Source organism: Girardinichthys multiradiatus, chromosome 1 (genome assembly GCF_021462225.1).
Source record: "Girardinichthys multiradiatus isolate DD_20200921_A chromosome 1, DD_fGirMul_XY1, whole genome shotgun sequence".
Classification (NCBI taxonomy): Eukaryota; Metazoa; Chordata; class Actinopteri; order Cyprinodontiformes; family Goodeidae; genus Girardinichthys; species Girardinichthys multiradiatus.
Genome location: NC_061794.1, coordinates 17451159 through 17510191, shown reverse-complemented (window position 1 = coordinate 17510191; position 59033 = coordinate 17451159). Strand labels below are relative to the sequence as shown.

The 59033-nt window shown below is 36.8% G+C and overlaps 1 protein-coding gene across 2 annotated transcripts; it reads left to right on the top strand.

The window, feature by feature from the left end:
• Positions 1-4685: 4685 nt before the first annotated feature.
• LOC124870292 lies at positions 4686-37705 on the top strand. 2 transcript variants are annotated; one of them, XM_047368890.1, is made up of 18 exons: positions 4687-5064; positions 6834-6938; positions 7132-7221; positions 13370-13474; positions 13668-13757; positions 18294-18398; positions 18592-18681; positions 21315-21419; positions 21613-21702; positions 23767-23813; positions 24426-25025; positions 25683-26309; positions 26410-27132; positions 29520-31308; positions 33948-34124; positions 35283-35459; positions 35771-35817; positions 36105-37705. In XM_047368890.1, exons 1-18 carry the CDS (start codon positions 5042-5044, stop codon positions 36626-36628), a joined length of 5514 nt encoding a protein of 1837 aa, XP_047224846.1. In that variant the 5' UTR covers positions 4687-5041; the 3' UTR covers positions 36629-37705. The 2 variants fall into 2 exon arrangements, with proteins under 2 accessions (XP_047224855.1, XP_047224846.1); XM_047368899.1 differs by lacking the exons at positions 13370-13474; positions 13668-13757; positions 18294-18398; ... (1 more) ...; positions 21315-21419; positions 21613-21702 and having other exon boundaries at positions 4686-5064.
• The last annotated feature ends 21328 nt before the right edge of the window (positions 37706-59033 follow it).

The following is a 59033-nucleotide window of genomic DNA, read 5'->3' as shown; positions in this document are numbered from 1 at the left end:
TCTCAGCTTTCAGGTTAGACCTTTTATCCTTCCGCCACTTCGTTGTTTCAAATGTCAAAGGTATGGACACATAGCAGCAGTTTGTAAAGGGAAGCAGAGATGTCCAAAGTGTGGTGAAGATCACAAGTTAGAAGAATGTAAAGAAGTACAAGAAAAATGTTGTAACTGTGGAGGACTACATAGTTACGTATGGAGGATGTGAAGTAAGGAAAAAGGCAAAAGAAATCATACAGATTAAAATGACTAAAAACATGAGCTATGCAGAAGCAGTTAAAAATGTGAAGGAACAGAAAACAAGAAAGATTGAACAAATAGCAAATCAAATTCCACAGCAAAGCAAAGTACAGTCAGAAGAAAATGTTACAATATCAGTAGAAAAACTAATATTATTCGTAGCATATGTTATCAACTGTACTGACCAAGCCAAGCATAAAACTGAGAAGATTAAAATAATAGTGAGAGGAGCTGAAAAGTTTTTGGGGTTTAAGGAGGGATCATGGGAGAACATAAAGTTGGAGGTAGATGGGAGACAAGGAACATCTGGTGAAAGTACATGTTAATATTACAATGGAATGCAAGAAGTTTAATTGCTAACAGACAAGAACTTAAAGGTTATATTGATAGTCTTGAAGAACAACCAGAAATTATTTGTGTTCAGGAAACATGGTTAAAAACAACATTGGATTTTGTGATAAAAGGATATGATGGTGTAAGAAGATATCGACAGGAGAGAAGTGGAGGAGGATGTGGAATATTTATTAAGCAAGGGATACAATATCAGGTATTAGGGAAAGAACTTGAATATATAGTAATTGAGATATGGGAACAAGAAGGTAAATTTAAAATAATACATTTTCATAATCCATGTAAAACATTGTCAATTGAAATAATGGAGGAGTTAAATGAATATTTGGAAGGGGAAGTAATTTGGTGTGGAGATTTTAATGCAAATAGTACATTGTGGGGTAACTGTAATGATAAAAATGGACAAGTTATAGAAGAATTAATGGAAATAAAAAATCTAGTATGTATAAATGATGGGAGGGGAACAAGAATCAATGTAAGAACAGGGATGGAATCAGTTATTGATTTAACAATGGTTTCAAATGGTTTAGCTGGTAGTTGTGAGTGGTGAAAAAATCAACTATAGGTAGTGATCATTATCCCATTACAATAAGAGTAGGATTAACTTTAAATAATAAGAATATAAATGTCAATAAAAAACTAAATTTTAATAAGGCAGACTGGACTAAATTGAGATACTTGAGTCAGCTAAACTTAGGGAAAGTATATATGAGAATGGATATAAATAATGTAAATTTAAAAATTTGTAAGATAATCATGGAAGCAGCAGATAATTCTATAAAGAAAGCCGGGCGTAAAAGTAATAAGAAAATGGTACCATGGTGGACAAATGAATGTAAAGAAGCAATAAAGTTAAGAAATAAAGCATTTAAGGTACTAAAAGGAAATCCAATTTATAAGAATTTAATTGATTATAAAAGAAAGCAAGCAATAGTAAGGAGAACTATTAAGAAGGCAAAAAGAGAATATTGGAGAGATTTTTGTAGCACAATAGGGAAATAAACAAAAATAGAAAAAATTTGGAAAATAGTTAAAATAATGAATGGCATAAAGAGAGAGTTTGAATATCCTATATTAAAAATAAATAATATAAATATAATAAAAGATGAAGATAAAGTTGAAATATTGGCAAGAATATTTAGTAAAATTAACAGTTCAAATAATATTAGTGAAGAGGGAAGAAAAGGAAGAGAAAATACAAAACTTATATATAAAGATGTATTACAGAGTGTTGAAGAAACAAATAATTTGTTAAATGTTGAATTTACAAAAGCTGAATTAAATGATGCACTTAGGAAGACAAAAAATACAGCACCAGGTAAAGATCAAATTTGATACAGAATGATAAGGCAACTTAGTGAAAAATCGAAAGATATAATATTACAATTACATAATAAAATTTGGGAGGAAGGAAAATTACCACTGAACTGGAAGGAATCAATTATAGTACTAATAGCTAAACCAGGAAAAGATAACTCAAATCCAGGAAATTATAGACCAATAGCCTTAACATCAAATCTATGTAAAATAATGGAAAAAATGATTAATAGTAGACTAGTATATTATTTAAATAATAAAGGATATATGTCAAAGTATGAAAGTGGTTTTAGAAAAGGGAGGAGTACTAATGATCCAATGCTATGCTTAGAGCATGAAATTAGAAGAGCACAGGTAAATAAAGAAAGTGTAGTGGCAGTATTTTTTGATATAGAAAAAGCATATGATATGATGTGGGTGGAGGGATTATTAATTAAATTACAGATGCTGGGCATTATAGGGAAATATTTAAATGGATTAAAGACTTTTTAACAAATAGGAAAATACAAGTTAGAATTGGGGAAGTGATCTCAGGAAAAGATATAGTAGAAAATGGAACTCCACAGGGGAGTATTATAAGTCCGTTATTGTTTTCAATTATGATAAATTATGTTTTTAAAGATATTGGAAAAGTAATGGGATGTTCACTTTTTGCAGATGATGGAGCTGTTTGGAAAAGAGGAAAAAATGTATATTTCATTGTAAAGAAATTACAAGAGGTTATTATTGAAATAGAGAAATGGGCGTTACAATGGGGATTTAAGTTTTCAGTTGAAAAAACCAAAGTAATGATATTTAATCAGAAAAAAATAAACAAGGAAATAAAATTTAAATTATATAACCAAGAATTAGAGCAAGTAAAGTGTATAAAAGTTTTAGGATTGTGGTTTGATGAAAAACTAAAATGGAATATACATATTCAAAAAGTTGGTGATAAATGTAAGAACATTTTAAATATTATGAGATGCTTGGCTGGCAGTGATTGGGGAGCAGATAGGAAATCACTAAAACAGATTTACACAGGAATGATAAGATCTAACATAGACTTTGGTTGTATAGTTTACGGTTCAGCAGCTAAAACACATCTGGTTAAATTAGATATTATCCAACATCAGGCATTAAGATTATGTACTGGAGCATTTAAAACTAGACCAACAGCAGCAATAGAAATAGAAATGGTAGAAATGCCGTTAGAGTTAAGAAGAATAAAACTAGAAATAAATTATTGGTTAAATTTACAAGGTAATAACTTGGATCATCCAATTTGGGAAATTTTAAATCCATGTTGGGAAAAAGAAAAGAAAGAAATGAAGAGTTTTGGATGGACAATTGAAAATAAAGTAAAATAATTTAAAATGATTGATTTAGAAATTAGTCAAACATCACCAATATCAATTATACCACCATGGATTCTACCAGAAGCAATAGTAGATATGTCAATAATGGAAAAGAAGCAAGATAAATCTTCCATAGTAGATAGTTATTCAGTACAGATACATTTAAATAATTATTATAGATATATTCAAATATATACAGATGCATCAAAAATAAATGAAAAAGTAGGAATAGCTTTTGTAGTACCAGAATTCAATATAAAAATAGGAAAACGAATTACAGACGGCTTATCAGTATACACAGGAGAAATGTTGGCTATATTATTAGCTTTACAATGGGTAGAAGACATAAGACCATTAAAAACAGTAATTTGCTCAGATTCAAGCTCTGCATTATTAAGTTTAAAATATAATCAATCAGATAGTAGGATGGACATTTTATTCGAAATATTTCATACATTATACAGAATACAAAAAATGGGCTTGATAGTTATATTTGTGTGGGTTCCAGCACATATTGGAGTAGAAGGAAACGAGAGGGCAGATAAAATAGCAAAGAGGATAATTCAAAATCCTATTAGTTTTATAGTTAAAACAGGTAAAGGAAAGCTGATGGAAAAATGGCAAAAAAGGTGGGATGAAGGAAAAACAGGAAGATGGTTTTATAAAATTCAGAAGATAGTAGGAGAAAGAAGAAATGGAAGACGAAATAGAAAGGAGGAAAGAGTGATAACAAGGTTGAGATTTGGGCATACAGGACCTAATTATACACTTTTTAAAATTCAAAAGCATAACACTGGTAAATCTGATTACTGTGGAAAATATGAAACAATAGAACATGTTATATTAGAATGTCATAAATATGAAAGAGAAAGAATATATATGAGGAGAGAGGTTGAAGGTATTAAGGAAAAGGTTAATTTATTAGATATTTTGAGGAGTAGGGAGTAAACATATACAAATAGTGATTCGATTTTTTAAAGAAAACTAAATTATTTCATAGAATTGTATTATAGTAGATAAATTTGTGAAAGTATGGAGGATATAGATGGGTAGAATACAAAGTAATGTGTAAGTATGTATACTTGTAAATATATATAGGTAGGATTTATTTATTTATTTAATTTGTAGAATTTAAATAGATATATAAATAGATAGACCGACACGAACCACACTCCATACCAGTAAGTGGCGGTAATGATACTAAAAGTTTGTTGCCAACCGCCAATAAAACCAAGAAGAAGAAGAAGAAGAAGAAATTAAAGAAAAGTTTATTTTGAGAGATACTTTGCAAAGAAGTTTAGGTAGCAAACATATTCAAATTATAATTAGATTTTTCAAAAGCACTAAATTAATAAATAGAATTTGATTGTTGTAATAGTAAATAAGATTTAAAACCATGAAGAACCACACTCCATACCAGTCGGTGGCGGTAATGCACATAACGTTATTTGCCAACTGCCAAAAAAATAACACAGAAGAAGAAGAGAGCACAGTTGCAAACGTTGTGTGAGCTTTCACTGTGTCTGCAGATTTCCTGCTGGTTACGAGCGCTGAACAAGCATGCGCCTTTTTTACCCCGTGAGCGGCGAGGAGACGCTAGGGAAACCGTATCTGATGGTGAAACGCGAATCGACCTAACACCTGTTTACAGGCAGGACTATCTTGTTGATGCTAGAAGGAGAATCAAAGCTCAGCAGAAGAGCGAGAGAATCTTGCCGATGAGGATCTTCAAACCGAAGTCTTGGAGATGATTGGCTGAAGAGAGGGTGCGGACATGACGCAGATTAGATTGGCCGAGACGCATGGAGGAGCCAGACCGGTTGAGGTCAATTCCCACACTACACCCTACACACCTTACAAGTGCATATAAGGGTTGAAGTGCGCAGGTTACAATGGGACAGTAGAGGTTACGTCATCGACTTGCACCTCTGCATCGTTACTGCAACATCAAAAAGGGAACCAGCGCTGTTTTCACAGTCTTGCTGCTAAAAAAACTATTTAACACTGCAACAAGCAATTGTTTTGAGGAGAATAAAGTGTAGGAAGTGAAGGAGGTTTATACACCAGACTCTTGCTGCGCCAGTGTTTGTTTGAAAGGTAACTTCAGTGTTATGACCTACTGACTGCCCAGACTCACTCTGAACCCAGTGGTTTCTTACAATGTTGAGCCTGGAAAACCAGTAAAAAAATATTTCTCGGCTTGCTGTCTAACGTTTACGCAGTTATTATTATTCTGATATGATGGCTGATTACGTTGATGGTTGTGACTGGTTTTTGCTCAGAACGTCATCTGCAGCAGTGAATTGTGGGTAATACACTTCGGCGAAGTCCGCTTCGATGCGGGCTTCGCCGAAGGGCGGATGTGGGGCACAAATGGGGCGGGGCTAAAGAATTGGGTCACACTACGCACTCGAACCCATCAACGGGAACCCGCAATTCAGGGACACAAGGGTGGAAATGCGAGTATTGGGACAGGGCCAGAGTCTTCCGGATTGAATTTTCGTCAAAACTTAATTTCCTATTATCTGTGTGCGTATATGGAAGCAAATAAGAATGCGGCTGCATTGTTTGACTCATAAATGAAATTAGTTATCAGTAATCCTATTTGCATTTTAATTTTCTTCTTCAAGACTGCTCATTCTTTCACTTAATTAAAATGAAAAAGAAAAAGACATTTGAGATTTATTTTTCAAAATGTACCCCAGCAAATAGATACCAAAATTCAATTTGAAATGTAAAAATTGAAAATGAGAAAAGCATTTCCAGAAATGCTTTTTCATTTGAAGGCTGCTGTGGCAGTTCCGGTGGAACTACCAGTTCTGCCTGCCACTGCCACAAATTGAGCTCGGGCCTGCTGCATCATTTTCTCAGCACGTTTGCAATGTAATGCAATGCAGACGTGCACAGCGCCCCCTACCAAACAAGATGGGTAGCTCGGTCAGCAGGGAGCTGAGGAAGAGCGGCTGCCGACGTCACTCTGCTGCACCCGCCGCTCGGAATGCTTTTTCGTTAGAGTTCTGGGCAGGACTTTGCGGACAGACCACGAAAACGAAAAAGCAATGTCTGCTTTGTCTTCTTTTTGATTATGGCATAAAATGTGCAGTCATGAAGAAGAAAATGCAAATAGGATGATTGATTACTAATTTTATTTATGGGTCAAATAATGCAGCCACATTCTTAAAATGAAAAAGCATTTCTGGAAATGCTTTTTCATTTTGAAATTTTACATTTCAAATTGAATTTTGGTATCTATTTGCTGGGGTACATTTGAAAAATAAATCTCAAATGTCTTTTTCTTCATTTTAATTAAGTGAAAGAATGAGCAGTCTAGAAGAAGAAAATTAAAATGCAAATAGGATTATTGATTACTAATTTCATTTATGAGTCAAACAATGCAGCCACATTCTTAAAATGAAAAAGCATTTCTGAAAATGCTTTTTTATTGGAAATATGGTAACGATTTGCTTCCATATTGCGTAGGCCACTAACATTTGGTCTCTATTGTAAAAAGCAAATTTTGCTGTAATACTTCAACATAAATTGTCATAGATATTTTTGTTATAATTTAAAAGCTTTTTAAAACTTGTATTCAAGGTGGCCCGGGAAAGAAAGACCAGTTTCCCCCACGCCAAGCAGCGTTTCCATGAAAAGCAACATATCTAAGAATGAACCTTTGAACTTCAGAGACGAAGAACACCGGTAGGGAATTTCACAATGTTTGTTGTTTCATTCTATGAAACATTTAGAAGCTGAACCACTCTTTGGGAGCTTTATGATGCATTTAGAAAAATATATTACAAATATTGCGGAGGCTCGGCAGATGCTTTAGAGGATTATAAATATGTTACAACTCTAGATAAAAGTTTAACGTACGCTACAATTTGTTTTAAAGCTCACCTGAACACCAAAGACCAGTGTCTCCTTCTCCAAGCATGAACAGCGACATGTCGAAGGGGGAACCTCTTAACGTCAGCAATGACAGGTATAATACTTTAGCAACAGTGAATGTTTTACTGGAACCCAGATAATTAGAGTACCTGTTCCTATACAGGTCCTTCTCAAAATATTAGCATATTGTGATAAAGTTCATTATTTTCCATAATGTCATGATGAAAATTTAACATTCATATATTTTAGATTCATTGCACACTAACTGAAATATTTCAGCTCTTTTATTGTCTTAATACGGATGATTTTGGCATACAGCTCATGAAAACCCAAAATTCCTATCTCACAAAATTAGCATATTTCATCCGACCAATAAAAGAAAAGTGTTTTTAATACAAAAAATGTCAACCTTCAAATAATCATGTACAGTTATGCACTCAATACTTGGTCGGGAATCCTTTGGCAGAAATGACTGCTTCAATGCGGCGTGGCATGGAGGCAATCAGCCTGTGGCACTGCTGAGGTCTTATGGAGGCCCAGGATGCTTTGATAGCGGCCTTTAGCTCATCCAGAGTGTTGGGTCTTGAGTCTCTCAACGTTCTCTTCACAACATCCCACAGATTCTCTATGGGGTTCAGGTCAGGAGAGTTGGCAGGCCAATTGAGCACAGTGATACCATGGTCAGTAAACCATTTACCAGTGGTTTTGGCACTGTGAGCAGGTGCCAGGTCGTGCTGAAAAATGAAATCTTCATCTCCATAAAGCTTTTCAGCAGATGGAAGCATTAAGTGCTCCAAACTCTCCTGATAGCTAGCTGCATTGACCCTACCCTTGATAAAACACAGTGGACCAACACCAGCAGCTGACACGGCACCCCAGACCATCACTGACTGTGGGTACTTGACACTGGACTTCTGGCATTTTGGCATTTCCTTCTCCCCAGTCTTCCTCCAGACTCTGGCACCTTGATTTCTGAATGACATGCAGAATTTGCTTTCATCCGAAAAAAGTACTTTGGACCACTGAGCAACAGTCCAGTGCTGCTTCTCTGTAGCCCAGGTCAGGCGCTTCTGCCGCTGTTTCTGGTTCAAAAGTGGCTTGACCTGGGGAATGCGGCACCTGTAGCCCATTTCCTGCACACGCCTGTGCACGGTGGCTCTGGATGTTTCTACTCCAGACACAGTCCACTGCTTCTGCAGGTCCCCCAAGGTCTGGAATCGGCCCTTCTCCACAATCTTCCTCAGGGTCCGGTTACCTCTTCTCGTTGTGCAGCGTTTTCTGCCACACTTTTTCCTTCCCACAGACTTCCCACTGAGGTGCCTTGATACAGCACTCTGGGAACAGCCTATTCGTTCAGAAATTTCTTTCTGTGTCTTACCCTCTTGCTTGAGGGTGTCAATAGTGGCCTTCTGGACAGCAGTCAGGTCGGCAGTCTTACCCATGATTGGGGTTTTGAGTGATGAACCAGGCTGGGAGTTTTAAAGGCCTCAGGAATCTTTTGCAGGTGTTTAGAGTTAACTCGTTGATTCAGATAATTAGGTTCATAGCTCGTTTAGAGACCCTTTTAATGATATGCTAATTTTGTGAGATAGGAATTTTGAGTTTTCATGAGCTGTATGCCAAAATCATCCATATTAAGACAATAAAAGACCTGAAATATTTCAGTTACTGTGCAATGACTCTAAAATATATGAATGTTAAATTTTCATCATTACATTATGGAAAATAATTAACTTTATCACAATATGCTAATATTTTGAGAAGGACCTGTAGTTGCTAACTCATCAACTCACTGAAAATCAACAGGTAAGATGTGTAGTATTGGTTCAGCACATGTTTGACTCCATGCCTACAAAGTATTCAGTTACTATCAATTTAGATACAAAATGTAATCTACTTAATAGGTAAAAGATGAAAGTATTTTTAATCTAGGTTGGTTTAGCAAACTTAGAGATTGCTGTGAAGCACCTGATTCTGTTTAATGGAGGAGATGCATTTGATGATCCCCTCACCTATGCCTGATGAACGCTTGGATTGACTGATTTTCAACAAATAATTAGTTGATCACTTGGGGTGCTGGTTGTGTATACGGCATTTAACTTTCAGTCCAGGATTCTGACAATAAAAGCACAGAAAAAAAGAAATTCAAGCATGATGTATGTAACCTAGTTAAAATGGCAGTTTTTGACAAATAATGTTTTCCACTAATGGATCCTTACTGAAATACTGAAGACACTAAAACCAACATGTCTGAGGGAGATGTTACGGCCTCATCTGCTGGCAATTGAGCAAAGTTGTAATTCATGCTATCATGACAATAAAAAAGGACCACATATTTCTAATTTGTTATTTTCACAATGATGTTATGGCTTTGTTATGCAAAATAATGTGCCACACCTTAAAAATACATAAAATACAGTACAGACCAAAAGTTTGGACACACCTCATTCAAAGAGTTGTCTTTACTTTCATGACTATGAATATTGTAGCTTCACACTGAAGGCATCAAAACTATGAATTAACACATGTGGAATTATATACTGAACAAAAAAGTATGAAACAACTGAAAATATGTCTTATATTCTAGGTTCTTCAAAGTAGCCACCTTTTGCTTTGATTACTGATCCACACACTCTTGGCATTCTGTTGATGAGCTTCAAGAGGTAGTCACCTGAAATGGTTTTCACTACACAGGTTTAATAAGTGGGATTTCAAGCCTTATAAATGGGGTGGGACCATCAGTTGTGTTGTGCAGGAGGTGGATACAGTACACAGCTGATAGTCCTACTGAATAGACTGTTAGAATTTGTATTATGCCAAGAAAAAAGCAGCTAAGTAAAGAAAACCAAGTGGCCATCATTACTTTAAGAAATGAAGGCCAGTCAGTCCGAACAATTGGGAAAACTTTGAAAGTGTCCCCAAGTGCAGTCGCAAAAACCATCAAGCGCTACAAAGAAACTGGCTCACATGAGGACCGCCCCAGGAAAGGAAGACCAAGAGTCACCTCTGCTGCGGATGATAAGTTCATCTGAGTCACCAGCCTCAGAAATCACAGGTTAACAGCAGCTCAGATTAGAGAACAGGTCAATGCCACACAGAGGTCTAGCAGCAGACACATCTCTAGAACAACTGTTAAGAGGAGACTGTGTGAATCAGGCCTTCATGGTAAAATAGCTGCTAGGAAACCACTGCTGAAGACAGGCAACAAGCAGAAGAGACTTGTTTGGGCTAAAGAACACAAGGAATGGACATTAGACCAGTGGAAATCTGTGCTTTGGTCTGATGAGTCCAAGTTTGAGATCTTTGGTTCCAATCACCGTGTCTTTGTGCGGCGCAGAAGAGGTGAACGGATGCTTGGTTCCCACTGTGAAGCATGGATGAGGAGGTGTGATGGTGTGGGGGTGCTTTGCTGGTGACTCTGTTGGGTATTTATTCAAAATTGAAGGCATACTGAACCAGCATGGCTACCACAGCATCTTGCAGCGTCATGCTATTCCATCCGGTTTGCGTTTAGTTGGACCATCATTTATTTTTCAACAGGACAATGACCCCAAACACACCTCCAGGCTGTGTAAGGGCTATTTGACCAAGAAGGAGAGTGATGGGGTGCTGCGCCAGATGACCTGGCCTCCACAGTTACAGGACCTGAACCCAATCGAGATGGTTTGGGGTGAGCTGGACCTCAGAGTGAAGGCAAAAGGGCCAACAAGTGCTAAGCATCTCTGGGAACTCCTTCAAGACTGTTGGAAAACCATTTCAGGTAACTACCTCTTGAAGCTCATCAACAGAATGCCAAGAGTGTGCGGAGCAGTAATCAAAGCAAAAGGTGGCTACTTTGAAGAACCTAGAATATAAGACATATTTTCAGTTGTTTCACACTTTTTTGTTCAGTATATAATTACACATGTGTTAATTCATAGTTTTGATGCCTTCAGTGTGAAGATACAATATTCGTAGTCATGAAAATAAAGAAAACTCTTTGAATGAGAAGGTGTGTCCAAACTTTTAGTCTGTACTGTACAGGTCCTTTTCAAAATATTAGCATATTGTGATAAAGTTAATTATTTTCCATAATGTCATGATGAAAATTTAACATTCATATATTTTAGATTTATTGCACACTAACTGAAATATTTCAGGTCTTTTATTGTCTTAATACGGATGATTTTGGCATACAGCTCATGAAAACCCAAAATTCCTATCTCACAAAATTAGCATATTTCATCCGACCAATAAAAGAAAAGTGTTTTTAATACAAAAAACGTCAACCTTCAAATAATCATGTACAGTTATGCATTCAATACTTGGTCGGGAATCATTTGACAGAAATGACTGCTTCAATGCGGCGTGGCATGGAGGCAATCAGCCTGTGGCACTGCTGAGGTCTTATGGAGGCCCAGGATGCTTCGATAGCGGCCTTTAGCTCATCCAGAGTGTTGGGTCTTGAGTCTCTCAACGTTCTCTTCACAATATCCCACAGATTCTCTATGGGGTTCAGGTCAGGAGAGTTGGCAGGCCAATGGAGCACAGTGATACCATGGTCAGTAAACCATTTACCAGTGGTTTTGGCACTGTGAGCAGGTGCCAGGTCGTGCGGAAAAATGAAATCTTCATCTCCATAAAGCTTTTCAGCAGATGGAAGCATGAAGTGCTCCAAAATTTCCTGATAGCTAGCTGCATTGACCCTGCCCTTGATAAAACACAGTGGACCAACACCAGCAGCTGACACGGCACCCCAGACCATCACTGACTGTGGGTACTTGACACTGGACTTCTGGCATTTTGGCATTTCCTTCTCCCCAGTCTTCCTCCAGACTCTGGCACCTTGATTTCCGAATGACATGCAGAATTTGCTTTCATCCGAAAAAAGTACTTTGGACCACTGAGCAACAGTCCAGTGCTGCTTCTCTGTAGCCCAGGTCAGGCGCTTCTGCTGCTGTTTCTGGTTCAAAAGTGGCTTGACCTGAGGAATGCGGCACCTGTAGCCCATTTCCTGCACACGCCTGTGCACGGTGGCTCTGGATGTTTCTACTCCAGACTCAGTCCACTGCTTCCGCAGGTCCCCCAAGGTCTGGAATCGGCCCTTCTCCACAATCTTCCTTAGGGTCCGGTCACCTCTTCTCGTTGTGCAGCGTTTTCTGCCACACTTTTTCCTTCCCACAGACTTCCCACTGAGATGCCTTGATGCAGCACTCTGGGAACAGCCTATTCATTCAGAAATTTCTTTCTGTGTCTTACCCTCTTGCTTGAGGGTGTCAATAGTGGCCTTCTGGACAGCAGTCAGGTCGGCAGTCTTACCCATGATTGGGGTTTTGAGTGATGAACCAGGCTGGGAGTTTTAAAGGCCTCAGGAATCTTTTGCAGGTGTTTAGAGTTAACTCGTTGATTCAGATGATTAGGTTCATAGCTCGTTTAGAGACCCTTTTAATGATATGCTAATTTTGTGAGATAAGAATTTTGGGTTTTCATGAGCTGTATGCCAAAATCATCCGTATTAAGACAATAAAAGACCTGAAATATTTCAGTTAGTGTGCAATGAATCTAAAATATATGAATGTTAAATTTTCATCATGACATTATGGAAAATAATGAACTTTATCACAATATGCTAATATTTTGAGAAGGACCTGTACATGCAGTTCAAAGATTGAGATTTCAAAGTATTTCTGATAAAACATGGTAAAAGCCTCTCTCATAAAATACTAATACAATGTATGAATTTTGAAAAAAATTGCATGTCACAAATTAGTGATAGCCTTGTCAGTAATCGGTGAAAATGCCTGACATTACAGCTATCAGTTGCTGTTTTACCTACCTTTTGTATGTTTCCACTGCTGATTTTGATAATTAATTTATTTGCAAAAAATTCTTAAGCTTTTGAAGTTGGAAGGCCTCATTTCCATCACCCTAATTTCTAACTCCCTTGGATTGAGGTCAGGACTCTGGCTGAACTACTCCAAAAAGTTAACATCTTCTTCCAGTCAGAAGAAACACATTTGTCAAATTAAAAGATAACTTTAAATCCAAATATAACAGGGGTATGGATAGTTATGAGCCTAATAATTAAAAAATATACTTGTTAAAATATGTCATTTAGAAATAGTAGTTCTTATTATCTGTGTGCGTAGACCACTAACATTTGGTCTCTATTGTAAAAAGCAGATTTTGCTGTAATACTTCAACATAAATTGTCATAGATATTTTTGTTATAATTTAAAAGCTTTTTAAAACTTGTATTCAAGGTGGCCCGGGAAAGAAAGACCAGTTTCCCCCACGCCAAGCAGCGTTTCCATGAAAAGCAACATATCTAAGAATGAACCTTTGAACTTCAGAGACGAAGAACACCGGTAGGGAATTTCACAATGTTTGTTGTTTCATTCTATGAAACATTTAGAAGCTGAACCACTCTTTGGGAGCTTTATGATGCATTTAGAAAAATATATTACAAATATTGCGGAGGCTCGGCAGATGCTTTAGAGGATTATAAATATGTTACAACTCTAGATAAAAGTTTAACGTACGCTACAATTTGTTTTAAAGCTCACCTGAACACCAAAGACCAGTGTCTCCTTCTCCAAGCATGAACAGCGACATGTCGAAGGGGGAACCTCTTGACGTCAGCAATGACAGGTATAATACTTTAGCAACAGTGAATGTTTTACTGGAACCCAGATAATTAGAGTACCTGTTCCTATAGTTGCTAACTCATCAACTCACTGAAAATCAACAGGTAAGATGTGTAGTATTGGTTCAGCACATGTTTGACTCCATGCCTACAAAGTATTCAGTTACTATCAATTTAGATACAAAATGTAATCTACTTAATAGGTAAAAGATGAAAGTATTTTTAATCTAGGTTGGTTTAGCAAACTTAGAGATTGCTGTGAAGCACCTGATTCTGTTTAATGGAGGAGATGCATTTGATGATCCCCTCACCTATGCCTGATGAACGCTTGGATTGACTGATTTTCAACAAATAATTAGTTGATCACTTGGGGTGCTGGTTGTGTATACGGCATTTAACTTTCAGTCCAGGATTCTGACAATAAAAGCACAGAAAAAAAGAAATTCAAGCATGATGTATGTAACCTAGTTAAAATGGCAGTTTTTGACAAATAATGTTTTCCACTAATGGATCCTTACTGAAATACTGAAGACACTAAAACCAACATGTCTGAGGGAGATGTTACGGCCTCATCTGCTGGCAATTGAGCAAAGTTGTAATTCATGCTATCATGACAATAAAAAAGGACCACATATTTCTAATTTGTTATTTTCACAATGATGTTATGGCTTTGTTATGCAAAATAATGTGCCACACCTTAAAAATACATAAAATACAGTACAGACCAAAAGTTTGGACACACCTCATTCAAAGAGTTGTCTTTACTTTCATGACTATGAATATTGTAGCTTCACACTGAAGGCATCAAAACTATGAATTAACACATGTGGAATTATATACTGAACAAAAAAGTATGAAACAACTGAAAATATGTCTTATATTCTAGGTTCTTCAAAGTAGCCTCCTTTTGCTTTGATTACTGATCCACACACTCTTGGCATTCTGTTGATGAGCTTCAAGAGGTAGTCACCTGAAATGGTTTTCACTACACAGGTTTAATAAGTGGGATTTCAAGCCTTATAAATGGGGTGGGACCATCAGTTGTGTTGTGCAGGAGGTGGATACAGTACACAGCTGATAGTCCTACTGAATAGACTGTTAGAATTTGTATTATGCCAAGAAAAAAGCAGCTAAGTAAAGAAAACCAAGTGGCCATCATTACTTTAAGAAATGAAGGCCAGTCAGTCCGAACAATTGGGAAAACTTTGAAAGTGTCCCCAAGTGCAGTCGCAAAAACCATCAAGCGCTACAAAGAAACTGGCTCACATGAGGACCGCCCCAGGAAAGGAAGACCAAGAGTCACCTCTGCTGCGGATGATAAGTTCATCTGAGTCACCAGCCTCAGAAATCACAGGTTAACAGCAGCTCAGATTAGAGAACAGGTCAATGCCACACAGAGGTCTAGCAGCAGACACATCTCTAGAACAACTGTTAAGAGGAGACTGTGTGAATCAGGCCTTCATGGTAAAATAGCTGCTAGGAAACCACTGCTGAAGACAGGCAACAAGCAGAAGAGACTTGTTTGGGCTAAAGAACACAAGGAATGGACATTAGACCAGTGGAAATCTGTGCTTTGGTCTGATGAGTCCAAGTTTGAGATCTTTGGTTCCAATCACCGTGTCTTTGTGCGGCGCAGAAGAGGTGAACGGATGCTTGGTTCCCACTGTGAAGCATGGATGAGGAGGTGTGATGGTGTGGGGGTGCTTTGCTGGTGACTCTGTTGGGTATTTATTCAAAATTGAAGGCATACTGAACCAGCATGGCTACCACAGCATCTTGCAGCGGCATGCTATTCCATCCGGTTTGCGTTTAGTTGGACCATCATTTATTTTTCAACAGGACAATGACCCCAAACACACCTCCAGGCTGTGTAAGGGCTATTTGACCAAGAAGGAGAGTGATGGGGTGCTGCGCCAGATGACCTGGCCTCCACAGTTACAGGACCTGAACCCAATCGAGATGGTTTGGGGTGAGCTGGACCTCAGAGTGAAGGCAAAAGGGCCAACAAGTGCTAAGCATCTCTGGGAACTCCTTCAAGACTGTTGGAAAACCATTTCAGGTAACTACCTCTTGAAGCTCATCAACAGAATGCCAAGAGTGTGCGGAGCAGTAATCAAAGCAAAAGGTGGCTACTTTGAAGAACCTAGAATATAAGACATATTTTCAGTTGTTTCACACTTTTTTGTTCAGTATATAATTACACATGTGTTAATTCATAGTTTTGATGCCTTCAGTGTGAAGATACAATATTCGTAGTCATGAAAATAAAGAAAACTCTTTGAATGAGAAGGTGTGTCCAAACTTTTAGTCTGTACTGTACAGGTCCTTTTCAAAATATTAGCATATTGTGATAAAGTTAATTATTTTCCATAATGTCATGATGAAAATTTAACATTCATATATTTTAGATTTATTGCACACTAACTGAAATATTTCAGGTCTTTTATTGTCTTAATACGGATGATTTTGGCATACAGCTCATGAAAACCCAAAATTCCTATCTCACAAAATTAGCATATTTCATCCGACCAATAAAAGAAAAGTGTTTTTAATACAAAAAACGTCAACCTTCAAATAATCATGTACAGTTATGCACTCAATACTTGGTCGGGAATCATTTGACAGAAATGACTGCTTCAATGCGGCGTGGCATGGAGGCAATCAGCCTGTGGCACTGCTGAGGTCTTATGGAGGCCCAGGATGCTTCGATAGCGGCCTTTAGCTCATCCAGAGTGTTGGGTCTTGAGTCTCTCAACGTTCTCTTCACAATATCCCACAGATTCTCTATGGGGTTCAGGTCAGGAGAGTTGGCAGGCCAATGGAGCACAGTGATACCATGGTCAGTAAACCATTTACCAGTGGTTTTGGCACTGTGAGCAGGTGCCAGGTCGTGCGGAAAAATGAAATCTTCATCTCCATAAAGCTTTTCAGCAGATGGAAGCATGAAGTGCTCCAAAATTTCCTGATAGCTAGCTGCATTGACCCTGCCCTTGATAAAACACAGTGGACCAACACCAGCAGCTGACACGGCACCCCAGACCATCACTGACTGTGGGTACTTGACACTGGACTTCTGGCATTTTGGCATTTCCTTCTCCCCAGTCTTCCTCCAGACTCTGGCACCTTGATTTCCGAATGACATGCAGAATTTGCTTTCATCCGAAAAAAGTACTTTGGACCACTGAGCAACAGTCCAGTGCTGCTTCTCTGTAGCCCAGGTCAGGCGCTTCTGCTGCTGTTTCTGGTTCAAAAGTGGCTTGACCTGGGGAATGTGGCACCTTTTGCCCATTTCCTGCACACGCCTGTGCACGGTGGCTCTGGATGTTTCTACTCCAGACTCAGTCCACTGCTTCCGCAGGTCCCCCAAGGTCTGGAATCGGCCCTTCTCCACAATCTTCCTCAGGGTCCGGTCACCTCTTCTCGTTGTGCAGCGTTTTCTGCCACACTTTTTCCTTCCCACAGACTTCCCACTGAGATGCCTTGATGCAGCACTCTGGGAACAGCCTATTCATTCAGAAATTTCTTTCTGTGTCTTACCCTCTTGCTTGAGGGTGTCAATAGTGGCCTTCTGGACAGCAGTCAGGTCGGCAGTCTTACCCATGATTGGGGTTTTGAGTGATGAACCAGGCTGGGAGTTTTAAAGGCCTCAGGAATCTTTTGCAGGTGTTTAGAGTTAACTCGTTGATTCAGATGATTAGGTTCATAGCTCGTTTAGAGACCCTTTTAATAATATGCTAATTTTGTGAGATAAGAATTTTGGGTTTTCATGAGCTGTATGCCAAAATCATCCGTATTAAGACAATAAAAGACCTGAAATATTTCAGTTAGTGTGCAATGAATCTAAAATATATGAATGTTAAATTTTCATCATGACATTATGGAAAATAATGAACTTTATCACAATATGCTAATATTTTGAGAAGGACCTGTACATGCAGTTCAAAGATTGAGATTTCAAAGTATTTCTGATAAAACATGGTAAAAGCCTCTCTCATAAAATACTAATACAATGTATGAATTTTGAAAAAAATTGCATGTCACAAATTAGTGATAGCCTTGTCAGTAATCGGTGAAAATGCCTGACATTACAGCTATCAGTTGCTGTTTTACCTACCTTTTGTATGTTTCCACTGCTGATTTTGATAATTAATTTATTTGCAAAAAATTCTTAAGCTTTTGAAGTTGGAAGGCCTCATTTCCATCACCCTAATTTCTAACTCCCTTGGATTGAGGTCAGGACTCTGGCTGAACTACTCCAAAAAGTTAACATCTTCTTCCAGTCAGAAGAAACACATTTGTCAAATTAAAAGATAACTTTAAATCCAAATATAACAGGGGTATGGATAGTTATGAGCCTAATAATTAAAAAATATACTTGTTAAAATATGTCATTTAGAAATAGTAGTTCTTATTATCTGTGTGCGTAGACCACTAACATTTGGTCTCTATTGTAAAAAGCAGATTTTGCTGTAATACTTCAACATAAATTGTCATAGATATTTTTGTTATAATTTAAAAGCTTTTTAAAACTTGTATTCAAGGTGGCCCGGGAAAGAAAGACCAGTTTCCCCCACGCCAAGCAGCGTTTCCATGAAAAGCAACATATCTAAGAATGAACCTTTGAACTTCAGAGACGAAGAACACCGGTAGGGAATTTCACAATGTTTGTTGTTTCATTCTATGAAACATTTAGAAGCTGAACCACTCTTTGGGAGCTTTATGATGCATTTAGAAAAATATATTACAAATATTGCGGAGGCTCGGCAGATGCTTTAGAGGATTATAAATATGTTACAACTCTAGATAAAAGTTTAACGTACGCTACAATTTGTTTTAAAGCTCACCTGAACACCAAAGACCAGTGTCTCCTTCTCCAAGCATGAACAGCGACATGTCGAAGGGGGAACCTCTTGACGTCAGCAATGACAGGTATAATACTTTAGCAACAGTGAATGTTTTACTGGAACCCAGATAATTAGAGTACCTGTTCCTATAGTTGCTAACTCATCAACTCACTGAAAATCAACAGGTAAGATGTGTAGTATTGGTTCAGCACATGTTTGACTCCATGCCTACAAAGTATTCAGTTACTATCAATTTAGATACAAAATGTAATCTACTTAATAGGTAAAAGATGAAAGTATTTTTAATCTAGGTTGGTTTAGCAAACTTAGAGATTGCTGTGAAGCACCTGATTCTGTTTACTGGAGGAGATGCATTTGATGATCCCCTCACCTAACCCTGATGAACGCTTGGATTGACTGATTTTCAACAAATAATTAGTTGATCACTTGGGGTGCTGGTTGTGTATACGGCATTTAACTTTCAGTCCAGGATTCTGACAATAAAAGCACAGAAAAAAAGAAATTCAAGCATGATGTACAGGTCCTTCTCAAAATATTAGCATATTGTGCTAAAGTTCATTATTTTCCATAATGTCATGATGAAAATTTAACATTCATATATTTTAGATTCATTGCACACTAACTGAAATATTTCAGGTCTTTTATTGTCTTAATACGGATGATTTTGGCATACAGCTCATGAAAACCCAAAATTCCTATCTCACAAAATTAGCATATTTCATCCGACCAATAAAAGAAAAGTGTTTTTAATACAAAAAACGTCAACCTTCAAATAATCATGTACATTTATGCACTCAATACTTGGTCGGGAATCCTTTGGCAGAAATGACTGCTTCAATGCGGCGTGGCATGGAGGCAATCAGCCTGTGGCACTGCTGAGGTCTTATGGAGGCCCAGGATGCTTCGATAGCGGCCTTTAGCTCATCCAGAGTGTTGGGTCTTGAGTCTCTCAACGTTCTCTTCACAATATCCCACAGATTCTTTATGGGGTTCAGGTCAGGAGAGTTGGCAGGCCAATTGAGTACAGTGATACCATGGTCAGTAAACCATTTACCAGTGGTTTTGGCACTGTGAGCAGGTGCCAGGTCGTGCTGAAAAATGAAATCTTCATCTCCATAAAGCTTTTCAGCAGATGGAAGCATGAAGTGCTCCAAAATCTCCTGATAGCTAGCTGCATTGACCCTGCCCTTGATAAAACACAGTGGACCAACACCAGCAGCTGACACGGCACCCCAGACCATCACTGACTGTGGGTACTTGACACTGGACTTCTGGCATTTTGGCATTTCCTTCTCCCCAGTCTTCCTCCAGACTCTGGCACCTTGATTTCCGAATGACATGCAGAATTTGCTTTCATCCGAAAAAAGTACTTTGGACGACTGAGCAACAGTCCAGTGCTGCTTCTCTGTAGCCCAGGTCTGGGGAATGCGGCACCTGTAGCCCATTTCCTGCACACGCCTGTGCACGGTGGCTCTGGATGTTTCTACTCCAGACTCAGTCCACTGCTTCCGCAGGTCCCCCAAGGTCTGGAATCGGCCCTTCTCCACAATCTTCCTCAGGGTCCGGTCACCTCTTCTCGTTGTGCAGCGTTTTCTGCCACACTTTTTCCTTCCCACAGACTTCCCACTGAGGTGCCTTGATGCAGCACTCTGGGAACAGCCTATTCATTCAGAAATTTCTTTCTGTGTCTTACCCTCTTGCTTGAGGGTGTCAATAGTGGCCTTCTGGACAGCAGTCAGGTCGGCAGTCTTACCCATGATTGGGGTTTTGAGTGATGAACCAGGCTGGGAGTTTTAAAGGCCTCAGGAATCTTTTGCAGGTGTTTAGAGTTAACTCGTTGATTCAGATGATTAGGTTCATAGCTCGTTTAGAGACCCTTTTAATGATATGCTAATTTTGTGAGATAAGAATTTTGGGTTTTCATGAGCTGTATGCCAAAATCATCCGTATTAAGACAATAAAAGACCTGAAATATTTCAGTTAGTGTGCAATGAATCTAAAATATATGAATGTTCAATTTTCATCATGACATTATGGAAAATAATGAACTTTATCACAATATGCTAATATTTTGAGAAGGACCTGTACATGCAGTTCAAAGATTGAGATTTCAAAGTATTTCTGATAAAACATGGTAAAAGCCTCTCTCATAAAATACTAATACAATGTATGAATTTTGAAAAAAATTGCATGTCACAAATTAGTGATAGCCTTGTCAGTAATCGGTGAAAATGCCTGACATTACAGCTATCAGTTGCTGTTTGACCTACCTTTTGTATGTTTCCACTGCTGATTTTGATAATTAATTTATTTGCAAAAAACTCTTAAGCTTTTGAAGTTGGAAGGCCTCATTTCCATCACCCTAATTTCTAACTCCCTTGGATTGAGGTCAGGACTCTGGCTGAACTACTCCAAAAAGTTAACATCTTCTTCCAGTCAGAAGAAACACATTTGTCAAATTAAAAGATAACTTTAAATCCAAATATAACAGGGGTATGGATAGTTATGAGCCTAATAATTAAAAAATATACTTGTTAAAATATGTCATTTAGAAATAGTAGTTCTTATTATCTGTGTGCGTAGACCACTAACATTTGGTCTCTATTGTAAAAAGCAGATTTTGCTGTAATACTTCAACATAAATTGTCATAGATATTTTTGTTATAATTTAAAAGCTTTTTAAAACTTGTATTCAAGGTGGCCCGGGAAAGAAAGACCAGTTTCCCCCACGCCAAGCAGCGTTTCCATGAAAAGCAACATATCTAAGAATGAACCTTTGAACTTCAGAGACGAAGAACACCGGTAGGGAATTTCACAATGTTTGTTGTTTCATTCTATGAAACATTTAGAAGCTGAACCACTCTTTGGGAGCTTTATGATGCATTTAGAAAAATATATTACAAATATTGCGGAGGCTCGGCAGATGCTTTAGAGGATTATAAATATGTTACAACTCTAGATAAAAGTTTAACGTACGCTACAATTTGTTTTAAAGCTCACCTGAACACCAAAGACCAGTGTCTCCTTCTCCAAGCATGAACAGCGACATGTCGAAGGGGGAACCTCTTGACGTCAGCAATGACAGGTATAATACTTTAGCAACAGTGAATGTTTTACTGGAACCCAGATAATTAGAGTACCTGTTCCTATAGTTGCTAACTCATCAACTCACTGAAAATCAACAGGTAAGATGTGTAGTATTGGTTCAGCACATGTTTGACTCCATGCCTACAAAGTATTCAGTTACTATCAATTTAGATACAAAATGTAATCTACTTAATAGGTAAAAGATGAAAGTATTTTTAATCTAGGTTGGTTTAGCAAACTTAGAGATTGCTGTGAAGCACCTGATTCTGTTTAATGGAGGAGATGCATTTGATGATCCCCTCACCTATGCCTGATGAACGCTTGGATTGACTGATTTTCAACAAATAATTAGTTGATCACTTGGGGTGCTGGTTGTGTATACGGCATTTAACTTTCAGTCCTGGATTTGGCCCATAAAAGATACAGGCTGACTAAAACCTGGAAAAGTAAGGGGACAACAAGCACTGGGATGTGAGCTCTATCGGCTTCTCTGATACTGATCTTTCAAAATGCAGCAAACAGAACCCCAAGCAGTACTTGGGTTTGGATCTGGTCATCTCTAATGTCTTTACATTTAGACTCGTGTGAAAAAGTATTTTTAGATACACCAACACAATGTGGCAAAATAAGAAACAGCTGCCAGGTGACTGCAGCTCCACATCTACCAAGTGATAGTGTCTGTTCTTGGCTTCATGAAAAACAACTGCTTGGGTAATAAAAATTTGCACTTACCCTTTAAAATATGGAACAAAGAATGTTCTTTGTAAACTTTATAAGAGCTGCTTTCTTAGATTTTAGCCCCATGTCCTCTCTAATTTTGTTAATTTTCATTATGTTGGCTCGATGGATATCCTTAGAAACCAAGAAATTCTGGCCATAATTCGTTCTTAACTGGTTTCATAAGGTTTTCCTTTGTTTGATCTAAAGAAGTTACCTTTATTCAGACAATAATTAAAATATCATGTAGATTTATCTAAGGGGTGTTTTACATAGCCTGAATGTTTAGTTATGAAATAAATTTGAGTCATACCTGTGACTCTTATTTGCTCATCTTCCAAGACTTGTGAAGACTAGTCAATGGTCGTATTATACTGATATAAATACATTCAACTTTTAACAGTTATTTTCAGTGTATAAATTAGCTTTTTCATTGCTTCTGAATCTAGATCGTCTCTCAGACTACTTAAAATATATTCAACAAATAAATGTTCAGGGAATTACTAAAAATAATCAAACAATTCGTTTATGGTTTAACAAGTTGGACAAATATATTTTCACGTAGGGAAACTTCTTGAAATCACTATTTAAATACAGCATTTTGTATTTATGATCAGAAATATTTATGATCAGAAACATTCTGGTGATACATGATACAGTTACGTGATATAGCTGGCAACCTTGGATATTTTATTCAAATGGAGTTTTACACATTAAAAGAAAAAAAACAAGAAAATCAAGGTATAAAAATTAGATCACTGAATAGAAAAACAAAAACACGTGTCAAAAAACATTGATGTTAGCAACATAATACAAAAATACTCATAATCAATTTTGTCAGGCCTACCTAATCAAAAAATGATATAACTAAAATTAGCTTTTTTATAGCAATCATGTAGTGCCCTGTTTCTGCTGTTCAGGAACACATTGGTTTTTAGAAACAGCTCTTGCACAAGGACCCAATATTATGATCAAAGGACATAACAGGAACAATTTTTTTCTTCTTTGTTTAAACTTGGTAAAACATTTGAATCCTGATAGTATTTTCTATGGAAATGAAATATCTGCATTCATAAGAAATCAATGAACAGTTAAAGGAGTAAAACAATATTTTAAATCCCACTGGGTCATTAGATCCTACCCCTGATAAACAGTAACAGTAAAAACAGTAAGAACAAGTTCAACACTATTTGAACTTTAATAGTACTACATCCACTGGAAAGATGAAAATATATCAAATTATTTTACTTTCTAGCCCTTTAACCTAAATATGATAACTGAACACATGTCCTTTTCTCAATTAATGTAAACCAATTCAGTTAATGTCTTGTCTGTGTGCCTGCAGGGTTACTAACACAACCCAATTGAAAACGGGTGAGAAATCTGAAAAAGGTGAGCATGACTCTATATCAATAAAGAAAAGTACTTAATAGAATGACCCTTTAAAGCCTGTACTATTAAGTATTTTTTACAAATGAACAAACTATCAGTTTTAGATGAGATTTTATAAGTGCATAGTTTTATTTAAACTTTTTTTTTGTTCCTTTTAAAGTAGGGTTGTGTAAAGTTGTAATGAATAGTTGGTGTCTTACCTGCTGTAGTGAAGGTAATCCTGTTGTTGCAATTTGTAAAATAAGGCAAAAATCGCCTCAGGAAAGTAAATCAAAAAGCTTCTTAGAAGAGCAAGTTGTTATTTTTTTTCCTTAAGTTAAACTTGTAAAGTCTTATAAAACTTGTGGTACCTCAACCAATATGTTTCACATCTTATCACTACTGCATCTGACAATTGTTGATTTTTCAAAACAAAAACGTCCATGGTGTAAATACATTCATTTTCTGGGTTGATGCCAAGTGTACCTTATTGCTGAGTGCTGGTTGCCAAAATGAAATGGGTATTATTTCAGAAAATATATTTTCATGAGTTTTTTCCAACCATGTGTTTCAAAAGTATAGTTATTTATTATTATTTATGCCGTGCATATTTCATGTATGTTGCATTGACAGGAGATGCCAAGGGTAAAAATGACCTGAAGAAAGTCATCCTTAAGGAGCTGGGTCGACATGAAAATGACCCAAAACTCTGTGAGATAGTGAAGTTTGACAAAAGTGGGAACAAAGACCCAGTCATGTACAATGATTTATTTTCCGGGAATAAAACAGTCCTCATGATAGGAGTCCCTGATATTGGTAAAACATTCCAGGCAAGAATGTTCATGATCGACTGGGCAAAAGGACGCTCCAACAAAGACATAAAGGCTTTAGTGTCCCTTGATTTCACTGAGCTGAATACAAAGAAAGATGAAACTAAAAGCATGGAGTCTCTGCTTAAGGATTACTTCAGCAAAAAAAAAGTAGTGCTTTCCATCGATGACAAGGATAAAATATGTTTTATTCTTGATGGGCTGGAAAAATGCAAACTTCCTCTTGACTTTGTAAACAACAAGGAGCTTCAAGACTTGAAGGAACCTGCATCAATGGATGTGCTGCTAACAAATCTGATCAAGGGAAATTTGCTTCCTGAAGCTCATGTTTGGATAGTTTCTCAACCAAAAGGAGTTCAGAAGATTCCTGCTGAATATATCAAGAAAACTGTTCACTGTGAAGGTAAGAATATTACTCTAAACAACTATTCTTAATTTTGCTTTTTCACAATGAAGGTATTTTTGTTGACTTTGTACAAGAGATTTATGATTGTAGATTCTGATTTTATTACTTTACTCTGTCTGATTAGAAACCTTTTAGCAACAGAATAATGTAGAATCTCTTCACTGAAGATTTTTAAGTGCATAGTTTTATTTTTACTTTTTTTTGGTTCCTTTTAAAGTAGGGTTGTGTAAAGTTGTAATGAATAGTTGGTGTCTTACCTGCTGTAGTGAAGGTAATCCTGTTGTTGGAATTTGTAAAATAAGGCACAAATTGGCTCAGGAAAGTAAATCAAAAAGCTTCTTAGGAGAGCGAGTTGTTATTTTTTTTTCCCTTAAGTTAAACTGGTAAGGCCTCATAAAACCTGTGGTTCCTCAACCAATATTTTTCACATCTTATCACTACTGCATCTGACAATTGTTAATTTTTCAAAACAAAAATGTCCATGGTGTAAATATATTCATTTTCTGGGTTGATACCAAGTTTATCTTATTGCTGAGTGCTGGTTGCCAAAATGAAATGGGGATTATTTCAGAAAATGTTTTCAACCATGTGTTTCAAAAGTGAAGTTATTTATTATTATTTATGCTGTCCATATGTCATATGTTGCATTGACAGGAGGAGATGCCAAGGGTAAAAATGACCTGAAGAAAGTCATCCTTGAGGAGCTGGGTCGACATGAAAATGACCCAAAACTCTGTGAGATAGTGAAGTTTGACAAAAGTGGAAACAAAGACCCAGTCATGTACAATGATTTATTTTCCGAAAAAAAAACGTTACTCGGTTCCAAAAAGTTGCGAACAGTGCTTATGGTGGGAGTTCCTGATATTGGTAAAACATTCCAGGCAAGAATGTTCATGATCGACTGGGCAAAAGGACGCTCCAACAAAGACATAAAGGCTTTAGTGTCCCTTGATTTCACTGAGCTGAATACAAAGAAAGATGAAACTAAAAGCATGGAGTCTCTGCTTAAGGATTACTTCAGCAAAAAAAAAGTAGTGCTTTCCATCGATGACAAGGATAAAATATGTTTTATTCTTGATGGGCTGGAAAAATGCAAACTTCTTCTCGATTTTGTAAACAACAAGGAGCTTCAAGACTTGAAGGAACCTGCATCAATGGATGTGCTGCTAACAAATCTGATCAAGGGAAATTTGCTTCCCGAAGCTCTTGTTTGGATAGTTTCTCAACCAGGAGTTCAGAAGATTCCTTCTGAATATATCAAGAAAACTGTTCACTGTCAAGGTAAGAATATTATTCTAAACAACTATTCTTAATTTTGCTTTTTCACAAAGAGATATGTGATTGTAGATCCTGATTTTATTACTTTACTCTGTCTAATCAGAAACCTTTCAGCGACAGAAGAATTTAGAATCAAGTCTGAAAAAGAGATTTCTGAAAGAAATCACTGAAGATAAAAATGAAAGCAGTCATCCTAACCAGAGAACAACAGAACATATCATCAGAAGAGAAAATGGCTCTGCAGAAGAGGAATGTAAACCGAAACAGTTTAGACAAGTGCAAACGCTTTCTGACATCTTCAAAGATGGGGAAGGAAAGAAAACTAGAACGGTGCTGACTATTGGAGAAGCTGACAAAGGAAAATCTTTCCATATGCAAAAGTTTAAGAAAGAGTGGGCTGAAAATAAAAAGAAGACCTGGTCACTTTTTAGCTGGGTTAAAGAAAAGGTTTCTGGCCCGGCCAAAGATGTAGAACTCTTGTTTCCACTTGACTTCTTAAAGCTCAACTTGGTAAAAGAGAAAAACATTAGTTTGTTTGGGCTTCTCAACCATTACTTTACGGAAACCAAAGACTTTGTCATCTCTGACTATTCCCGATTAAATATATTATTTCTTCTGGATGGACTTGATGCATATCAACATTGTTTAGACTTTGGTAACAATGAAATGTTGACTGATGTCAGAGAACAAGCCTCAGTGGACGTGTTACTTATAAACCTGATTAAAGGAATCCTGCTTCCAAATGCCAGAGTTTGGATCACCTCCCAGCCTCCAGCAGCTGAGAAGATCCCTGATAACTTTGTTGACAGGATAACAGAAATACGAGGTAAGATCTGCAGATGCACTGATTTACAGTTAGATTGAACTTAAATGTGTTTCTCAAATCTAAATTGTCATCAGCAAAACTACCCATGGTTATAAGTTATTACTACAAAATACTAAATTAACATTTGTTTTCAGAATCAGTTTGAAAAGTAAATAATTTCCATTCCAGAAAGCTATGTATAATACACTAAACACACAAGATTACTGTGTATTGCTCAGGTTTCAGGATGTAAAATTAACTCAGAAACTTCACTTCAATTAGATTTACTAAAAATGAAGAGAGCTGATAATAATATTAATATAATGTATTCTCAACCAATATTTACTTTCTCATGGCTAACTAGTAACAGCTTAAAGCCAAAATAGACAAAAATGTCAAACCAAAACTAATTCTACCCTACACATGAAGCAATAACTAAGAAACAAGCACTCAAAGTATATTAAATAAAACTGATTAAGAGCCCCAAAATTACCTGACATTCACTGGTTTCTGATGGACAGCATACATGGGCATATTAAACTATGCTCCAAGGTGTGACGTCCAGCAATTATTTTCAAATCTGTTGTATTCAAAATGTCAATGCTTCTAATTAAATTTTCTGAGGTTGGAATCCAGTAACCTATCCTGTCTTGGAGTATAGTGCATAGTACCGCTATTAACATTACTGTGTGACGTTGTCACATTGAAGTAATCTGCATGAAATGAAAATTTCAGGAGTAGTTAGTCGTCATAAGAAGTATTTCTGAAATAACAATCAAGAATGTGGGATACCGCTTGTCCATTATATGGGTGGGGAAACAAATTCTGGCAGGGTCAGCCTGATCGTCTGTTTCCACCCAATATAGAGGAAAGCTGTGGGATGACTGTGCAAGATTGGGGAAGAAAGATTTAAAAAGATAAAGAGCCGTAACTAATCATAATCTTAAGGATATGCAAATGTTAGAATGAAGATATTAGAACAACTAGTCTTTTTTTCACAAAAGTAAAGCATCACTACTTCCACGTCTAGTTGGTTAGAATTGAGGCGGAAACAACTGGGCCTGCTCTTCCTGCCGAGTGCGAGCTCCTGACGCAGGGAATACAAATTTTATTGGGGATGAGTACCTTGGCACAACACTGGTACAGAGAAAAGCAGTGATGGAAACATTCACAAAGCGAGCAGAGTGGAACCGGGCTAAATCGGGCCAATAGAAAAGGGGCATAAGCTAGGCTGACATTTGAGTTTCGGCACCAACAGCTTCAGGTCAGCATTACTTTAAGAATGGAAGAAAGAAAGGCAGCGCTGTTCCTTCTTGCACATGCATTTGATGCACTTGATGTCTGAATGATCATAACTTTGGATCACAATAGAACTAGGTTGCTAATACAGAGGAAACAACCTAAGTAACTTACTGGATTAATCTTCACCATGTGTGGAGAATCTTATAATTTTTCACAAATTTATACAAAATAACCAAAGAGTCCACAGAACAACAGAACAATAAACACAGTGATGTCTGGGAAATAGACAATCAACTCCTTTCTTGGTGGAGAAAATTGCTTTGACTTGACCAGTGATGTCATGAATTTACTAACATGGCTACAAGTTCACTTTCGGATTGAACAATCAGACTTGGAAAACTTCGAGATATTACTCACATGCACAATCAAGGATGGATGTAATTATCCCACTTATCTTTTTTTTTTTAATTGTTGCCTTTGGCCATCAGAAAGACTCCACTCCACAAGTGTTTCACAGATAACAATAATCTATCTCTTCAGCTAAAATATCTAGATCATGACTATGGTTGCTCTCACATCCAATCATCCCCATGTAATCTCAACCATTTACTCACTTCACTGAATAAAACATTACCCTCACAATCACCACTTTGGCACAATGAACAATCAGTACTAAAATTAACTGTTACTTATGGATGATTTTGAAGCTTCATTGATTTCTTTTTTTTAAACTAATACAATCTCTCCCCTGTATGATCAATCACCAATAGCAACTTTCATACGCATTTTCAGGCCTTAAAATAAGAACTGAACAGCAACCTAACACATGCTTTAAATACTATTCATGGGGACAAGAGTTTGCTTTGACTAAATGTCACTAAAAGTGAGCTGCAGAAAGAGACTTCTGTAGTTTGAGCCACAGCGTGATTGTATTTCTAGTACCAACGCTACAAAAAAACCTGTCACAGTCTTGTAACTGCAATGACCAACGTAAAATTTTTACAACATATTCTCTTTATTACACAGCAATAGGTAAAAATTGCAGAAATATTTGATATTCTTTTATTGTGTTTCAATTGTTTTTTATATTTAATACAAAATAATATATAATAAAAATGTGTGTTAAAAGTATTTTAATTTGTATTTTTGTTTATTTACATTTTTAGAGAAGCCTGATATTACAAGTCAACGGAAACTGAAGTTTCAACTAAAAGAGCAATTTACTCGTGTGTCTGAAGGGATTGATAGGCAGAAGACCTCAGCTCTTTTAAACGAGGTCTTCACTGACCTCTACATCATAGAGGGGGAGGGGGCTATAAATGAGACCCAGCAGGTTCAGGATGCAAAGTTCAAAACAGTGAAGGAAGAAACAACCATCAAATACTGTGATATCTTCAAACCTGCAAATAGTAATCAAAACATTAAAACTGTGCTCACCATTGGAGTGGCTGGCATAGGAAAAACATTTGCCTCAATGAAGTACATTCTTGACTGGGCAGAGGGCAAAGCAGACGAAAACATTTTTTTCATTTTTCCACTTCCTTTCCGAGAGCTTAATCTGAGACAAGACAAAGAACACAGTTTAAAAGATCTGATTCATCAGTTCTTCCCAGCTCTGAAGACCTCTGAAATAACTGACTATGACAAGTATGAGATTCTGATTGTTCTGGATGGTTTTGATGAATGTCGCCTTGATCTTGAGTTCAGAGAAATAAGCAAATGGACAGATGTTGCAACACCAACCTCAGTGAATGTTCTGCTGTCAAATCTTCTCCTGGGAAACCTGCTCCCTAAAGCTCAAATCTGGATCACCTCCCGACCTGCAGCATCCAACAACATTCCTCCTCAGAAGGTTGATCGAATGACGGAAGTGAGAGGATTTAATGATGAACAAAGGGAAAAGTATTTCATGAAGAGATTCAGTGATGAAGAGATGGCTCATAAAATCCTGACACATGTGAAAAAATCAAGAAGTCTTTACATTATGTGTCACATCCCTGTTTTCTGCTGGATCACGTCAAAGGTTCTGGAGGACTTTGTTACCAGAAATCAAAATGAAGGACATCCAAAAACTTTGACAGACATGTACACACAGTTCCTTCTGCTCCTGCGCAGACAGACAAAAGTAAAATTTGGTAACAATCAGCCAATCTCTGAAACATCTGAAATGGAGACATGCTGTGATGCAAGTAATGATGAAACAATCCTATCTTTGGGAAAACTTGCTTTTAAGGGTTTAGAGGAGAAAATCCTTCTCTTCACTGAAGAAGACTTGACCGGTTGTGGTATTGATATAACTAAAGCTGCAGTTTTCTCTGGGTTGTTCACTCAGATCAAAAGAGAAGACCATGGGTTTTATCAGCAAAAGTTGTTTTGCTTTGTCCATCTAAGCATTCAGGAGTACCTGGCAGCTCTCCATGTTTTCTACTCATTTAGTAACAAAGGTGAAAAGGTGTTCATAGAACCGACCTCAGCAGCCTCAGACCTAACTGCCTCAGACTTCTATAAAAAAGCAGTGGACAAGGCTTTTGAGAATAAAAATGGGGACTGGGACATGTTCCTTCGCTTCCTATTGGGTCTCTCTATGGAAAGTAATCAGGATCTTCTCCAAGAGCTTTTGAAAAAGACCATTAATAATGAAGACACTAATAAGGAAACAGCTGAATACATCAAAGAAAAGATCAGAGAGAACAACAGTGACCCAGATAAAAACCTTAATCTTTTCTACTGTCTTAATGAGCTGAATGACCACACCCTGGTTCAAGAAATCAAAAATTATCTTCACTCAGAAACAAAACCCTTTGAACATTTCACTACTTCGCAGTGGTCAGCTTTAACGTTCGTGCTGCTGACATCAGATGAGAAGCTTGAAGTGTTTGATCTCAAGAAGTACCTGAAATCAGAGAAAGTTCTTCTGGGAATGCTGCCAGTGGTCAGAGTCTCAAACACCACTCTGTAAGTATTTTACAAATCTGTGTAAAATATTATTTTCATTAGTGGCACATTTTTTATTTCAAGTAGCTCAAATGTTTTTAGATTGAACCACTCAAACAAAGAAATTTCCCCTAGGGATCAAAATAGTTTTTTTATTTTTATTCTATTCATCAAATAATAGTTTACTTCTTATACCTCTGGAATTTAGAGTCTAAAAATGCTAAAACATACTTTATTAAATAATGCAAGTTAAAATGCAGGGTCTTTAGGATGCATTATTTCAAACCTTTTTCCAGATATATTGCCATTTTACCCGTCTAACAAAAATGAAATGTCTGCCCCCCCTAAACATGAAGCAGTTTATGATCCAGTTTCAGCATGGAACTTTTTTTATTATGGGTCTCCAAGGGTACCACATTTTGACTTGACATTTCTGCCCATTACATTTTTGCAAAAGGTTCACTAAATATATCTTATTGTAAAGGGATCTCTTGTTCACAGTCCTCTTGAGGTGAGCCCACAGATTTTCTGGGTTGGTTCTGGACTCTGGCCTGGCCATTCCAGAACTTTAATTTTCCTCTCAAAACTAATTCTATGTTGAGTTTCATGTGTTGTGTGTCAAACCCAAGAGGTATATGGAACTGTCCATGATGTCATTCAGATTCATGAAAAACTTAGGTCCATCTAAGGAGGGCTGACCCAGAAGCTTGATGCTTACATTACCATCTTTTACTGTGGACATGTTTTTTAAGGTGCAGTCACACTGTCTCCTATCTTACCATGTATGCTACGACTTTAAAAAAGTACCTGTTATGTTGGTGTGAAGAAATTAGGATTTAGCCCCGTGCTGCTATTGTTCAGGTGTAATTTTGACCAATTCTTACCCACAAGCCTTAAAATCATGAAGGTTCTGGGGGATCTTTCTGGTCTATAGATTTTAATATTTATAGCAGTTTTACTTTATTTCTCTGAAATCAATTGAGAGTTTCCCTGGGTGTGTATTTGAGACTATTGTCTTGTTTGGAAATCGACACTTGTTTTAGCTTCAGATTCTTATCGATTACATGCTAATACATTTTCACATTTTATATTCTTTTTTTGCAATAAGAAATCTGCCAGTACAATATGTTATAAGACAGCCCATACCATGATGTTTCCAGCTACAATCTTCCCTTTTGGCACTGGGTTTTTATGGTGATGTTTAGAACCGTTCTTCTTCTAAACATGGTGGGTGCAGTGACATCCAAAGATTTCAGCTTTGGCTTCTTCTGACAACCCGTTATTGTCCCAGTGTTTTTTTTTTTGCTGGTTTTTGCATTAAACTGTAAACAAGTTTCATCAGGTTGTTTTTTTCAGCAGTGGAGCAATATGCAGTGGGTGTGCATTGATGGCATTGTGGTTAAGTACATTATTTATGGTTTCTATTTTTTTTTGTAAGGTCTCTTTGAAGTATGGATTAATTAGATTGTTCCTGACGTCTGGAGTGAATTTTATTCAAATGGCCCCATTAGAAATTTCATTTCTAGAATGAGATAATTTTGTGTTTAAGTTTCTGAAAAACACCACTTTAGCTAAAGGATGCAAAATGGAAAATGCAACTGGGACAGCAGAAGTTTATTTCAGATTGATCAGATTCACTTTAACTGATAGTAGGTGTTAATTATAGAAGACTTAATGGTGAAATTTATTCAGAAGGTGCTTCAACAGAGCATGTTGATCTGAAAGGACAACTGTAACCACATCTGTTTTTACACATTGTCTTTGTGTCTTCTGTTACAACTTGTCGTTCTGAACTACTTTATAATCAGACTCACACTGAAAGCATTCCCACTTGGGTGTAGAGATGAGCATTTCAGGCAACAATACAAAAACCTGTCTGATTGATTAAGTTTCAAAAAATACACCAAGCTCCTAAGCCCTCTAATATCATTCTCCCTAAACCTCAAACATCCTCTAATGCTCATAGCTCAAAATCCGTCACTGAAACATGAAACTAATTATGTCCATAAAATGGTAACATAGAAGGTAATAGCTCTCATTGCAGATAGTTGTGTTAAGTGAAGTTCTTAGAAACATCTTAGGATTATTTTCTATTTTGTTTTAAAAACAATGAGCAGCACAAAAACAATAACCAGTGATTAGCACAAGCCAGTACCTGGCCATCGGAAGCTTTTGGTTTGGGTTTTGTCCAGAACTCTTACCCAGTGGTCATCAATCAACAAGGTTGGGCAGAAGTGGGCTTGTTGGATCCTCTCATCTTAAGTGCCTGCTCCCACCACAGCCCAGTCGCTCCAAAAATTGGGTCAAGTTCAGAAGCTTTTGAACTTTCCAAAAGGTTCTTATGCAATGGAGGAACTGATGACAGTGTTTTTTTTTTCCTCCCAGAGACAGCAACATCATTAAAAACACTAAGCAATTCAGTTTTCTGTTTAGGCTTAAAATGCCACACAGTACATCCTTTGCACTTTTTGTAGAGCTATCATTAGTCATGCTGATTAAACATTTTAGCATTTTCAATTCAATTAAATTCGATTTGTTTATATAGCACCAATTCAATATACGTCATCTCAAGGCATTTTACAACGATGTGGGTTAGTCAAATTAAGTTTTGATTACTTTTCTAGATTACAATATAGCTTTATTATGGATCTTTTTTACAGGCTGAGCTGGTGTGAGCTCACTGAAGAATCTTGCCATGGTCTGACATCATCAGTGCTCAGCTATCCATCCTCAAATCTCACAGAGTTGGACCTCAGCCATAATGATCTGCTGGATGCTGGAGTGATGCAGCTTGCTGATGGGCTGAAAAACATAAACTGTAAACTTGAAATTCTTAAGTAAGTTCACATTAGCTTTCCTGATTGGAAAGTAACAAATTAATCACAGTATTGCAATTAATTGTAATAATTATTGTAAGTATTACACAAATTTTGAGTTTATAAACCAGTTTGTCCCAAGAGTTAAGGCTTTCTATGTCTTCACAATAAATATGTCAGAGTTAAGTGGCTTAACATCTAATTACTACTAATACTAATACTTAGTTGGGCCTCCTTTTGCATGAATAATTGCATCAATGCAGCGCGGCCTTAAGAGATTTGGACTTAATGGAATGGACATAAGCTGGAGTCAGAAAAATAACTGGACTGTTGCTCAGTCCTCTCTTTAGATAAATGTAAAGTTTGCATTTCATTTGGAAATTAAGGTCCCGGAGTTAGGAGGAAGTGTGGAGAGACACAGAATCCACGTTGCTTGAAGTTCAGCTTGAAGTTTTCACAGTCTGGGTTTGGGGTATATAATCTGCCAGTGTTGGTCCACTGTGTTCTCTGAAGTCCACGGTCAATGCAGCCATCTACTAGGAAACATTAGAGCACTTCCTGCTCGTTCTGCTTTATGAAGTTTTATGGAGATGCTGACTTCATTTCCTACCAGGACTTGGCACCTGCCCACACTGCAAGGTACCAAAAGATGGTTCAGTGAATATGGTGGTACTGTGCTTGATTGGCCAGCAAACTGGCTTGAGGTGAACCCCATAGAGAATCTATGGAGGATTGTCAAGAGGAAGATGAGAGACACCAGATGACCTGAAGGCCACTATTGAGGCAACCTGGACTTCCATTACACCTCAGGAGAACCACAGGCTGATTGCCTCTATGCCACAGCACATTTACGCTGTAATTCATGCAAAAGGAGCCCCAACCATGTATTAAGTGCGGATAAATGAACATACTTTTCAGAAGCCTGCCATTTTATTTTAAAAATCCTTTTTTATTTATCTTGTGTAATATTCAAATTTTCTAAGACACTGAATCTTGATTTTTATTTTTTAAGCCATAAGCATCAAAATTAGAAATAATAAAGCCTTGAAATATTTCACTCTGTGTAATAAATCTATATACGTTTCTAAAATGATTGACAAAAAATATTGAATTTTTTCCCATAATTCTAATTTTATTGTGCTGTCCTTGTAATTCAAAATTGTTTGTGTGTTTCTGAAGGTTGGCCGGATGTCAGGTGACAGACAACGGCTGCTCTTCTCTGGCCAAAGCTATTGAGTCCAATAGAGTCTCCTCTCTTAAGCTCTTGGATCTGACTTACAATCACCCTGGAGAAAATGGGATGAGCGTTCTCTCTGCAATAGTTGAGAATCCAGACAAGAAGCTTGAGAAAGTGTGGTGAGTTAATAAATGAGAATATAATGCATCATGTCTGACCAGAGCTATTTTAACAGCAATCAGAGGATCCCAGTTTTTCTTGCATTGCTTGGCTGAAATTCTAGTTTAAGAACTGTTGACTTATACTAAATAGATGCTCTGTGTGCTAAATAAGATAGAAGGATATACTTTTGCAGATCTATTCTTTTCAGCTCCCTCACTACCATGATCCTTCTTACAAAATAAGAAAGGAACAAAATGTAAAGCCTTTCCAAACAGTTTTCCAATATGAAATAAACAGACCTGCATGTTATTTGTCTTATTGTGTACAGCTTTGACCATGGAGGAAAACATCGGTTAAAACCTGGTTGGAATAAATGTGAGTTTTTTTTCCCAGCACTTTTATCTTTTAATTTTACGCGGTGAAACATAGTTATCTGAAAATGAAGATTAGAATTTCCTTATCGCCTATATCGGGGGTAGCTAATTGGGAATGATAATCAAATACATCATTTAATATAATTTTTTATAATGTGGCTCAGACAGTACATGTTCTAAAACTATGTCAGTGTTTGAAATTTCACAAATCTTAATCTATTTTTTCTATTTGACCCCTTTGCTCTTCAATTACCTTAGAATATACAAAAACATGTTCTTGTGTTTCAGACGGTGTAGATCTTACATTTGATGAAAACACAGCTAGCAGACGGCTTGTTTTGCTTGAAGAAAACAAAAAAGCAAAAACTACAAGTAATGTGGAGGAGGTACCCACGCGAACTTGGAGTGAAAGAAGGTTCAAGAGGAGCCAGATATTCTGTAATGAAGGCCTGGAAGGACTTTGCTACTGGGAAGTGGAATGGAAAGGCAAGGTGGGGATTGCTGTGGCATATGAAGATGTGGGCAGGACCTGGAACAGTGATGGTGGACTGGGATGCAATCATTGGTCCTGGAATCTGCTCTGCTACAAGACTGGATACACTGCCATACATGAAAGGACATCAATAAAAATTGATGTCCCTCCTTGTGAAAAAATAGGTGTGTTTCTTGACTGGGATGGAGGAACTCTGAGTTACTACAGTGTGTCATCAGAGGGGCGGAGCCTGATTCATACCTTCAAAGCAAAATTCACAGCAGAGCTTTTTCCAGCCTTCTGGTTTCAGAAAGGCTCCATAACTTTGAGTGACCTTTAAACTTATCAGTGATGGGCGCAGGTTTGAAACACTGTAAGCAGGGGATAAACTGAGCTTTGGCTATACAGAGGACTTGAAGCCATGCAGAAAGTCCTAACTTACCTAGCTCTCCTCTCATTCATAAGACAAATTGATCATGGATCCATTTATTTCCTGTACACACTTGGTCCCATTTAGGGTTACATGGCAGGTGAAGAGAGTCCCAGCAGTTAGTGGACAGAAGACGAGACAAACATTGAGTGTTACTGTGTTTTTTTAAATAACTTATTTCTAAATGATTTATAGTGTTTAGGTTCAAAAGCATGAAAGTACTTGACCACATAATCTTTTTATTTTGTAATTTACACATTGACTGACATGCAGACTTCCACAGAGCTGTATTTCAATTGGATGGAAAGGTCAAACTATTTAAAATTGTCTTGGAATAATAAAAAAGAGGCTGATATTCTTATTTAAACAATGTTTAGACATTACAAAAACCTACTATTCACTAAGCAATATGAAATTTCCTGCAGGGGGTATTTGCTAACTAGTGAGCTCATGTTCAAAATAAATCCAAAATCAAATTACCATTAGATTTACCAGCAGTGTCAGTTTGGGCATGCACGCTACTCCAGACTATTAAAAAGCTTTCAAAAATTTGCTTTAATCAGATACGTTTCAGAGACAAATCTAATGACTACAGCAAAAAGCAGAAAACCAACACTTCCTCATAATGCTTTGAAATGGGTTAAATAGATTCATTTTATGTTATGCTTGTTGTTGATGGGTTCTGAACTAAAATTAAAGGAGAATCTAAAAGATCACTGAAAGATACTTAAATTTCCAAAACTGTAGCCTGCATATTTTTTATTATGTGTGATATTACTGCTAAAATAGACTTTTCTGTTTTTACTTTAAATAATAAGGTGAAAGGCAGCTGACAGTAGTTTTCCTTATATCTGAATTCACTATATACATTTTCAGTTTTAACAAATACAAAAAGGTATTTTTTTACTACTGGATGAAATCCAAAATATTTTTGACTACTTTTTTATTCTGTATTTGATGATGTCAATTTAAAACAATAAAAAAATTTATTTATAAAGACTGACACATTTAACTTTTTTTTTTCCTTTTCTCAAGAAAACATGGGTTTAAAAACATATTTTCCTAGACATTTGTTTAAAAAATGGTTTTTCATTTTTGCACAAGTTTTTTTTATATCCTTTAATATTAAGTAATAAAATAATGTCTTTTTAAAATGTGCTTTAAGATTACAATATATATATTGTGATTAAAATAATTAGTAAAAATGTCCCTCTTTCTAACACATCTAACACATAAGCTTATATATAATAGATAACTATTACTACAGAGCCCTGTGTGTCTGTATATACAGTGCAGAGAGGAAGTACTTAATACACTGGTGATTTTTCAGGTTTTTTCCACTTGCAAAGCATGTAGAAGTCTTTAATTTTTATCATAGACACTCCAATTTGTGATTGAATTTGGGATTTGTTATGAATTCATTTCAATAAATCACATTTTTATCAAAAAGTTGTTTTTAGAGTCAAATACATTTTGGCTAATGACTAAATTAATACCTATTGTTAAGATATGCCAATAATGTGCTCTCATTTGTATTAAGTTAAAGTTTAGAAATGCTCTATGTGATTGGTTGGAGTAACATCCAGTGAGATGCCACTCCAGTATTGCATATTAGCAGCAACACATTTTAATGGAGATGGTGACATGAGGCCATAGGAGCATAACCCTCTGACATCACCTTTCTACCCATTTAACACTGTAGCGCACATAACTTGATTACCACAGAAACCAGCCAGCCAGCTGATTTTTAGGGCACATGATCACCACTGGTCTCACACATCATGTATACCGCGTGTGTGCACCATTGCCGAAGAATCAACGCAAACACGTCTCAAGTAATACAGCAATGTAACTATAGTAACATCTTTTATCACAGCACACTATGCTCATGTTTTATTCACCTCAGGAAGCTAGATGCTTCAAACTAAAATTATAAATAATGGCATTACTTTTTATCTGGTTAATTCACTGGCAGACACTCGTGGAGCACTGAAATTCTACTCCCGGATTGTCAGTTGATACTTTGATATAAAAACAAGAAATGAGACATTGTAGTTATGGAAAAATACATATAACTAGGAATGGGTACCAAATTTGGTACTTTTATAGGTCCCGACCGAATCCTGTCGGTACTACCGAGTACCGATTCACATAAAATCACACGGTACTATGTTTTGGCACGTAAAAGCATCATTGTGACACTGACGGAGTGGACAAGTGGCTGATTTTCCAAAACATGGCTGATAGAGCCAGAAAACCACATCTGAACTACAGTAACCTGAACTCCTGTCTTTACAACTTAAACTAGATGAATTATACATAAATAAAACTAAAGATGCGTTTGTACGATCAAGAGTGAAATGGTCAGAGGAGGGTGAGCAGAATTCTAGTTACTTTTTTAAACTGGGAAAACAAAGATAAAATAAAAACGGTATAAACAGACTCTCTTCAAATGGTACTATTGTAGATAATGCTAGTTATAAAATGCTATATACCTCAAATAGTCCACTTACTCAAATAGATGATTTTTTAAGAATCTTGGTGATATAAAAACAATTGGATAAGTCAAAAGGTCAATTTGTGATTTGCATATAACTCTTAAATAAATTTGGGTGCTATTGAAAAACATAAACAAATCTCCAGGCACTGATGTGCTAACTGAATTTTATCAGTTATTCTCAGCTGAACTTGTTCACTTTCTATTGAATGTTTTTACACAAAGTATACAGAAAGAACAACTACCATCCACATTAGGTCAAGGTCTAATTACACTAATCCCTAAACCACAAAAAGATGTATTGATTTTAGACAATTACCTATCACATTACTAAATAATGATTGTAAAATCTTTGCACTATGTCTGGCTAATAAATTAAAAACTGTACTGTACTGATGTTATTGGAGAATCTTGATAATATAAGGCTTGTATTAGACCTATTAGACTACTCTGACTTAATATCAGAAAATAATTTTATTCTCTTTCTTGACTTCTGTAAAGCTTTTGATTCACTGGAGCATGATTTTCTGTTTAAAGTGCTAAACCTCTTTGGCTTTGGTGAGCAGTTTAAAAAGTCAATACTATATGCATTAGGTGATAGTTTGGTTAAACTGTCCCATGGGACAACTCGTAGATTTAATGTTCAACGTTGTCTGATCTCACTGTTTTTGTTCCTTTTACCTATGCAAATATTATCACATTTCATAAAGAACTGCTGTTTAATGGGTGTTTCAGCCAACTGGCCGGTGACACAACCCTTTTCTTTTTTTGAAAGACTACACTCAAATAGAGTATGCCATTAAACTGCTCAATGATTTTTCTTCAGCCTCTGGTCTCAAATTTAATCTCTCTAAATGTGAATTGCTTCCAATCAAAACCTGCCATATGACAGAAATTTCAACCCGAAAAGACTCACAAATGAGAGAAACACAGAGATGGCAATTAGAGAAGTTCATTAGGTAACGTTTGTTTTCTTTTGCGCTCGGACCTCAGTGGAAGACATGGATGCGGATAATGACATGAGTTTGAATGAACACCTTAGGGATAGAATTAGAGAAGTCTTCCCCCCCGGGATCCTGATATTGGTGGTGGAGTGGAAGAGATAAGGGAGTTGGAAGGAGCCTGAGGCCTGATGGTTGAGATGGGCTGGAGGAGGGTTGAAGCTCAGCTGAAGAGCAGGAGATTCTGCGTAAGAAAGTCTTTTAAGCGAAGCCTGGAGGGATGATTGAGTGAGGAGGAATGTAGACCAGAAGCTGATTGGTTGGAGCGCAGAACGTGGTGGAGTAGTTAGACGGAGCCTGAAGCAGAGGTGAGTCTTCCAAGTTGAAATTTTGTCTAAGCTCCATTTCAGGAAATCCAATAAAACATAAAGTTAAATATCTTGGTATTTGTATCATAAAAGAAGAATACCAAAGATCAAGTGAAAATTTCGACCCCCTTATTGCTTTAGTCCAGAAGACATTTTACATGTGGGTACAGAGAGATTTATCCATTCCTGGCATTATATTACTTTCTAAAGCTGAAGGTCTTTCCAGTCTGGTATATGCTAGTTCCGCACTTGAGGTTTCCAGTGAGATCAGCTCAAATTTAGGAATATTAAAAGGTTCATCTTATCCAGAAAAATTTAATGATAAATAAATTGTGCTCTGGTGGATTTAAAACTCTGAATTCCTGCTTTAAAATTAAGTGGATCAAAAGGTATCTGAATCCAAACCCTCAATGGAACTTCGTCTCAACACATGTATTTGAAGCTTTAGGTGGTTTATCTTTTCTTTTGAGATGTAATTACAGTATTGAAAAAAATCCCAGTTAAACTTTGCCGTTTCCACAAACTTGTTATGCTGGAATTTGACATCTGGTTTAAACACAAATCTATTTTTCTTTAAAAATGTTATAACGTAGGTATTGTTTGTGTACTTCAACTTTTCAACAAAAAAGGTAATACTTACTCTTATAATGAATTTCTGACCACATATAACTTTCCTGTACTGCCTAAAGAATTTGCAATCGTGTTTGATGCTATTCTTTCCGGGGTGAAAATGTTAATGTCAACCTCTGTTCAACACCATAATAATTACTTAAAAGAACAATTATTCATTGGCAACTCTGACCCATTCTTAAGTAGAAAAACCAATAATAAATGTATTAGAGAACTAATAATAGGAGACCATATAAGTAAACCAGCTTCTACATTTTTCTGGGATAATATTTTTAGTGATACTTGTTGGAAAAATGTTTGGTTATTACAGAAAAAATACTGCATAACTAATAAGATTCCAGAAGTGTCTCTGAAGATTATGCATAAATGTTATCTTGTTAATAGTCAAATATTTAGATATCGCCCTAATGTAGACCCATTGTGTTCATTCTGCCACAACCCTGAGAAAACTATCACTCATCTTTTCTGGGATTTATACCAAAATGTTTTGGAAAGATATATTTTTGTATGTTAGAAGAAAATTTGAATTGGACATACCGTTTAACTTTAAAACTATATTATGTGTTTTTTTCTGTTTGAACATCCCAAATAAGAAAGTCTTTGTTATAAACTTAATAATAGCAAAATTTCACATCCACAGCTGTACATTTTTCCAAGCTAAAACCCAGATTTAATACTTTCTTTGACTGTGCACCTTCATATTTGTCTTCTTTAAAGTACTTTACCAATGAAAAAGCCTTAAAGACTATATCAATTTGTACTGAATTTATAATGTAGTCTGCCAAACTTTGTTTTATTTCCCCTTTTTCTGTTTGTAATCTTTGTTCTCTTGCCTCCCTCAAGCCTTGACATTCATCTATATGTTCATCTGTATTTTGATGTACATGCTTTGTAATAGAAAAAAAAAGGATGGCTGATAGAAAGTGCCCGAAATATGGCTATACATTTCAAAATGTGATGCAGATTACGCGTGCTGCAATATTTGTGATGCGACGTGCAAGACCAGCGGCGGGAATACTACTAATCTGAGGAAGCACCTGGTTAAACACAAGATTTTTCTCAAGGCAGAGGAGCAATTTTTGTCAACTCCTGCATTCGGCATCATTAGTACGCCTGCATCCATTAGCGACTCGTTGTCTGCAGCCAGCAAAATGGCTGGGTTTTAATTTGTGCATTAAAGGGTTTTCATGTTTAAACTGAGACGTTACAATACAAACACCTGGATGTTGTTTGATATATAGAGAAATAAATATGTTAAATAAAATTTTTTTTTAGATTTTACAATTAAACAAATTAGCATTTATTATCACATAAACACACGCAAAAGTACCAAAAACAAGTACCACTGAGTACTGGTATCGATTCTCAGGTACCGGGTATCGGTTCAAACGTTAAAGGTACCCATCCCTAATCATGACACAGAAGACAATTCTGATTTCCACCACACTGTTACACACTTATACATGCTCTGTTATACAGGAGTGCATCTAGAGCAACATACAAACTTATCTAACTTTCTCATTCATTATCACATTCTGCCACGAGTCCCACATCTTGCACATGCATTTATATCACACATGTACACTACTGCTACAGAATTCACACAACTCTGACTTAAATAACACAGACCTGACCATTAATAACATTACTTGTTCTCACACCCTGCCCTCTTCAGGGATGAAGACTGACTCACCTGGTATACTGGATGCTTGAAACTGAAAGTTTTTGTAATAAATAGCTCACCTTTTGGGGACAGTCATAGAGCATATCAATTTCCTTCCCTAATGTTCAGTTTATCCATAACCATAAAACGAAGATATCAAACTAAAACAAGAAGGTGACATTGCAGTGAAAGTAACACACCCCCTCTGGATGAACTATTCAGAACAGGAAAGCAGTAAAAGTGAAATACACACTTCAAAATATCTGTTTGTTTTGAGGTGTTGTTGAGATGTGTCATGATTGTGTAGCTGGCTTTTAACAGACAAGAACATCTAGAGATGTATTAAAGTTGGGTTTTATGTTGTTGGCAACATTTTCATTTTTTACAGAGGAACTGGCTGAAACTGAGGAAAAATGCAAACAAATTAAAATTCTGCAGTTGTAACTAAAAGAAACGGACTGTTATGACCAGCATGTTTAAATTTCAGTTTCGCTCAAATTTACCCTCTGAACATTTATGTGAGGATAACTACAGACAGAGTCCAGGTTTTAAGAGTCTTTATGTTTAGAACTATATATGCACACTGTCAGAATTACAATCTAAATGTATTGCAATTGAAGTGTAACAAAGTGTGTTAATTAATGAAAAGTTTTAGTTGAGTTTTACAAATTAGATCTGGGATAGCTGACACACCAATACAGCTATATTCTACAAATTGAATTTTGAGAATAATTTTTGGTCGGTTGTAAAAGAAAAACACAGTTTGTAAGATTCCAATAAAAAATTGCTGTGCTGGCTATGCTTCACCAGCAGGTGATGATACACCTCAACTTTAACTGCTTAGAACAACTCAGAATTCAAGAGAAGAGGATTGAGAGCATGGCTAAAACTTTGCTTGGCTGTAGATTCTTCCACAAGAGGAACTCATGTTTTGTTTGACATTTTTCCCCCTTTCTTCTAAGTGATTAACTTTTTTAGCTTATATTTGAGGTTAATTAGAAATAGAGTTAGAACAAAGCCAGACAGATCTGGAAAAACACTTGGAAACTGTAGCACTGTTGTTTTGGTTTCTAGCACAGAAAGTCAGTGTGGGGATGTGCAAGTCCATAAATGTACAGTACGAATAGAGTTTTTAATGATCTCCACTTTAAAAAACATTTTTATGAATTGTTTTTTGTAAACAGTTTGCATGTGGACAGAAGGTACAAACATAGCAGTAAATCCTTTTTTGCATTAAGCAGTCCTTAAGTGAAATGCCTTAAACTTGTTATCCCGCTGGGCTTGACTAAATGAGGACATTTAACCATGTAATCAATAAAATTATTGATTGTAAATATAAAGATGGCACAGTTATTATGCAAACACGATAATTGTATATGTGAGAACTCTGGTGTATTCGACTACAAAAACCAGTTCCCTTCACATAAAAAAACAAAAATCCCAAAAAGCTGAATTTCTATTTTTCTTGATTTATTTGTTGTTTATAATATCCAGTTATGAAACATTAAAAAGGAATTATTGAATTAATCAGATAAAACAACAAATAATTTTTACTAAAGTTATAAATCTGATATTTTTGAAGAAATTGTACAAAGAAAAATGATCAAGTCCCCTAAAACAAAAAATGTATTAATGATCAAGACCTGCCTTGATCACTTGCCTTTAGTCGCTATATTCTGTCTTTAAAAGCTATTATGTTGAGTTGACTGTTCTGCACACCTAAAATACCAGCAAGGCTTAAGGGGCAGGTAGTGCAGAAAGTTTCTAAATCAAACCAATGACACTGCAAAGGCTGAAACTCCAAAGGTACCTTTAAAAAAAACTTTAGTTAGAGGAATCAAAAAGGAAACTGGATTTGATGTGAGGTGACAACAAAGCAGCTACAGAAGAGAAACTGACAAGGAACGACAGAGAACCAGGAACTTTATACTCAGGCAACCTAATGACTAGCAGGTGTAACAGAAGGGAAAGCTGCAGAGGGAGCGCTGTGAGGGTAATATGTGGAACCATAACAAGTTACATCATATTAAATCATTTAATCTGAATAAAAAAGTAAAACTCAAAGCACTACAAAGTTAAGACAATGATCATTTTATGTGATAAAGCATACTTCAAAATGTATTGCTTGAAAAATCCTACAATCAACTCAATAATTTAAAACATATTTCCTCCAGAATATGAAATACATGTTCATATTTTTCTCAGAGGGTTAATGTTCAAAATATTCTGATAAGCAATGTATGTCACTCCTATTTAGAATCTAACTTATTAGTTCAGAGTTCTGCTGATGGGCTGACTGTGAGAGATAGTATGTGTGTGTGTGGAGTGTGTACAGCCTACATGTACAGAAAGTCTGGTTTATTTATTTTTTCTAAAGAGATGCAAACTTCTGGTCTCCTTCTGGTTTTATTCTGGTGCAAAGGACAGTGATGCAAAGATCACAACGAATATATATATATATATTTTTAATCTATATTCTCATCCTCAGAGAGTTCATATGACTTAGAAAAAAGAGCCATGAGACTCTCCTGCTCTTTTCAGGCACAAATAAACACTTTGGGAGGTTTCTGCCCTCCAGTGTTCTGTATATATAAATACTGGTTAGAGCTTAAAGGCAAATACCAACAAAATTGGAAGGGCTACATACCAGCTTTGACATTTCCCACAGGACTTTAGGACATACCCATGTAGCCTCTCCAACCATGACTAGTCTCTGTTGAAAAACTACAAAAGCGAGAGGGGACTGCGGAAAATGTAATGTTATTTGTATCTATAACCAGAAGCTGCTCTTCTGATCTAATAATAATGACAGACTTACTTCTTTCGGGAATGGTTGTTACAACTAAATAAACTTAGCTGAGCGACTTTCAGGGGGGTCTGAGAAATAATAGTGGGAAATTACATATGGTCTTCGTAAACTCAGCAAAGTTGTAATGATAAAAAAAGCATAGTTTTAAGTTTCAATTATTTCTACTAGGATTTATAAAGTCAGATTTTAAAGATGAGATGCTAGAAAGAGATGATGAAAGAAGTTTTGTCTTATTTTTGCAATTTGTATTTGATGCGGTTTAATAAATATTAAACTGGAAAACTAAGTAGCTGTAACTAGATATCTGTGGTATGACTTTTAAAACGCTGTGCCACAGCTCGGCTCTGCCATGTTTTTAACGCCTACACTGCTGTTTGGTTTTCATCTGTTTATATTCAGAATTGTGCCATTCTAGAGACTGTGTGCACCAAACTCTGTCTACTGTGATTGTAATATTCAGTCCTTGTTTTATTTAAAACTATTAATTTTGTTCTTGATGCCCCACACCCAGACTGCATTGAACCATTGCCTGCTGCATGTAAAACTTTTTGCACTCTTTTTTTACTGAGAAAGTCACTTCCACCAGGGCCCAGATATCACCTTCAGCTTTTGACCTCTGGTCTCTCTGCCCTGCTCTGCTATTTTTGACAGCTTTGAACCTGTGACTGTTGTGTCTGCAAGAGGTAGTTTGTCATGTAAAGCCAGCAGGTTCTCCAAATAATGCTATTTCTTCTCAATTATTTAAAGAGCTTTTACTCACTTTAGGGCCTTCAGTCCTTGCTCTTTTGCTCGTTTGTTGTTTGGTCTGATCAATGGCAATGCAATTGGTGCAAATCTCAGGTTAGTTAGTATGTGAAAATTACCAAAAGGGAGAGGTGACATCCTCTGTGTACTTCCAGTCGCAGCCTAAATGGTAAAATCTTTTTTTTTTTCCTGAGCAGGAGATTTTTAATATGAATACATCAAACTGAATGAGGGAAATGGACTGTAATGTCTTTGTAAATTTTACTAATGGCATCTAGTCAGTATTTACTCTTAGAGGTTCTCAGCAGATGCTATGTCAGTCTTGAAACTAGGTCTTAGCTGGATTTACCCTTCAGAATTTATCCATGGGAAACCTCACTGTGTCAACAGACTCCCTGCAGAGCGAACCAAATCACAGATCTCCTCTCCAACTATGGCAAATGTTTGCATAAAATGTGCAAGACTTTGTGTGTAGCATCCACGTATGCACACACGTACACATTAATCTGGCTCAGATCACTTTCCACATACTTTGCTGCTATCATCCAAGTTTCAGCTGCAGGTTCAAACAAGAACCCAAATGAGAGTGAATTTTGGACCTCTGAGGCTACTGTTACATTCAATCTTCATTAAATGCAGGGGCTCTGAGTGTTTGTGTGTTTCTCCGCTTGCTTGATTGCCTCTTTGGTGAAAAGATTTGTCACTCAGCAGGGGAGAGCATGGTCAAAACACACAGACACACCAAACAAAGGCAGGTTCAGTTGTCGATGAGGGAGAGAAAAAAAGGGAATGAAGAGTGTGTGGGATGCAGGTTATAGATGGCACATACTCAACGGAGGAGTGTTTGGATTTGAAACATGATGTGAAAGGTTGAATGTCTGAACTCAAAGTAAAGGAGTGTGAGAACATGTCACAGTGCTGTTGTATGTGTGCATGTGAATATGTCTAAGTGTGGTTTCTAAGGTTAAGTGACAGTGTTATATTATGGAGTGACAGGATTAAACACACACGGAAAACCTTGAACAGCCAAGAATGGGTGTGTCTAAATTAAAGCCAAAATGGTTCAAGCAAAGGTTCAGTCGGTTCAGTAGAAAAAGTGGAAAAAGTGCTGAACATGTTTATGTTTTTTCAGAGTAAATATATATATTTCTTATTGACACGATGATTATACTAGGTATTGGTAACAACCCAGGTAGTCAAAAGGAATCAAAACAAGTCTATACATTAAGTTAGGTGAAATAAAGTGGAGAGACATATGCATTGTCAGGTTTTGCATGGTAAGCAGACAAAATGCAGACACGAGTTTGGAAACGGCATGCTACGCTGAAAGTTTTAGTTATAAAAATGCAAAGACTTGCAGGCGGGCATGAGGTGAACGATGCGTAGAACACGGGCAGAAAAAGGAAATGATAACATGAGTGTGAACAGTCAAGGAAAACAGTCGAATCTTGCAATGAGATGAGAAAACCAGAGCACTTCAATACAGGAGAAGGAGAAGAGAAAGTCATAGCAATCAGGTGAGAGTAATCAGGTGGGAACGAGGAACATAATATATAAATATAATATGCATTTAAATAGAAATGGCATGCCAGAATTTAGTTATAGCCTTCTAAATAATCAATGTAAAGGTCTATTTTTGCATTACAGCAATCAAACCTGCCTTAGTTGCTGTGAAGTTTTTAGCATGTTTCCACTGCTATTTGTAGGATATTTCTTTAATGATGAGGTCCAGGATGTGCTAATCCCTGGGGACCTCTGACCAAAATGTTAATATTACTTTCAGTCAGAAAAAACTTGTTACACTTCAGACATCTACATGGCTTATAAATAATTTGGAGTGATTGCTTTATGTTATAGATCTTATTTACATGATGGCTACATGTTTGCACATTTACAGTTATGTTCTGGTCTCATCATAGATGTCTGAAGCCCATGTGTAGGTGTACACTCGAGTAAACACACACGCCTGTGCGCTGGACATAGGCCTGTTTCCTGTCTCAGTTTATCGCACAATTCAAAAAGGTCAAAGCCATTTACCTTTTTCATTTTCATCATACAATTTCTATGGGTTAAAATCAGTAATAACATGCCAGAGAAATTTGAGAAATGAGTTTAGTTTGACTTTATAAGTAGGAGCACCCCTTTCTTACCTATTTGACGCAGTCGAGAACTCCTTCGCAATTTATCTTGGTTAAATGACAAAAAGTCAGCTGTTTTGGAAAGTCACGAGGTCTAAAAGTAAAAAATAATGCCTTTTTGAAACTGCACAGTTTGCAAGGTGTGTTAAACAGCAGAGTGCAGGCTAGACAGCCCGGCCAATAGTTTGGCTAATTAATCAATTAATATCAACTTGTTACATTCTAAAGTAGAATTTAACTTAAAATAACTATTAACTTTTCAGGGTCTTTCTGCATGGAGTTTGCATGTTCTCCCCGTGCATGCGTGGGTTCTCACCGGGTACTCCGGCTTCCTTCCACAGTCCAAAGACATGCCTTTTAGGTTAATTGGTTTCTCTAAATTGCCCTTAGGTGTATGAATGAGTGTGTGCTTGGTTGTTTGTGTGTTGTCCTGTGATGGACTGGCGACCTGTCCAGGGTGTACCCTGCCTCTCACCCATAGACTGCTGGAGATAGGCACCAGCTCCCCCGTGACCCACTATGGAAGAAGCAATATAGATGATGACTGACTGACTGATTGAAATGGCAATGATTGAATGTTATAGACAACACTATTATAGCTGTAATCAATGTATTATTTTAGGTACAACAATAAGTCAACTGTTGCTATTCAGATTTGAATAAATGCAATTTCATCATATTGCACATTTGTGTTTTACAATTTTTGTGTTTGTAGAGTAGGAAAGCAGGTGCAGTCATCATAGACCATAAAACTGAGATTTCAGTGAGAAGATGGGATGTTATCAATTTAAGAGATAATGTGAATGCTAAAAGCAATATTTTGGTTATGTTATAAACATATAGCATCAAAACTAGTCAGTCAGTCATTTTCTACTGCTTATTATACCTAACAGGCATGTCTTTGGAGCATCAAAACTAAAAAGAGAAAATGGTATTCCTAAATAATTCCTAAATAAATGTAAAAACAAAAGGCAACCCTTTGGAGTGTTGACAATGGTGACCACATCATGTCACGCCAATATTATTTACAAAACAAGTTTGTAAAAAATATTGGCTTGAAGTGATGTGTCTGATCGCACATCTTCTAAAGGCAGGGATTACATCTACTGACCACAAAGTCAAAATATTACACATAATGCATCCAGTCATTTCTCCCAAAGTCAATACAGTGTTGTGGCCTCTCTTAAATATTCATATGATCTCATCTTCTTGCACATAAAACCACTGATATGTGAGCACAAAGAAAGAGATGGGACAGTGCAGAGGTCAGTTACAGCGTTATCTTCCAAATGAATTTTATACCTTGGACAAGATGAGAGATAAAAAGGATTTAAACAAAGGTTTCCAAAAAGAGGAGCGAGGGTCACAGCTATCAGGGTTGATGTGAGAGCGAAAGCTTTGATGCATTGCCAGACAAAGACAGAGGTGCTTGGAAGTTGTTTAATGATTTAAAAGGAAATGTTATGGTCTGAACTGGTAGCGTTTTTAAACTTTACAATGAAAAGAGATATTACTGATTTTTCTTTGAGAAAAAAACATTGTCGACCATTATTATTTGTGTAACATTTTATTATATGTTTAAGAGTATAACAAAAACAGCACCAAAGACACAAAGTGCATCCACAAATAGTAAATATACTGTTCAAATTACAACCAGTTTTGCATTTTGAAAAATATGAAAAAAACAAATAAACAAAATTAATAATTAACAAATTCTGGGACCCTTTAGACCAAAGTCCAACCAGATAGATTTACCTCCATATCTCGTGGACAAGAATGAATCTGTAAAGTCTTTACTCAAAGCTCACTGTTCAATATTATTGGAAGACCATAATGTGTTTGTAGGTTTGTTTCAGGTGTTTATACAACAAGAGAGCCTTCCTGCCCCCTACTGGTAAATAATCTCATCCAATTTAAAAAATAAATGTCAAAAGTCTTTATTTTCTCCTTGTACAAACTCTCTAATCTGAGAGTGGTAAAATAGATAATTTTATATAATTCAATATGTTCATTAAATTCTGGTAAATTCTGTGGTAAATTGAGATGTTGGAACTAACAAAGGACCTGCTTTATAAAAGTCTGCATTCAATAAAGCAGAGCTAAATTCATGGCGGTCATAGTTAATGCTGTACATGCCTCCTCAGAGATATTTGCAAAGCTACTTTGTTTCACATATTATGTTCCTGTTGATGGTATTCCAGACATGAAAGAGTCAAAAGGCAGATATGTCAATAAGTATGGCTCTTTCTCTCAGCTCTCAGCTCTATAAGAACTTTTGAAAATGCCTTTTCTCATGTAAATTTGCCCGATTAATACCTACATGTGTGCAGCCGGTTGGGAAAAGAAGAGCAGGAAGGATTCTAAAAGGACAAAAGAGGTTTAGCAAAAGAGGGGCACAGATGAGAACACCAGTGAGAGGATAAGAGGAGGTAGGGTGGAATAAAAAAAAGTAGAATTAAAATGAAAGGAAAAGGGCAGAGAAAAGTGGAATCCTTTACTGGAGGCCTCATATCATGGGATTCTCAATATTAACCTCCATGGATACTAAGAGGCCTCCATCTTTATTTATGTTCTCCTTCTTAATCCTTTTACCCCTCTGCCGTTTGTCTCCAATAGCTTTTTTGTCCTTTCTCCCCATGTACCAAACCTTTCTCCTGCTTTTATTTCACCAAGTACAGTTTTGTTTTTCGCTACAAGTATTGCAGTCTTTCAAGTAGGTATTTCTCCTCGTCTTCTCATTCAAGTTAAATCTTTACACCCTATCATAGTGCTAGGTTTTCTGTTTTATATTTATAGCCACCTCCCTTGTGTATTCTCCTGCAGTGATTAATGAGGAAGTTGCCGCTTTCCTCCCTGCTGACCTCTTTCTGCATCAGGACTCCTCAGCTGTTTCTCCTCCAATATCATTTGTCCTTCTCTGAAGGGCTGCTCCCACATCTCTACATGTCTCTTGTCCGTCAAATCTGATGGTATTTGGTCTTTGTCTCCACCACTTCCCTCATGTCTATTTCTGCTCTTTATCTGCTTGTTACTCCAGTTTTCTGCCTTTACTGTTCCTGACAGGTCCCTGTTTCCTGTTTCTTGTCACAACTAATAGTAGCTGTGACAAGAAACAGCAGATTCACTAGTAATGCCATGTTAAGTTTAGAAAGTTCCTTCTTAAAGATAGCCGAATCTTGGATATTAGTTTCACACAGTGATCTGTTCTGCATTGGTTTTGTCACCATAAACTGACGCTCAGTTTTGGAGTCTTCTTTTCTTTGTGTAAAATTTAATATATTTTGTCTACTTTGCTACTAGCAGGCTTTACAGCCAATAAGATAGCAGAAGATGTAGTGACGCAGTTTATTTGTTGGGTAATCATATGTGGCGAGCTATAATTTTCAAGTAACTGGTTTGCAGTTTAGCTAAATTTCCTTTTTTTACTGTTTTCATAATGAAATACCTACAGACAGGCCTCTGCAAAGGTCAGACATGACCAGACAGGACTTACAGGGGTTGGACAATGAAACTGAAACACCTGGTTTTAGACCACAATAATTTATTATTATGGTGTAGGGCCTCCTTTTGCGGCCAATACAGCGTCAATTCGTCTTGGGAATGACATATACAAGTCCTGCACAGTGGTCAGAGGGATTTTAAGCCATTCTTCTTGCAGGATAGTGGCCAGGTCACTACGTGATACTGGTGGAGGAAAACGTTTCCTGACTCGCTCCTCCAAAACACCCCAAAGTGGCTCAATAATATTTAGATCTGGTGACTGTGCAGGCCATGGGAGATGTTCAACTTCACTTTCATGTTCATCAAACCAATCTTTCACCAGTCTTGCTGTATGTATTGGTGCATTGTCATCCTGATACACGGCACCGCCTTCAGGATACAATGTTTGAACCATTGGATGCACATGGTCCTCAAGAATGGTTCGGTAGTCCTTGGCCCATCTAGCACAAGTATTGGGCCAAGGGAATGCCATGATAAAGCAGCCCAAACCATCACTGATCCACCCCCATGCTTCACTCTGGGCATGCAACAGTCTGGGTGGTACGCTTCTTTGGGGCTTCTCCACACCGTAACTCTCTCGGATGTGGGGAAAACAGTAAAGGTAGACTCATCAGAGAACAATACATGTTTCACATTGTCCACAGCCCAAGATTTGCGCTCCTTGCACCATTGAAACCAACGTTTGGCATTGGCATGAGTGACCAAAGGTTTGGCTATAGCAGCCCGGCCGTGTATATTGACCATGTGGAGCTCCTGATGGACAGTTCTGGTGGAAACAGGAGAGTTGAGGTGCACATTTAATTCTGCCGTGATTTGGGCAGCCGTGGTTTTATGTTTTTTGGATACAATCCGGGTTAGCACCCGAACATCCCTTTCAGACAGCTTCCTCTTGCGTCCACAGTTAATCCTGTTGGATGTGGTTGGTCCTTCTTGGTGGTATGCTGACATTACCCTGGATACCGTGGCTCTTGATACATCACAAAGACTTGCTGTCTTGGTCACAGATGCGCCAGCAAGATGTGCACCAACAATTTGTCCTCTTTTGAACTCTGGTATGTCACCCATAATGTTGTGTGCATTTCAATATTTTGAGCAAAACTGTGCTCTTACCCTGCTAATTGAACCTTCACACTCTGCTCTTACTGGTGCAATGTGCAATCAATGAAGACTGGCTTCCAGGCTGGTCCTATTTAGCCATGAAACCTCCCACACTAAAATGACAGGTGTTTCAGTTTCATTGTCTAACCCCTGTATGTTGCTGTTGTGTTTGTGGCTGCATCTGTATTAACACAAAGCTGAACATCTCTTGTAAAGTCACTATATATTTACATTAAAAATATATTTTTTATTCTATTTATTATATTAAAAAAAAGAACTTCACTGAGAGCAAAGTGTACTGGAGTCGAATTCCTTGTTTGTGTCCACAAACTTGACAATAAAGCTCAATCTGATTCTGATTCTTCTGGCTTCAACAAGGATGACACACTCGAGCACTCTTACTCTAACCAGCACTGTTTCACTTTGGGTGCAAGTTCAACAACTTAGTGAATCACATTATATAGATTACTTACACACAGACTGATGTTCTCTAGCCTTTATTTCAGCTCACAACTGATGAAAACATGACATTTAAGATTAGAATATTACATCAGACCAATGAACAAACATTTTCAATAGAGAAATGTGGGCTTCATGAAGACTATGTTTAATACCTGATTAAAAGTTGTTGTTTTCAAAAGGTACTTTTAATCTGATAAAAATGACACTCATCGTAATGCATATTCTGATTTACTGAATATGATGGTATATGTTAGAAGTAGACTTTTAAATTTTAATCGTAATTTAACTGTCAGCTAACGCAGAAAAGCTAAAATACGAGCAGAATTAACTTCTTTTTTAGCTGATCCCTGGCTGCAGCATTTTGGATCAGCTAAAAGTCTCTATAGGGTTACAAGAATAGTTGTGATTTCAAATACCTACAACTAAACATCTGCTCAGCCAGTAACAACATGTCTGAAACTGCCTAACATCCAGTTTCAGGATTCTACAAAATAAAGTTGCTTCAAAATACATGTTATGTCCAAATTTAATGCCAGGGAGAGCTGGAAATGTTTGTATTTGTTGTAAATGTTTCAATTTAATAAAGATTTTTAAGAGACCACCAACAGGCAACTAAAGAGCTGAGATGCAACATGAATCCTGAAGACAAACGGAGAGATTGTTGTTAGTAAACCCACACCCACTGGGCAGATTGTTTTTTTTTTCTTCCTGGCCACTTTCCAGTTGTTAAGGCAGAAACGTAATCCCTCTAAATTAAAACAGTGTCCTTTTCTTTATTTAAGGGGTTAAAAGTAATAATCCTTTAAAAGTAGCCCTGGTCTTGTTCTCTTCCTCTCTGTTCAATTTAAGAAATCTACTGTAATCTGCTTTTAGTTTGCCGCAGGATTTCCATCCAGTCGATGTAAACAGACCTAGGACTTTCTAAATGATGGATAGAGTGAAATTAAGTGGCCAAATAAAAGGGTCTTTTTTAGTCAATAGAAACACAGAAGAAGAAGTTTAACAAAAAGAGAAGTGCAATGCAGTTGAACAACGAAAGGAAATTAAGGTTATATGGAAATACTGCCCAACTCAGGTTAAAATTAAAGACAAGGAATGCATTACAGGTAACACAAAAATGTCAGAAAATAAGAAGAGCTTGGGGATACAAAGAGAAATAAAAAACAAGCATATGTGAACCAACATACCAAACCACACAGGATATTACGCCAGTGGTCAGCAGGAGGAGATGAGTTTTATAGAGAGCTGAAGTGGCTAAACAAGACGTGCTCACACGCCCATACCAACCTTAGGAAACCAAATCTCCCACTAGGAGCCAAAGTGGTTTTAACCTATGACTTTGTGACCTTGTCTTAGTTACTTTGCAGAAGGCTTAGCTGCTGCAAAACCATCGGATACTTGTGGTAAAGTTGTAGCAGGGGAGTGATTATGTGTTGTCAAGCCCTCTGCCTGAATCAAGTGTGGTTGTTGTAAACTTTTCACAAACAAGCATCACATGTTGTGCTGTATTTGATTTATAATATGGCTTTTTATAATATGGCTCTTCTGGGACTAATGAAAATTCTGCAGGTGCTCATCTATTTAGGCTTTGTCCAGTGTGACACATACAATGTAGTCAGTCATTTCATAAAGCAGGTAAATACCCTGTTAAATATGTGTTAATCTTAAAGTAGAAGCTCGTCTTTTGCTTATTTTTTTCTAATGTAACAACACTAATCAGTGAAGTGTAAAGCTTTTGAAAAAGTGTCAAACTTTCTCCTGGTTTCTGGCCGTACTTTTGACTTTTTAGGTTTTATATATACTGTACAATTAAAAAAATACACCTTCAGAACATGATAATAACAAGATAGGTGATTTTAACACAAATAAAATATCCAAACCAGGATAGCATAAAAAAGCATATTTTTAATGATAATGATTTATGAATTGCTTTTTTACAAATACAAGAGTGAGAAATGTGATGTGCATTTGTACCCAGCACCCTTTTTACGCAGATACGCCTCAATGCAATCTAGTGCAACATTCAGAAGACACCTAATTAAAAGCTGAAACTCGGAACATCTCACAGGGCAAATTTAGTCATAGATCCATTGCAAAATTGTAGCCTTTCATATATGCAAAAGAGCATTACACGAGACCAACATTGACTAAATGGCCTACAAGCAAAAGTCCCAAATGGTGGAAAGCTAACCAAACATCTTCCCTATAATGAAACATGCTTGTGGGGATGCTTTTTTTCATCAGGGACAGGAGCTGAGTTTATGGCAAAATGAATGGAGCAAAATGCAGGGGAGTCCCGGGGGAAAACCATTTATTGGCTTCAAAAGAGTTGAGACTGGGTCGAAGATTCACCTTCCCGCAGAACAATGACCCTAAGCACACAACCAGAGCTACAATGAAATGATTGAAATCAAAGCATTTTCCAGAGTTATAATGGCCCAGTCAAAGTCCAAATCAAAATCCAATTAAGGATTTGCAGCTTGAAAGAAACCCATTCACAAACATTCTCCATTGAATGTAACTGAGTTTGAGCTATTCTGCAAATATCTGTCTGTAGATGTGCAAAGATGGAAGAAACATATCCCAGAAGACTTGCAGCTGTACATTCAAGCAGAAATGGTTCTGAAAAGTAATTTGTAATGGTCTATCAGATCCCAATAAATGTATTAAAGTTTCCGGTTTTCAACAATGGAAAAAGCTATAAACTTATAAACAGATTATACAGATTCCATCATTCTGTTATTTATTTTGCAAATACTCAAACTTATAATTTTAAACTTTTTTGTGTCATTTAAGTCTTCCTCATTTGAAAATGCAGAGTTTTTCTTTGTTATTGCTGTAAATTTCAATAAATTGGCAGCAGCACCAGAAAGGTTAAGGGTAAAGCAGCATGGTTTCAGTAAATCCTCTGGAGAAAAACCCCTTCACCCCTCCCTGACTTTTTCCATTGCTCCATCTGTTTTTGTGTCCCCGCTCAGAGATAGATTTTCTCTGCTCTTTGCAAAGCACACATACTAATTGAAACTTATGTTGTGTTCAGAGATCATGGATATTTGGATTTCATCACAGCTGCACAACCTTACTACATTTAGAAATCATAAATTTTAAGACTAAACATAAATATGACAAGAACAAAAATATTACAAACAATAGACCACCTGTTTGGCACTTACATATTGACATTATTAGCAACAGACTGGAAAAAAGGGAGAAATATTAACCACATATAACCTTACAAAATTCTCTATAGGCCAAAGCAAAACAAAAAGAGAAAACAAAGTGAATTAAAAGTTTAATGTTAAATACATTTTGTCTGATATCCTGCTCTATTATAAGGCTTTTATGACTCTTGTGTGATTGAGCTGAGGATAAGTACATATATATTTTGTGATTGTAAGGAACAGAAGTTCGAACCAGTTTCACACATGTGGTGCAGCCATGAAATTTTCCACAGATGTTCTTGAGGGCTGACATGTGAGAGTGCAAATGTCAGAAGCATTCATTCCTGACATCTTCTGAATTTACTGGGATTGAGTGTGCATGCTGTTAGGAGTCAGGTCTAACTTTCCTAATGAACTACGGTGCTAACATATACTTGTTAAAGATGCCAATAAATCCAGATATTTCTTTTACACAGTTATCAATAAGCCCCACTTTGCCTTCAGTAAAGAAATGCAGCCATTTCTGGTCCACATTTCAGTGTTGAAAATAAACATTAATTGACTTTAACATCTAAGGCTTTTAACATCTAAGATGGTGTTAATCTTATGACTTAATATCAAAAAAAAGAAAGACACATTATTGGAAAACATGAAAAAACTTACTTTTTTAAAATTAGAAACTGTTGGAGTATTTAAAGTGTTTAAAGTTTAGGATGGCAACTTTCATGGTGATCGTGCAATCTTTCCTGGTTCCCCACCCTCTGTTCTCAGGTGCATTTGGAAAAGAAAGAGAAAAAGGGGTTGGAAAAAAAAAAGGAAATGTGTTGGTAGGTATGTGAGGGGATTAGCTGCTTCCGCCAAGGCTAATCTGTGAGTCCCTAGGGAGTCTGTGGAGCCCACCATTGGACTGTATTTGCCGAATGAGTTGTATAAACTAAATGTGTGTGTGTGTGTGTCTGTGTGTGTGTGTGCAGCCTCCAAACCCAGCTCGATCCATTGACTTATGATTAAGAAAAGCAGAGTGTTAAATACCATCTGTGTGGATGAGGGTATTCACATGTATGTAATTTTGTGCAGGTGTGCCTCTTTTCAGGGTCATCAAAAGTGCATCTGCCTCGTTAGCCACAGCATGCTGGTATTGTTGTTAACATAAAATATAATTTGATCATTAAATTATAGTTGACTTCTGTTTCTTGTGGGACTTTTGGTACCTGTTGATCCCCTCTTTTACTCAAATATTTCATCAGGTTAAAGAAGGGGTAAGATTATTTTCTAGCAACTTATGTTGACCCTGATGAGTAGGCTCGTGTGTGCAGATATTATTATTAAGTGTAACAGGATGTTTTCTTGGTTAAATGGCTTTAAAAACATCACTGCACAACATTTTAAATTATAAAACCTGCTTACTTATTGCACAAAAAACTTCAGGCAAAAAAATAATGACAATACTGACGAAAGTGCTGTAAAACAGATCTACAGAGATTACATCACAAAGAATCTATACTGACATTACTGACATTATGAGCAACAGAAATTACGATGGGTTTAAACCAGTGATGTGAGGTGAGATCTGGGGTCAAGTAGGGAGTTGCAGACAAAAGGTCATGCCGCTGAATATTCATACTGAAGCACCAAAAGAAAAAATAAGGGTATACAATCATACTTTAAGACCTGAGTATACACTGGACACATAACTGTCGCCTTATATTATTATGCAGGCACAGGTATGTGATACATGTAACTTTATTAAATAGTCAAAATAAAGGCATCAAACTATAACAAATTATGCACTACTAAACACCACTCAACAACCACAACATTGTTTTAGACAAAAAAGTGAGTACAAAGAACAGGATGGACAAGAAGGATAACGAACAGAATTACAGCCTGCAGAGCTCCAAACAACACATCTTCCTCCTGACTGGTGCTGTCTATACACGTGTCCCCTGGATATCTTTTATAATAATCAGGGAATTCAAATAAATATATTCTCCACCAAACAGCCTGCTGCTATACAAAATGCTATGCTTATTCACATATGCAGGCAGCCACCTGCCTGACCAGAAGAGAGTTATCTTGATTCATCTCTATCTGTAGGTAATGGTTAACACTAGAGATTCCCTGATGCATTAAAGTGATACAATTATTGGCTGAAATAAAATACGATCCTCAGTCCAGTAATTGTTATAACTTTGCTTTGGTCCTGTTGGTTACCTTACTCCTAAAAACCAGTATCAGTGCTGAGTTTCCTATAATCTTTAAAATCTCTTTAAAACAATACTTAACGTTATAAATATTTGATC

Bases quoted from the DNA above. Each gene is read 5' to 3' on its own strand.
- LOC124870292 (XM_047368890.1), top strand. From the start codon at position 5,042: ATGGAGGAGCCAGACCGGTTGAG. The intron at 34,125-35,282 runs GTAAGTTCACAT...GTGTTTCTGAAG, and splicing joins TGTAAACTTGAAATTCTTAA to GTTGGCCGGATGTCAGGTGA. The intron at 35,818-36,104 runs GTGAGTTTTTTT...CTTGTGTTTCAG, and splicing joins AAAACCTGGTTGGAATAAAT to ACGGTGTAGATCTTACATTT.